The 52583-nt window shown below is 34.1% G+C and overlaps 5 protein-coding genes across 9 annotated transcripts; 4 read left to right on the forward strand and 1 right to left on the reverse strand.

The window, feature by feature from the left end:
• Positions 1-1955: 1955 nt before the first annotated feature.
• LOC110995804 (major facilitator superfamily domain-containing protein 12) lies at positions 1956-9024 on the forward strand. The gene is made up of 10 exons (XM_022263144.2): positions 1956-2204; positions 3233-3399; positions 4167-4250; positions 4577-4799; positions 5944-6055; positions 6361-6557; positions 7205-7391; positions 7724-7835; positions 8568-8718; positions 8834-9024. Exons 1-10 carry the CDS (start codon positions 2125-2127, stop codon positions 8967-8969), a joined length of 1449 nt encoding a protein of 482 aa, XP_022118836.2. The 5' UTR covers positions 1956-2124; the 3' UTR covers positions 8970-9024.
• Positions 9025-9422: 398 nt separating this feature from the next.
• LOC110995805 (CD2 antigen cytoplasmic tail-binding protein 2 homolog) lies at positions 9423-11194 on the reverse strand. Its single transcript, XM_022263146.2, has 3 exons — positions 10882-11194; positions 10187-10499; positions 9423-9917 (listed from the first exon to the last, which is right to left on the reverse strand). The coding sequence occupies exons 1-3, from the start codon at positions 11059-11061 to the stop codon at positions 9430-9432; spliced, it is 981 nt and encodes a 326-aa protein (XP_022118838.1). The 5' UTR covers positions 11062-11194; the 3' UTR covers positions 9423-9429.
• A 2121-nt stretch (positions 11195-13315) lies between these two features.
• Positions 13316-24029, forward strand: LOC110995823 (chromodomain-helicase-DNA-binding protein 1). Of its 5 annotated transcripts, none has more exons than XM_022263174.2 (24): positions 13316-13730; positions 14694-14782; positions 14855-15211; positions 15521-15694; positions 15813-15997; positions 16124-16453; positions 16528-16778; positions 16869-16982; positions 17058-17222; positions 17292-17572; positions 17658-18015; positions 18102-18476; positions 18607-18858; positions 18931-19098; positions 19179-19293; positions 19932-20125; positions 20361-20532; positions 20728-20890; positions 20973-21333; positions 21480-21698; positions 21895-22200; positions 22277-22488; positions 22664-23047; positions 23137-24029. In XM_022263174.2, the coding sequence occupies exons 1-24, from the start codon at positions 13722-13724 to the stop codon at positions 23342-23344; spliced, it is 5442 nt and encodes a 1813-aa protein (XP_022118866.2). In that variant the 5' UTR covers positions 13316-13721; the 3' UTR covers positions 23345-24029. The 5 variants fall into 5 exon arrangements, with proteins under 5 accessions (XP_022118866.2, XP_022118867.2, XP_022118870.2 ...); XM_022263175.2 differs by having other exon boundaries at positions 23140-24029; XM_022263178.2 differs by having other exon boundaries at positions 22733-23047.
• Positions 24030-25125: 1096 nt separating this feature from the next.
• On the forward strand, positions 25126-33996 carry LOC110995837 (agrin). The gene is made up of 14 exons (XM_045628296.1): positions 25126-25314; positions 25386-25563; positions 25885-26121; positions 26299-26514; positions 27086-27298; positions 27386-27598; positions 28575-28675; positions 29261-29375; positions 29724-29963; positions 30465-30766; positions 31463-31604; positions 32036-32296; positions 32885-33031; positions 33399-33996. The coding sequence occupies exons 2-14, from the start codon at positions 25494-25496 to the stop codon at positions 33803-33805; spliced, it is 2664 nt and encodes an 887-aa protein (XP_045484252.1). The 5' UTR covers positions 25126-25314; positions 25386-25493; the 3' UTR covers positions 33806-33996.
• Positions 33997-48285: 14289 nt separating this feature from the next.
• On the forward strand, positions 48286-48804 carry LOC123689633. Its single transcript, XM_045630780.1, has one exon. The coding sequence runs from the start codon at positions 48286-48288 to the stop codon at positions 48802-48804; it is 519 nt and encodes a 172-aa protein (XP_045486736.1).
• Positions 48805-52583: the final 3779 nt, after the last annotated feature.

Genomic DNA, 52583 nt, shown 5'->3' on the forward strand with positions numbered 1-52583 from the left:
ACGTTTCTACCCACGTTACCCGCCTGACAATTCGTAACTAAATAACGAAATAATAACTACGCCATTGTGTCAAATAATATTTAACATGTGTAAAGTTTTCAGAACTTTACAAGTTGAAAAAACTTTACTTGACAGAAGTGAAGAATTATACAAGTTCGACGACAAAATGTGCAGATTTTAGAAATATGTAGTTATGAAATTTATAACACCTTATTAAAATCTAAACGTAATATGCTTTAAAAATATAGCCCAGCAAATAAAAACTGCGCAACTTGATAGGCCCTTTTTAAAACCTTAATAATAAAAATGTTCGAAACCAATTAAAAATTTTAATACATGACAGAGTTTTTGCAATATGACAAGTTTAACTGCACGCAAATTATTTGGTGCATTCGAATTTTGGTTCAAATAAACGCTTTTAAATATTCTGTCGGAGTCAGCTGAAAGATTAATTATAATAGCCATTACCGGTGCGATATTAATGAATTGTTAATTTAATTTGCGAGTGCCGCCAACCACGAATGTCTACGCAGGTTGCAGTCACCGGCTGGCTCATAAATTAGGGGTGCAGGGTGCAAAATCGGTGGCTAAATGCTAACATCACTCATGCTTTCAATTATTATGGTATCAAAAATAGCCGCACAGATTCCAGAGAGCATTATTCATAGTAGGTACATATTACATTGGTTGATGCAATTAACTACGTAGTGAAATGTGGAAGTGAGCTCGTATATATATCGGAACTAATAATAATGTACTTGCCATGTTTTTTTTAACAAATATATTTACTATAAATATTTTTAAATTACAGTCTTGTCCGAGAACATGTTAGAAAGCATCCTAGTTCAAATGCGTAAAGTAGTGTCATCTATAATGTAAAGAACGAACTATTACTAGAATCCCCCTGTGCTTTTGTTAATCGTAAGACTCATGTTTCTAAGTACCAGGTTCGTATATACGTACACAGATGTCGCTGATATTAATCATTAGGAAATTAATCAATTTATTAACCTTACAAGGTCGGCTTGACGAAGTATGTTAATCCTATTTAACCTAGTTTATGTGCTGACAAAATAGATTTTTTTCTGATCATAGACGACTGAGAGCAAATAGCACCGTTGAAATGTAAAAACCTTATGTTAAAATGAATTGAACCAGGTTTACGCATTCATGAAACTTCGGGTATAAAGAAACCCAATAAGTAAAGACGGAAGCCAATAATGATAAGTTTAATGACCTATATATCTTTATGATTCCAATTTTACCAATAAAACCTACAGCATATGGTGTGTAAAATTTTAATACAAATGTAACTTTGGTTACTAGTTTACCGTAACTCGTATTGACTTTTCTTACTATGTTTTATTATACGTTTTATATGTACATAGTAAAAGTATTGTTACACGATATTAGCATTTAGGTCAAAAACAATATTCTCGTAGGCATATTGTATCAAAGAACAGTTTTGCGGTTAGCAATGTCGTGACTAAATAAAAGGCCTATAGAAAGACATAATAACTATTATAATTGTACCTATCCTTGTATATTAATTTGTTTTTATTTGGGAAATGCCTTTTACTTGGTAGGATAACTGAAAATTCCTGGATAATAGATCGCCGTATAGTTAGTATGGATAAATATAAAATATAATGATTATATTTTGAAATAATTTGTAATAATTATCAGCAACCTTTACTGAATATTGTTTGTATATAACTACACATATATCTGATAGTCAAACCCGTTTTTTACTTTTTATTTAGAAATCAAAACAAAGTGGTCAATAAACAAAAAACGTATAAATATATTATACTTAGACAAATCTTAATTACTGTATTTATTCTACTTTAGGGGTAAGTCCTTATTTATCTATATTTCACAAGCCCTCGTTCGAGAATTGTAAGGCAATTCCATACTAAATTGTATCACATCGCATCGTTAGGTCCTATCAAACGTGAAACGAAGTCACAAAGTTGTAGGAATCCCTTCAAGATAGACGCGCCTATTTTTACGTAGAAATTTCGTGAAGAGGTTTTAGTTACCAATCAACACAATGAAAAATTAAATCTAATCTGTTAAGTTAAAGTGATGCTTAAGTGATAATCCAATAAATATATAGTTATAATGCCTATTAATTACGGAGCAACAGATGAAAATGATAATGGGGTTCACAATGCCAAAGAAATTACTGAAGAATATATAAGGTAATGTTAATGTATTCATTGTACATAGTACATAAGCAATTTTCAATTCAGCCAATTTGCGACACTCGACGGATAAATAGGGCACAAAACGAGATCGTATAGTTAAGATGCATTAACACATCCTTCATGTTCTGAAAATAGATTTTTTTATTCCCTGTACGAATAAGTAACTTGAATCATTTCCTTTATCCTGAGATAAAGACTTAGTTCAAGAATGTTAAGACGAACCTAAAAGAATGCTACCATTTAAAGAGTCTTTTTAGCTTCCGTATGGCTTATCATTTATTTTATTTGAACAGGTGTACACAATTGCTATGTAGACTTGTATATTTGAAATATATATTTTAGTAGCTTCATGACCACGTGACTTACATAAGTATAATTTTCTAAGAATTATTTTCATAATTATTTACAGTTGGACATCAAATATTTATCTATATAACAAAAACGAATTTTTGCCCGTTAGTCTCACTAAAACTCGAGACCGGCTGGAATGATTTGGCTAATTTTGGTCTTAAATTATATGTGGAAGTACCGAAATGGTTTAAAGAATGGAAAACATAAATGTCAAATAAAGAAAAATACGTAAAACAACAATTGAATCTATTCCTATTGTGTTCCTATGTCTTTTTAGAAATAAAGAAGGGTCACTTGGTCGTCATATATTTATAGGTGCCTTAAGTAATATGTATGACTCTAGTTTGACGTTGTCTCTGGTATGTTTAAAAAAAGTTGTATTACGTTTTCATACAAATAAATGTCGATAGGAGTTTTCGTTTATATAGTTTACAGACATGCGTGAAGCTCTATTTCAGGAAGTACTTTAATAGTTAGTACTAAGCACCCTACTGTACCTGACATTTAAGTAACCGTAGCTGCTATACAATATTTGAAAACTAGATAATATTGCGTTCTCTAAATTATTGTATTTATAAGGCGTTAATTACTTACGATTACCTGAAAAACGCAACGACTTCTAAAATTTATTATTACAATGGCATAGTCATATTAAATTGTGCTCATTTCAGTGTACCAATAAGGCGAAAATGGTGGGTTGTGAGTCAAAAATTTCTCTTTGGTTTGGGACATGTTTACAACGACCTCTGTGCTGCTATGTGGTTCTCCTACATGATGCTATTCTTGCAAGCGGTTATGGAAATGCAGGCTGTGTTTGCTGGAACCATGTTACTTTTAGGTTTGTTTTTTTTCTATTACAGGAGGCAAACCAGGAGATTTACCTGGTGTTAATTGATACCGTTGCCCATGCTCACTCGCACTGCCATAAATTAGCCTTTCTTCCAAATGAACGAAAAACTGAACGTCATTCAATGTCTGAACAACCAGTATTCTGACGCTAGCTGAGGCTTTAAGAAGCGTGTCATCGAGGAGAAGAGTAGGGACAAAGGGTGTTTTTTTTACCAGAAAACGCGCAAAATCTTGTGCCTTGCTGGGGTTAATTTGGACTAAATAGATTTTACAGTCCCAATCTACACGTAGCAGAGTTTTGACTTCAGATACAAGTTTGTTCCGGTACTCATGGACAATTGCACGTAAAATACCTTGCCCGGCCAGAGTTAAGAGTATCCCGAGTGCCGTCGTCCGCAAAACTATAAATTGATTATATATATACGTATTTATAAGATAAACTTTATTTTACAATATTAAGTTATCGCAGTCTCTACAAATAACGTATGTTCAAATGTTCAAAAGATTGTTAAAAGATTTCTCCCCTAATCATAAAAATAAAACAGACCGATTATGCATTATTTACTAAGTATAACACATTTTTGTCTCTTTCAAATGTTTGCTAAATGATGTAAGTATACAATTTTATGCCATACTATTGCGTCAGATGTTTTAAAGATATAGGTTTCTGCATCCATAATAGAAAAATGAATATTAAACTCATTTACGGTTTAGAATGGAACATAAGCCGGATTGTTGGATTTCTTATGTTTTCAGGTCAAGTTATAGATGCTCTAGCCACACCTGTTGTAGGGGTATTAGCTGACCAGTTTAATACGAAAAAGAGGTGGCATTTAATAGGTAAGCAGATTATTGTTAAAAAAAAATTAATGGAGGCTTATGTTTATTTTAATAATTATTGTTCTGTGATTTTTGCTATGCCTCGGGTATTATTTTAAATCAAACGAAGAGCCCCGGCACTAAAAGATGTTTTAACATTACCTCTACACTGACAACTATGACGATGTACATACATATACACAAAATAAATATAATTATATTTAAATGTGTTTACAATTTACATACATTACGATAATACGACACATTAAATACAAAGACGAAGGAACGACATTTTCGAATCCGATGTTATATAATATATTAATAAATATAATTGAAATGTCTTCCAGGGTCAGTGTTAGTCATATGTTCGTTTCCCTTATTATTTGTGCGGTGTTGGGGATGTTGGCCTGACGCAGAACTAAATTATGTATCAATATGGATGCCGGTGTATTATTCAGTTCTAATTACAATGTTTCAAATCGGTTGGGCTGTTGTCCAGATATCTCACCTAGCGATGATACCTGCTATATCTGACAGTTTACAAATACGGTCCGAGCTGACTTCTATACGGTATGTAGTTTTTTTACTCGACATTTATATAATATGTATATCATAATAATAACCTACAACCCATATAAATGACCTAGATTAGACATAAGTCACACATTCTTCAATGATCCTTTGGTAAGAAAATTGCCTACTGTCCTGAACATACGTCGTTGCTGTTTCAGACTAAGACAGACATAGACAATAGACATAGTGTAGTTTGTGAAAGGAGAATCCACATGTTCATCTTGCACAGCTAAGTTTCGAAAAAATTCATTTGGTCATAGCCAGTACAGAAATCAAAAATCGAAATTAAAGAATTAAACGAAAAAGAATTGGTACTCTCTTTTCTTGAAGGACCCTAACTCGAATTGAATTGTCGAATAGACGAAACCTATTTCGTATTAGTAATACAAACAGAGTATTGAAGAGTACTGGTGTCGTACATATGAGTATAACCTAATGGGATAGACACATGACACTGTTTCACTGGTCGCTTTTGGTATTAGGCATTTGATATGCCTATTATGATTAATGAACTACTAGGCCGCGGTAGTTTTAAGTCGCGTAACCCCTCAGGCCCTTCCCCGCAGAAAACCTTTAAAACAATAAAATTATAACCGATGCCGACAATTTTTGATTGGCCGGGTATCGAATGCATTACTTGTTAGGTCCGTTAAACTAATGATATTTAGCCCAAGATACAAGTTACGGTTCGAAAGATAAAATTTTATGTTAATTGATTAAGAATAAAATTTTAAATTTATATTTTGACTTTATAATTAACTTGCATTATATCTAAGTCATATTAATAATTTCTTAGTGTACCTATTGCGTGGGAAATTGAGACGATTGTCACTATCATTTAGATAATTCTTCCGTTTCCAGTAATGGTGGGATTTCAGAAATACAACTTAATACATCCTTTAATATTATCATATTAATTTATTTATATGAAATGTGGGAATTATTGAAATGAATTTATTTATTACCTTTAAAGAATTACTAAAATGCTTTCGAGAGAATAAAAAAAATGCAAGCAAACGCCTCTTAGTTAAGTGGCATTTATAAGTTACCAGTAATTATCTGACTGGTCAGATAAGGTAATATGAGTTCGGGACATCTAATATGCCATACATTTAACCAAATATTTTGTATTGGTTTCCAGTTATATGGCTTCTGTGATATCGAGTTTGACCGTGTATTTTATAACGTGGGTTGTTCTGAGATCCACGAAATACAGCACTTACATTGGTCCGACTGATGATTATAAATTCAGGGTAAATATTTATACTATAGTATATCGTATTTGTCAGAAATTCGAGAATTGACAAAGATTTATTGTGGTTAAGTAAAGACTAACGACTTTTAAAAGCCTATCTATAACACGCAATCTCATTAACCATAATACCTATTATATAAAACGTGTAAAATGTATTAAATTTAATATTCTAATAACTCATACTAACTGAATTCATTAATTTAAATTTTTCCATTTCTCACTTTTTCTCATAACTAATTATTTTTAAAATTCAAATAGCTAACTTATATTTGAAAGGGTAATGTTATATTTCATTTTTTTCAGAATGTATCATTAATTATTTCCGCAATTGGAATAATGTGTACTACCCTATTTCACATTTGTTTTAAACTTCGATGTAAAAATGAACGTAAGACTGTCAAAATGGACTCGGTTTCAGGAGAAGAAAACCTTTTAAAAAACACAAATTGGAAGTTTTGGTATTTTCTAAAAATGCCCCTGTTATATCAAACGAGTTTATTGTAAGTACTTATTTGTGTTAACTTTTAATCAGTATAGAAATAACAATATTAATTATATCTATTTACAAGTACAGTGAACGGAATCAAATGAAAGAGAAATTAAAATTGAATACTCCGTCGCCGGGTATATTAAGTTAGAGAGAAGATTTCTATGGAGTCAACTTTTTAAATATATTTTCTTGCCGTATATCATCGTGAAAAAATGGTGAAAAACTAAAGAATCGAGAACTAAATTACTCACTATTTATTACTAATCTGTCAAAGGAAATAATCCTTGACGTTTCTTCATATTTCATCTTTCAGCCACCATAATGTTAATTATTGATCGAAAAGTTAATCGACTAAATTAGACAATCTAATTTAAAAAATCTACTATATTACTACAATAGAAATTAAAATTTGGAAGAAACAAAGTATTTTCTATGTATACTTTACATACATATATATACACTGTACCGTAAAGGCGCTGCAGTCGCTTTGTATCTATTATGACTTAATTATGATATACATATATTTATATCTGCAGCGCCTTTACGGTTGTACCCTTTTATATTTGTGTGTTTAAATGAAAACGTTCATTTAAAAACATATTTAGAATTTTTCATTCTAGGTTAAACAATATTATTTTTATGTTAAATTTTTTTCAGATATGTTTTCTCACGTTTATATTGGGCGTTAAGTTTAGTCTATGTTCCCTTGTTCCTTGAGGAACGGTTATCTGTGAACCCTACTGAAGGTTCAGAACTTGTAGCCAGCGTACCTCTGGTGCTTTACATATCTTCGCTGTTTTTCTCATTTCTCTTAAAAAGCAACATTGAGAAAATTGGTAACCAGGTTGGTAGCTAGTATTATTTACTATTTGAACTGGACAGCAGAATAGTAGGTAGGTATTTCAAGAAATTATATTAGTTAAAGGTACATGTAAAATGTTAGTATTGTGAATTATGAAAAGAATGCCGACGAAACACTTATTTACACTCACTAGTAGTTAGTGGGTGACTGAACTGCAATACCTTTAGCAGAGCAATAATATTGTTTTATTAAGCGTTAAATCTCTCACATAATTATTTATCAAAACAGTCGAATAGCTAGTAGTAGTAATCTAAATAAGTGAAATATACAATCTTTCCCCTTGATTGTGTTTTATAAGTTACATTCGATTGCAGGTTGCTTATTTAATAGGAAGTTTCTTTAGTCTGATAAGTTGCATCTGGATAGCTGTTACCATTGATCCCGAGGCGAATGTTACCCAAATTTATTTGGTGGCAACACTGATTGGTAAGTTTTGAGCGAGATAATATTTAAAAAAAACGGAAGGTTATCACAACGATGTGAAATTTGATTTAACGCTTAAAACTATTTTGTTTTTTTTATCATGCCGACAATTCTTAAATAAACATTTTACACCAATGACAACTTAACTTTGTTGACGCAATAAAATATATTTTACCGTGGGAATCTATACTAATTATGAGGCTTACGAATTGATCAACTTAAATCGGTGAGATTAATTTATGTATATATGACGTAGTCTTTGTTGTAGTTGTAAGTACCAGTCGAATTAATGCAAGTTTAATTATTTAGTTTTTTGTTAATATCTACGTATCAAAATTTTTATATAAGTAGGTCACGAATATTTGCTTCAGTTTTAGACAGTGGAAAATAATAATAAAATTAAAAAATAATCTCCCTTAAAATATTTTATACAGCAAAATGAAATACCTACAATTATTCCAGACGGCACAAATGCAAATTTAAGTACAAACAATTACTAATTAAGCATAAGCTAGATGCTAAATTGTCGTAGAAGAATGATAGTGGAATATCGAAGGAAAAGCATTAAAATATTGCTTCACTGAAAGACCTAACACTTCAGGGGACTTAGAGAGCAAATTTTAATATATTTTATATAATAAGATTTTTTTTTATAATTAAGAAACAAATATTTCACATATTCAAAAATGTTCCGAAAATAATCATAATCAATTCTAATATTACTTCGTATTTCAGGCGCTGGTAGTGCAATTACTCTCGTGTCTAGTCTTTGTGTAACGGCTGATCTTATCGGCCCCCATTCCGACCAGGGCGCGTCTATTTATTCAATTGTCACATTTGCCGACAAACTGGTCACTGGAATTGCTGTGGTAGCTATTGAAAACTAGTAAGAAACCTATTATATATATATATATACAAATAGCAAAACCCATCTCAATTTAGTAGTCTGATTGTGAATCTTTATTTTAATAAACTAAGGTTTTCAATGAATTTTTTTTCAGCAAATGTGATGATGCATTGGACTGTCCTCAATACTACAGGGGAGTATTAACTTACGCCTGTGGTGGAAGTGCTGTTTTAGGAATATTATCCTTGGGTTTAACGGCTATAGGAAAAGACAAGAAGAATCAAACCTAAAAGTTATTTAACTTCATAACTGTTTTCCTTTTTAAAATAAAAATTAATTTATTCATATTTGATTCTGAATAACCATCAAGATGTGATATTGTGATAAAATAAGTTATATTTTTAACCCAAAATTTTCATATTTCAGATGAATTAATTTTTTTTGTTCCCATAGGATAGTGTAGTCTGTGGGCAGTGTAAAAAATATATGTTACAGGTATATCTTAAGTTTTGGATCAAGTTAAAGTAACCTATATATTATATAAGGAATAAACTTTTTTACAAAAAAACCAGTTGGAAATAAGTAAAATTAATTTGAAAGTAATGCCACTCAGTCATTAGCTAGTACCCTAAAGATATAGTTATGAAACTAAAGTTAAGAATTATATTAAAATTCTAACATTTAAGATATATTTGATGTACTTTTACAAATATGTAACAGTAATTAAAATTTGTCCCCAAACAGATGTTTTTACATATATATTTCAAAATCAATTCTACTGGAACTATAGAATTGCGAGTCTTCTCCATGCTTCCTGACCCAAACACCTGATTTAAAATGACCCTCATTTGCCCATTTATTCATTTGACTTGTAGAATGAGGTCCAGATATTTCAGCATTATTGTTTTGGCTCCATTTAAATTCCCATTTTACCTCATTAGAATCTTCATTTTCACTTTCAGCTTTGGTGTCACTCTCTTGGCCCAAAGTTTTCTTTTCTTTCTGATCAAAGTCATCCGCATACATATCTAATTCTGCATCTTGGTTTTTCTTTTCAGATTTTGCAATAGTATTTGTAATTTTCTCATAAGTCTCCTGGTAAATATCCATATTACCAGTTTTAGTGAGAATTTGATTTGCCAACTCAGTTACTCTTGTAACAATTTTACTGCCTTCATCAACTATACCTTGCTTTTTTCTTTTCCATCGGTCTGCACTAGAAATTTTTGAAGCAGCACCTTAAAACAAAATATTTTTATATAAATACAAAAATCAATGGATAATAAGTTATAGTAATTATTAATTATGAGAATTTAAATTGTATAACTTATAATATATTTTTTGACAGAGCAACTCAACTAACAGCACCAAATCAACCAATATAATATAAGAGATATAAAAATTCAGAAAAAAATAATGAATTAATCTTAGCGAAATCTGTAAATTGAAGCTTACATAAAACTCAAAATATGTGCACTAAAAACGAACAATAATAATGTACACTAACCTAACCGCTGTAAACTTTTTGCTATGGTCTCTTTAGGCTTCATATGTTGTAATATTTCTTTATAATTAGATATAAGATCAAATTTCTCTTCTGGTTCTTCATCTTCACTATCACTGTCATCAAGGATACCTTTCATTTCATCATCCTTATGTACTTTATACTTATCTTCAGGCCGACCCTTTACTTTGACCCAATCTATATTATCTAGCCAACCATCCCGAATCTCCTTTTCCTTTTTCCAATGGTAGTGGCCTTGTGTATCAAAATGTCCTTCTTCCAACTCTTCTTTCATATTAAATGGTGTAATTGTAATCTGTAATTATTAGAAATGAAACCAATTACAGGTCTAAAATAGACTAAATAGAATAAATTTAAGATTCAGCAGAGTAGTAGGAGATGATGATATCCATAATTTTTTCCCTATGCCAATAGAAAAATCTCATTCATAAACTGAGGACACTACTGGCTTGCAACAGAATTATGCATCAAATACTTTATTGAATGTTTTATGGCAACCTAGGCTTTATATGTCATATTATGAGGAGGAGGAATGAGGAGCACACGTATTCTTTCTGAGAAGAAAATTTCAACATGAAAGTTATCATTTAATACATAAACAATCAAGCACAGCTTGTATTTTATCTAACCGCTCAAAATTTTTACAGGTATATAAATTTGTTTGTCTTTTGACTTACTTCACCTTCCATTCCAGCAATACCTTCTTCTTCACCTTCAATGTCGTCGGCATTTAGAACATTTTGTTTCTCTTCTTCAGCGGCACTATCCTCTTCGTCAGAATCAAGAGAATGCTTTTTTCCATCGATTACCTTCGTTTTAGGTTCATCGAAAGCAACCGTAGCTGTTCTCTTAGCCATGTTTGTTAATTTTTTGAGGACGTCAATTTACAAATAAGCTAGAGCAAGAACAAAGAAGTAAATAGTAAATACTGAAACAAATTAAAAAATCCTTAATCCACTAGAATGACGTTTAAGTATTTTGTGAAATGACAAATGAAATAGAGGGTACAGACCACTCACCACAGATATATATTTAATACTCTGTAACTATAATGCCTAGTCCACACCGGCTCGTCAAACCTTGACATGCCTTCACAAATTCAAACGTGTGGATGGGGCGTTTGGCTTCTTGTTGCCGATCCGATCGAGTGTCGGTTTTTTGGGCACAAATCAAAGGAAGTTTGCGGCATGTCCATCCACATGTTTGTGCCTTATTAGTATCGCTTGCGCGCTGGTGGCGATAAAATATGAGAAAATATCTACCTAGTGCGGTTTCTATAAATTTTTATCATCCACCATCTTCTTTGTTGAACTTTTCGCTTTCTTTTCATCTTTACACTTTGCTTTTTTTTTATAATAAAAATAAGTGAAGCTAAACGTTATGGCAGATAATACCTCGACGTCCATCATGCTTGTGTCACCTGAACACACTGACAAACTTGCAAACGTGTGGATAACGACGTTTGTCTTACCAAACTTTGCCAAGCGTTTGTAGAGATTTGAAGTTTGCGGCGAACGCCAAGCGTGAGGACGAGGCATAACAGTTAAACTTAAATAAGAATTTTAAAATAAGAATAAAGACTGTGAACATTATACTAGGAAATAGAATTCGCGAAGACATTTACGATTATAATATCAACATACACGTAAAAGCGTTTAAAAGATAATGTTTAAAGAACTTTATTTCTCATTACAAAAACAGAAATATTTTATTTACATGAGAAACTTAATATTAATATGTATATATTATATACGAGCGAGATACACGTTGGCGACGTAGCCGTAACAATTTTAGTCAGCTATGTTCATTCTAACATGCATCTTTAATACCTTTTTGAATTTGTCAAACACTCCAATATTGCGAATTTGAGATTTCGTTTCGATTTCGTTGTTTATCTAATAACCTAATAGAAAAAACATATTTTAAGGAATTTTAATTTGATTAGGTTTTTACTATATAAAATAAACTTACAAAAAGCTTAATTCTAATTTAACAACGTAATTTATGTTTTTTTGGTATCCATATACGTTTACGTTTTACAGTGGATATTCACAATAAGTTTTAATATATAATAATGCCTCTGTGACTTGAAGCGGTGTGTTTTTGAATGTTCACCCAAAGAAAAATCAGATCATATTATGCAAAATGAATCTTAACAGGGTTATTACGATTTATGTGGTTTTTCACAAGAGTGACAGATGACAGTAATCAGACATCGAATGTGAGTGTTCTCAAACTGAATAGATGCGGCATTTCATCCTTACTTAAAAACCTCGTTGCTTTTGTTTTAATTTATTGAATAATTTTTAGATGCACATATACAACAACAATAGTTTATTATAAACTCCAAAACAGCGTAGGTTTTGTTAAAATAAGTTTAAATTAGATATACAATTTATAAATATATCGAAAACATACCTATTTATTACTCTAGGCACGTAAGTCTAGCGCTGGCCGATACGTGGAGGGAATTGTTGCGCATGTGTACTGTGGTGCGGGGGCCGGAATACGACTGGAGAGCCAATCGACGGCCGACGCTCTTCATTCCTCTAGCCCCCCTCAGGTACCTTATTTTTTACTTCTGTGCAACAACGGTCAGCGCTAGAGTTTCGTGCCGCTACTAATTACATTAAATTTAATTGAGTAATTAAGACTATGTGTCTAAAGTAGTCATAATCCTTATTTAGGAACCACATAAAGGCAATAGTTACATCTTTCTTATGCAACCGCAAGACAATATCTTTAATTAAATGAATAATATAATTGGATTTAAAATCATTAAGCGTAGCATGCCTAAGACTCTTTACAAGACTTTAAGAGTCTGTCAAAATTAGAAAATATTTACAATTGTTTATGTATGTTGTATGCCTCTGCTGTAAATATGGAGCACTTTTGATTAAGAACAAAGCTTTGACCAACATTTTTTTTGAGAATCATAAAACGCTCTTCTCACATAAATGACAAGAGTCAAAGAGTAGAGACATACGAATTATTTAATATTACTTGTAACCAAAGACAATACAAATGCTTGTACTTAGAACGGAAATTACGTAATAACGTTTTTATAGATGGCAATTTTTTTTACATTCCAGCAGCGTTGCATTGCGAACAAATGTGAAATGGCAATATGGCTGTAGCTTTCGAGTGTCGGTGGTAGTGCGCGGTATTGAGTCTAATTTTATAGAGAACAGTGTAATTCTGACGACTTGTACAGTTTCATTTTTGAATTTTTCACGATAACTATCATTATTTACTTTTGTTTTACCAATTTTTCAAGGCAAATTTACTGAATTTTCACTTCCGTCGTCACCATTATTCGAGCCACGACAAAATGGCGTCGCTTGACAAGTTTTTCACGAAATATTTAATTTTCAAATTTCTTAATTATGAGTAAAATTATATAAAACAAAATAATTTTTCTTGTTTATTATGGTTTCAATTAATTGATTAAAGTATTTTACTTGATTTTACCTCACGCATATATATGTTACGACGTATTCCTTGAAATTTCTGCAAAATGCTCTTGGTAAGTGTTTTTAAGCATTATTTGTTATTGTTGTGGTGATTTTTTCGTTAATATTATTGTTTTTGAGGTTTTAATTATTAAGGAATGTTCTGGAAGCTATGGGTGTGGCACTAAAATTAAATAAGTTTTTGAGACGTAGAAGCAAAAATATCGTTTTCTACGGTTGTTTACATTACATATTTAAGTTTTTATGTATTAAAAAGTAATTGTTCCACGCTAGGAATACTTTCCTTAAATACTTTGTTACGTAATCTTTCATAGGAGATCAATTAAATTTGATTTCTTGATGGACCCATTTTAGCAATTTCACTTTGAAATTTAGTCTTGATTTGAAGTGTTAAGGTACACAGGCAAGCCTTACATTATAGGGCATGTATGTAATAAATATTTTTTGAATTAGGCTTCTTTGTATGAAAAATATTTAATATTTATATCTGGATATTTGTTAAGGGGACATTTAAAGTATTTATTCATATTTTTTGTTTATTTTGTGTTTGATGTTCGAAATTGAGGTTTGGTTCAGTTGACTATTTAATATACTGTGTTTTATTTCATATATAATGGCAATAAATGTATTGTGAAATTGTGTGACAAAGTGAAGTAATTATTACCAGTTTTTTAATAAATTTACAGTTTTTTTTTGTATATTTTGAGAGCACCACAGTTTACTATTATTTATATTTATATTAGAATGACTCAAACATGTATATTAGAAATAGCAATCATTTAAATTTTCAGTTTTATTACATTGTTGAAATGTATGTTAACAATGAAGTTAAAGTTTTTCTATAAATCTTTGAATTTTGGCACTAAAAATTATTATTTTTTGAATAACTAAATGTTATGGTACCATTAAAACAATTGTTTAGTAGCAAGTATCAAGTGTAATGTTAAATAATTGATAAATATTTAGCTATAAATGCATATAATATGCTAAAATTTAACAAAGTATATTTCTTTTAGAAGGGTTTTATGAATGAATCTGAGAGTGAGTCTACAAGTGAAAAGGGTGAGAAGACCGACTCCAGTGGATCTGGATCCGGAAGCGAAAGGTATTTTTATGTCATTGTTATTAAAATTGTTTGATTGTTAAAGAATTATCCTTTTCTAATAATTTTTGTTAGTGACAGTGGCTCCAGTTCATCTGGTTCAGCTTCGGGAGCTAACTCTGGATCAGAAAAATCATCAAATGCAGGACAATCACACTTCAGTGAGGATGGAAAATCATCAGTAAAGGATAGTAATGCCAATTCATCTAAATCTGATCACCACACTGATAAGGATTCATCTGATGATAGCATTAGACATAGATCACGAAATAGTCATGATAAAATAAAATCAGATCTTTGGGAAGATAACCCTGACATTTATGGTGTGAGAAGATCTGCAAGGTCTCGTAAAGAACCAGATAGGTTAAAATTGGCAGACAGTGATTCTAGTGACAAAGGAAGAAGTAATGGTAGAAGAAGTAGAAAGAAGAGGTAAATCTTTTTTGATCAATGTTTTACATACATGTATGTATACATTTTCTCAAATACTAATAATATAAGACACTGGGTAAGACGTAATGAAGGTCTGGTAAAGAAGATTTTGTTTCTACATAGAATTTAAATTATTAGATTTATAGTTTTAAGAGTCAACATTTCAAGCTCGATATAGTGGATGATTAGGGTCTCAGATAGTATTAAAACCCCATTGCCTTTTTCAATTTGTTTTCTCAACTAGATATATAAGGATAGTGGGTTTTCTTACCTATCCAAGTTAAATATAGTCAGATTGTTTAATTTTAGTGATTCCTGGAATTCTGATTCGTCAGATAGTGATAGTGATATAAAAGGGTCACCACCCCCACCTTCCAAAAGACCGGGCCAAAGAGGAGTACCATTAAGAAAAAAGAAACCAACAAGAAGAAGATTTACTAGTGATGAAGATGAAAGTAGTGAACTTTCCGATGATGCAAAGAGGTAGACTAAATAGTCATTTTATTGGTCATAATACACACATGAAATCTATTTTAAATTTTATTTAATTTTTTATATCTACTATATAAGTATATATATAAACTTAAGATTATTTGTCTAGTCGAACTGCCACACGTCGCACGGGAGCTGCTGTTAGTTATAAAGAAGCCAGCGATGAACAAACTGATTCCTCAGATTTGCTTGAAGTGGATAATGTTGAGGGCGAGATGGAAGTTGAGGCTGAACCTGAAGAACACAGTGAAACAATAGAAAAAATACTTGGTATTCGACGCGGCAAAATAGGAGGTATGTAATTTACTACGGACGTAAATTTTAAAATATTGTTCTGGATAAAACTAAGTTGCCTACTATGGTAAAATATTTGCAGTCAAGTATAAAAATTTTAGCTAATTGCTTCTTATCATTGTGCAGTCACGGGAAATGTGACTACAGTTTACTATATAGAAGAAAATGGTGATCCAAATAAGGGTTGCAATCCAGACGATGAAGAGACTACAGAACCACAGTACCTCATTAAGTGGAAGGGATGGTCCCATATACATAATACTTGGGAATCTGAGAAGTCGATTATGGAACAAAAGGTTAAAGGGTTAAAAAAATTGGAAAACTATAAGAAAAAGGAATCAGAGTTAGCATGGTGGAGGAAACAAGCTGGGCCAGAAGATATTGATTATTTTGAATGTCAATCAGAACTGCAACAAGAATTAGTAAAGTCTTATAATTTTGTGGAGAGGATATTTGGTAAGTGTACTAAACAAAGTATTTCAATTTAGATCTTTATAAAACTTAGCATTTCTCTATTATTATTATTTTAGCTGAACAGACTAGGGAGCTTGAGGGAGGTGGTACAGCACATGAATATTTTTGTAAATGGGAATCACTTCCATATGCTGATGCAACATGGGAAGATTCTGCACTTATAGAAAAGAAATGGCCTGAAAAAGTTCAGCATTTTAAGGCTAGGGAAGCAGCAACAACAACCCCATCTAGACATTGCCCTGTTTTGAGACGAAGGCCAAAATTCCATCAAGTTAAAGAACAGCCAGAATACATGGGTAAAGACCAGGTACTAATCATATTAATTAAGTGATTAATAAATTTAATCAATAAAAGTAATTACAAAATAGTATTCTAACTTTATACATTTTGTTTTTAGACATATATATTAAGAGATTATCAAATGGATGGGTTAAACTGGTTAATACATTCCTGGTGTAAAGACAATTCTGTTATTCTTGCCGACGAAATGGGTTTAGGTAAAACTATTCAGGTAAATTGATTTAACATTTATTTCTCTTGTTCTGATTTTATTGTACTGAATAATAAGTGTTCTTACTATTTTTAGACAATATGTTTTCTGTATTACTTGTTCAAAACACAACAATTATATGGACCATTCCTTTGTGTAGTACCATTAAGTACAATGACTGCGTGGCAAAGAGAGTTTACGCAGTGGGCGCCTGATGTGAATGTTGTTACCTATATTGGAGATGTTTCTAGTAGGGATATTGTAAGTAAATTTTTGTAAATGTCATATTTCCCATAAAAAGCAGAATTTGTAAATATTTGTGTTTTTCAGATCAGACAATTTGAATGGAGTTTTGCTAGTTCAAAGAGGCTAAAATTCAATGCAATTTTGACAACATATGAAATTTTACTAAAAGATAGACAATTTTTAAAAACTTTCAGCTGGGCTTGCCTGCTTGTAGATGAAGCTCATAGGTTAAAAAATGATGATTCACTTTTGTATAAGGCACTTAAAGAATTTGACACAAATCAAAGGTTACTAGTCACAGGAACACCTTTACAAAATTCACTTAAGGAATTGTGGGCTCTATTGCATTTTATTATGCCTTACAAGTAAGATATACTTTTTTACAAACACTATCTCTTAAAAGTTTTATCATAATCAGTGTTATAATTTATCATAACATATTTATTACAGATTTGAATCTTGGGAGGAATTTGAAAAAGACCATGAAGATGCAGCAACAAAAGGCTATGAGAAACTCCACAAACAACTAGAGCCATTTATATTAAGAAGACAAAAGAAAGACGTCGAAAAGTCCCTCCCCGCTAAAGTAGAACAAATATTAAGGGTAGAAATGACGTCAATACAAAAACAATATTACAAGTGGATTCTTACAAAAAACTACAGTGAATTAAGGAAAGGTGTAAAAGGTTCAACAAATACATTTATCAATATTGTAATAGAGCTGAAAAAGTGTTGTAATCATGCTCTTTTGACGAAACCGGAAGATTTTGAATCACGGGCTTCACTTGCAACCACAGATGCAGTCGAGGTATGATTTAAAACAAATATGATAAAGCATGAATAACATGACAAAAAAACAAACATCTATATTCTTTTTATCTTTTATATTTGCAGAAACTATTGAGAGGATCTGGGAAATTATTATTGCTAGATAAATTGCTATGTAGACTGAAAGAAACGGGTCATAGGGTATTAATTTTTTCACAAATGGTTAGAATGTTGGATATACTAGCGGAATATTTGCAAAGGAGACATTTTCCTTTTCAAAGACTGGATGGCAGTATAAAAGGGGAGCTAAGAAAGCAAGCCCTTGACCATTTTAATGCTGAAGGATCTCAGGACTTTTGTTTTTTACTTTCGACTCGAGCAGGGGGCTTGGGAATTAATTTGGCAACAGCTGATACTGTGATAATATTTGATTCAGACTGGAATCCTCAGAATGACTTACAAGCTCAAGCAAGAGCTCATCGAATAGGTCAAAAAAATCAGGTAATAAATTTACTTGTATGTATATTAAATAGCGAAAAAAATTTTTTTCATTGTTTAATTAATTTTAAGCTATGTTAATAAAATACCAATACTAATTAATTTTAATTTACTTTCTTCACAATATTTGTAGGTAAACATTTATAGGTTAGTAACTGCCAGGTCCGTAGAAGAAGATATTGTAGAGAGGGCTAAACGAAAAATGGTACTAGATCATTTGGTGATCCAGCGAATGGACACTACTGGTAGAACGGTCCTTAATAAACGCGATGCGTCCGGTACAAGTGCTAATAATCCGTTCAATAAGGAAGACCTTAATGCTATATTGAAGTTTGGAGCCGAAGAACTCTTCAAAGATGACGATGAAAATGATGAAGATCCAGTCGTGTGTATATTTTTGATGAAAGTTTTTTTTTAGTATCAAGTGCCCCAATTTATATTGTTGGTATGATTACAGTGTGATATTGATGAAATCTTACAACGAGCTGAAACACGAGATGAAGGGCCTGCTATGGCGGGAGATGAATTGCTTTCTGCCTTTAAAGTCGCTAGTTTTGCGTTTGATGAAGAAAAGGCTGTCATGGGCGTGAAAAAGGAAGGAGGAGATGAAGAAGGCAAAGATTGGGTATGCCACGCTGTTTAAGTTAACGTTATAATGTCATGGATTGTGTTTACAATTTTGTCTATAATCTTATTTTACTTTAGGATGATATCATACCAGAAAATGTCCGGAAGACGCTAGCGGAGCAGGCGAAAACCAAAAAAATGGAAGATCTATATCTACCGCCTCGTAGAAAAACGCAACAAAACAATTTGAACAGTAAGTTATTTAATCTTAATTAGTTTCGAGATTTTTCTTGAACCAAATAACTATCCGTAAACTTTTAGCAGTTTCGTCTTATTTTCTTCAATATTTTAGAATCTACCTGCATTTAGTACAACTATAATTTTTAATTTCATTTATATGTACCTACCTATGTGACTTTAGATTACATTGTATACAAAAATGTATTTGTGTTCTTTATTACAAGGTCATGTACATATTTTGATGCAAACATATCCGCCATTTTGTTAATCGCGGAGAATCAAAATGGCGAACATCCATTTTGTTAGGGCCGTTTTCAATGGATTCAACATGGCGGACTATTTAACGTTTGTTTTCCTTTTGTATTATGTTCTTCATGTACTATATTATCTTAATTTGGAAAATTTCCGAAATGTTTGAAATTTTGCTTTTCCACACATTTAATGAAAAACACTTTAACGGTTTGAAGTTATGTATTATTGTATTGAAACTTATAATTATTTAAAAATAATTTTAAATTTTACCGACGTTTCCATACTTCTTAAACTTAAGAGATTCTCCTGTTAGTTCTTATTTTAAACTTATTATTTGTGCAATTTTTTTAACGGGAGATATTCATACTTTTAAAATTATTTACCTTAGTTATATTTCTGGCTCAGAAGGTGATCGCAAGAGGCGTGGCCGGGGTGGGGAAGGTGACGGTGCCGATGGGGCAGACGGAGATGCTGACGCCGATGATACTGATGTTTCTGACGCTGATGTCAGCGCTGATGATGACCGTCCTAGGAAACGAGGTCGGCCACCGGCCAGCCACAGAGAGAAGATCAAGGGCTTTACGGATCAAGAGGTGAGTTCATCAATGTTTAGATTAATAATGATTGCTATGTCTTAGCCGACTCAGATCTACTAGGCGCTGTGTTACAAAAGATACGATCAGTATGTGGCATATTTAGGGTACTTTGGGTACCTTCGTCTCACGGCTGCTTTTCTCGGGGACTTGAGCATCTCTAAGCTCTACGTGTGTAAGAAAAGCTTGGTATCCAAAGAAGTCACATTAAATAATTATAATATTTTCCTTACAGATAAGACGATTTGTGAAGAGTTATAAGAAGTTCTCGGCGCCATTAAAACATTTAGATAGCATAGCTTGCGATGCAGAATTACAGGAAAAACCTTTCGCGGAATTAAAGAAGTTAGGAGAAATTCTTCAAGAGAGGTGTAGATCGGTTCTCAATGACACAGCTGATACTTCAAGTAAGTTTTTAAGTTTAAAAAAATTAAAAAAAAAAACTTCAGTTCATAAACGACACCTTAGATACTACTTACTGATTTTGGTTTTTGGCTTTCATTTTTTTAAAATTATAGTATTTAAAATCTTGAATTATATATACTAAATAATAGGTTTTGTTGTATTAAACTAACCTTCATCTTGACATTGGTTCATTTTAGATGATCATAGCGATGGCCGGAAAAATGCAAGAAAATCGTTTAAATTGGGCGGCGTGTCTGTAAACGCCAAGACGATGGCAGCGTGCCAAAATGAACTCGCGCCATTAGATGAATTTCTTCCCGAAACTAAAGAGGAAAGACTTAAGTGGCATTTAGATTTTAAGTAAGTTGCACAAGATATTCAAATAAAAATCCATTCTTTGTGACAATTGAATTAAAAAATGTAATAAAATGTTTTTATTCAGAACGCGACCGGCTAATTTTGATGTCGCCTGGGGCGTAGAGGATGACTCTAAACTGCTTGCAGGCATTTACCAATATGGTATGGGATCCTGGGAGGCTATAAAAATGGATTCATCCTTTGGTATTGGGGATAAAATATTAACAAACGAGGATAAGAAGCCGCAAGCAAAGCATTTACAATCGAGAGCCGATTATTTACTTAAGCTAATCAAAAAGTTGCTTGACCAAAAGAATGGTAAACAGAAGCAAAGAAAGCCGCGTATGAAGCGGGGCACTAAAGAGCCAGTCACCAAAGACATTGTTGAAGAAGATGTCAGTTCTGGTGATGATCATAAAAAGAATAACAGGGCTGCAAAGGAAAAGGTAAAATAATTAAATATTAAAATTAAGTATTTCATATTTATATTTTTTTATAAAATGATTTATATAAAACAAGTTAGCATTTCCATCTTTTTTATAAAAATAGTTAAAAAATCATACAATTACATTTTAATGTTTTTTGTTTTTAGGGTAAACTCAAAATGGAAGAAGTATTAACACATGATGAAACCTCGTGTGAAAGAAAGGAGAAAGATAGGAAAAGGTCAAAGAAAGAGGGTAAAGACAGGACAAAAAACGACAAGGTTAAAAAGAATAAAAAACCAGCCGGACCTATGCATTTTACTGCAAATAATGAACCGCGGGCTTTAGAAGTATTAGGGGATTTAGATCCATCAGTTTTTGAAGAGGTAAGTTTATATTGCTTCATTTTCTTTCCTTTGTGAGTCTGTTAGCCAAAACAAATATGTAGTTGGAACACAGGGACAAGTCATATAAAATATAAATTGGTCCTATAAATAGTTTCGTTATATAAATTATTATTTACTAGATAATTAATTATTCTATGACATATTATACCTATATAATTCATATTTCACATTTTAGTGTAAAGAAAAAATGAGGCCTGTGAAGAAAGCCTTAAGAGCTCTTGACAATCCAGATCAAACTTTATCGGAAACAGAACAAGTATCGAGAACAAGAGCATGTCTCTCGCAAATTGGAAGTCAAATAGATATTTGTTTAGACGCTTATCCAGACCCTGAGAAGAAGGTTGAGTGGAGAAGTAATCTCTGGTACTTTGTATCCAAGTTTACAAACTTTGATGCAAAGCAATTGTTTAGGTTATATAAATATGGTCTCAAAAAAAGTGATACAAAGCATAAGGATGGAAAACACAAGGAAAATGTTAAGGTATATATGCACTTTAAGCTTACACTCAATAAAATATTTTTTCAATCGGGTGTATTTAATTATTATTAATTTTCAGGGAAATGCCAGAATCAATATTAATTCTAACAATCACATTAAATCAAAAAAAGATGGCAGAAACGACGAAAATTCCGAGCGAAAGGAGAAACGACAGCGGCTTGAGAAATCGGATAAAAATAATGATAAAGTTGCACATGCTTCGGGTGTTAAAAGAAAATTGGAAGAGGGTGAATGTGATCCTGATCCAAATGATAGTAAAAGACATGAAAGGTAAAGTTAAACAAATCATTTTCCACAACTCCAGATATATACATAACAATATATTTTTTCATACACTCCGTATGCTTAATTAGACAGCTTTATTTCATCTATGTAACATGCATGATTCTACCATCCTACCTCGGCATCACTAACACTTCCTGCTCATCATCTCGCTTCGACACAGACATAAGCACAAGCATAAGGATCGCAAGTGTAGGGATGGAAGCCTGAAGCGAGATGATTTGTCCCATAGGGAGCGGAGTCGGAGCGAGCGGGAACGGGAGCGGGAGAGGGATCGAGACCGGGACCGGGAGCGGGATCGTGATCGAGAGAGGGACCGGGACCGAGAACGAGATCGGGAACGATCAAGAACGAGGCGAGACAGCGGAGGTGGTGGTCCCCGAGTGCGACAGCCGTATGCGCATCCGCATTCGGATCATACCACACACGGTCATCCGCCCCACTCCACTTCCACTCACCCAGCACACCCTGGCTGGACGCCTCCAGCCTATCCGGGCCCGAGACAGTACCGGAGCGATCGGAATCCGAGAACACACGATAAGAGAAGGTATAACTGATTTTGTAACTTATTTACTATTATTATTATTCTCACATGTATTTTTTAAAGAAATTTGTCATTTTAATTGTATTTGATAGCAGGTTTGGGGGTTATCCTCCCATGGGCGGCCCCTACAGCGGGTACTACGACGGGGCGACGATGCCGGGCAGCATGGGATTCCCGCCCGTGAGGCCATATCCCGAAGACTGGCGGGGATACGCCCAGCCGGAGTACCCCTACGAAGACCGGGAATATGAACGGGAGGTCTACCGACGGGACTACGATAGACGCGCCCCACCGACATAGCTCACGAGTTAGCGATCTTGGACGCTTTGTAAATACGTTCCTGTAAATAAAATAGCTGTTAGAGATTTCTTTCCACGGACACTGGTTTAACCGTAAAGTGTAAGTGACATAAGTGCTGTGTTTTTATCTAAGTGATAACTAAGCAAGGAATTGGACCTAACCCAAGGATAATGATAATGATGACTTTGTAAGTAAGACTGTATAGTAAATTTATTTATTACCAAGTCTGTCGATTACGTGTACAGATTTAGATGTAGATGGATACCATTAATTTTATATTGTTTCAATTGTGTTGCCAATCTATCAAAATAATATTTTTTTATCTGGTGTATTTATTTGATTTTTCTGTTTAATAGATTCTTGACAAGTGATATAAATAGTTCAGAGTCGAGTGTATAATATGATAGCTTGTTTCCAAATATAATAAAATCATGTGCAACTCTGAAATATGTATAATTGTAACGCAGACGAGAATCACAAAATTTTGTCATTGCATTTGCATAGTGCACTGCAGAGAGTTATTTCATTTCTCATATACATATGCATTTCCGAGTCCAATAGGGCTCGTATGGTCCTATTTTTATACAAATATGTAAAGTCTTTCTGTTACATAAAATTGAATGTAATAAGTGAAAACGTCTTAATGTGGTGTAAACCATGATAATAAACTTATTAAAATTGTTAATGTGATTTATTTACTTTCCTTTTGCTTCATGGTCACTCAATATGTTCACGCCGTGGATTTACGTAATATGTACCATGTAGAATCCACTGCAATGTCTGTGGTTATATTTATGTATAAGCGAATATCTTATAAATATATTAGAACTAAATTTTACACCATTTTTACAAAAATACTCTTATTTAAAAAAATAGGTATGTAGATATTTGAATTATCGCGATAGCCACAATAATTCAATATTGAACTTATGATGATTAAAAAGTCGGCTATCTACACATAATTTCAATTAATAAACTAACTAACACATCACAATGTACCTAAGCTTATATATTACTATAGTTCTGTGCATCTGACCATTGTTCAAAGTTCCATTAACAGTTGTAGTTATAAAGTGTGATTCATTTTTATTCTTTCCTTAAGCCAACAATAAAATTAGACAATGGTGGATTGAATAATCTTAATATATATATTTCTTGAGTGCGTGTGTATGTGACTGAACTCCTAAACGACTGGACCGATTTAGACGAAATTTTTTGTGTGTGTTCAAGGGGATCTGGGAATGGTTTAGATTCAATACAATACAATACAATTTTGTCCGCTGGACAATGTTTTTTTAATTAATTTTCAATTTATTAGTTGATGTTGATTTTGGAATGTTTTACATTGGATCCGACAGACGGCGCTACCATCGCAGTGTCAAATTTTAAATAATATTCGAATTTTAATTTTAGTCTGTCCCGAAATTTAAAAAAAGTTTTGTTATCATTGTGTTATATCGTGTGTGACCATGTGCTGGATCGTTAGATATTGTCATAACATTTGAATAATAATTTTCATCAAAATGGCTTATTAAAAATTGAAATTTTGAAATTAAAGACGTGTAGACAGGACAACGCCTGTCGGATCCGCTAGTAATATTGTATATTCGCGTTTTCAAGCAGGTACACTTTTTAACTGCCTAATTTTTTTCTCTTGAAATAAGATACTCCATATAATTTCACTATGCCCCCAATGATCAGTATTTATCAATGATTTTCGCGCATGCCTCGTAGTGCTTTCAGCGCCAAAGCTGCAGACCAGTGTCTGTCTACTTGTAATAAAAGAGGCACGCGTTTCTAATTTTCTGATTTGATTCCTGACAATAATAGCCTAGCAATGTGTAAAAAATTGTGTAAAGAGACATCTGCGATTAATTAGATTAGAACTCTTGAGTAATGGCCGAGTATTATTTTATCGATTCAAGTTTTTTCTGTTTGTAGAGTCTTAATGACATCAAATTTTATTAATGGTACTTAAGAGTAAAATATAAATTATATTAATGTACATTTTTTAAGTCACCTTTCATATCGGATATTTTAGGTATATTTCTCTATCTAACGTGTAACAACAAAGAAGTTGTTTAATACTGTATATCTTACAAAGACGAACCCTAAAGAAGAAGTACGCAAACGTAAATTCAACTAAACAATGTGGGGGAAGCAGTTTCTTTTAACAATATTCATATCAACAACATTTGGATGCTATTTATTTCCTAGCGGTAAGTCTATTGTATATAATAATAATATAATAATATATATATAATATATTTATTATTATATTACACCGATTCTATATAATAATATATAGTACTATAATAATATATAATAATATAATAGTAATATATTATATATCTTATAGATGCATTCATCGGTTTAAAAGAATTGTAGCAGGAGTTAAATTTCTATTCTGACTCACTAAACATAAACAGTACAGTAATACTAGAGTAAACATTTCTTATCGGAAATTATACCGTCAGAAAGCTGTTACAATGTTTCGTAGATAATAATATTTGTTACAGTTTATTGATGTGTTGTGGCAGACGTGCCGGATCCGTGCCGCGGCGTGACTTGCGGCCCTGGAGAGTTGTGCAGACCGACATCCGATGGACGAAGTTACATTTGCGAGTGTCCACCTTCCTGTCCTAGCTATGGGGACCACGATGGAGCCCAACCACTTTGCGGCAGTGATGCTAGGGATTACAACGGTGAATGCGAGATGCGACGAGCTGCTTGCGAAGCAAACACTAACATAACTTTTAAATATTACGGAAAGTGTGGTGAGTTCTTTCTTAGTTTATTAGCTAGTTGGGTACCTCTTCCGTTAGTAAGACCACCTAACTGTTAACATTGCTGTCCTAAGGTTGACTAATGATCGGAAATTGAGCTGTAGGGGATTAGCCACGTATAAGCTACTAATTACTTATACTAAATTTTATATTGATATATCTTTTTAGATCCTTGTGCAGGAGTTACGTGTCCAGATCCAGAAGTTTGTCAGTTAGACGAAAAGAGATCTCCTTCCTGTCGATGTGCAGAGTCCTGTTCTTTAGAATTTTCTCCCGTTTGTGCATCTGACGGCAAGACGTATTCTAACGAGTGCCAGATGCATAGAGAGTCCTGTCGCGCCAGAAAACAGTTGAAGATTATTTTCAAAGGGCAATGCAGTACAGGTAACATTTTTAACATATTATGAACATTCCTTATAATAAACTGTTTCCATATCCATTCATTACAAGTACATCTAATTAAAACTAGATTAGAGAAGCATTATCTATCTCTAATCATTACAATCACAGACGCGAATATTAGATTAAACAAATTATATTAAAACTAGATATTTTTACTTAGTTATTAGTTTATAATTCCTGGATTAGAATCTCAGTAAAGTCTAATTTACATAGCACAAAATATGAAATAGTAGCTGAAATATATTATTAAACTCTACGAGCTAGTCAAAGTATTAAACGCTTAGTTTCAGAGTATAATAAATTATGAAAAAAATATTTGCTTTGCGCGCAACCAATAGGTGTTTTTTTTAAACAAACATTCATGCAGATATTAACGTTTAATGATATATGAAACTCTACACTACACTAATGTGGTTTCTGCACCCAATTTGAAAAGATTTGCATGGTGAGGAAAGGTTTTACGCATATACTTACAGTAGGAGAAAAACAAAACACATCTAAGCTCTCATGCATTCTTTTTGCCTGACACTACTATATAAGTCTATCTTGGTAGGTGTGAACCCATGTGCAGAGGTGGAATGTCGTCACGGCGCGGAATGTCGAGTTGAAGGTAGCGGCGCTGTGTGCGCGTGTCCTACACCCTGTGAACCCGTATTGCGGCCTGTGTGTGGTTCGGACGCACGCACACACGATAGCGAGTGCGAATTGCGACGTACTGCATGTCTTCTTGGTAGGGAGCTGAAGGTGCTCCATGCCGGAGCCTGTGGTTTGTATTCGTTTTTTCTATTGCTATTTTCTATAATTGTGGATGCTTGTGCTAATTACTATTACCAATGGATTTTTTTTCTATTAGGTTCAAACGGCGTTTGCGCAGATCGTAACTGCCCTCACGGCGGTGAATGTGTGTCTTCTGGTGGTCGCGGTGTTTGTAGATGCCCTCGCTGCTCCAATGAATTCGCCCCTGTTTGTGGATCAGACGGAATTTCCTATGGGAACAGATGCAAATTGCAATTGGAAGCTTGTAGACATCGACGAGACGTTCAAGTGCTTTATGACGGGCCATGCAGTATGTATAGATTTATTATTATGTAATATAAGAGCAACCCGTGCGTCTTTCTTATTACCTTTGTTTAGGCATTTTTTTATTTTGTTGCTGCAGTAATATCAAGGGGGAAATTGTTATGCTGTATACAGATCAGTTACAAAGTGACCTCATCTGTATTTCGACACGTTTTTTTTATATACAGTGTAAAGTCTATATAAAGACATTGAAGCGATTGTGCATATTTGGACGTTACAAAGAGTTGTCTTTAAATGGACAGAAGAAAAACCTGTATTAGAAAAAGAAAAAAAATATTTTAGACTACTTTAAGTAATTGCATTTAATGCAATTACTAAATATACAATTCTTATTTGAACGCTATTGCATATAGTCTGTTATTTTGGTAATATTTTGCTGCTCCAGAAATTATGTTGTATTTTTTTTACTTATCTTATTTTGTGATATTGAGGATTCGACATATAAAGCATTCTCAAGTAATCCGAATTTGTAAACAAAAGGATTTCTTAGAAAGTTTGGTAGATATGATGCCAATAGTTGAGTTTGTAATGGGCTTGGACAATAAAATGAACACAGCTCCGCAGTTTTACCTAATTTAAAAATTGCTTTATATTATTTTATTGTCGTTATTGAGGGTGGGTATAATGGTATGTAGAGTGTATCATTGTATGATAAACAAGCTACGCTAACCAAAGCCGAGTAATTTCGTCCCTTTAGGGGTTTTCTCGTTAAATCGAGGGACGTTACAGGATTTACACTGTATAAGTGCAAGGAGGCCAATCAGCAAGCACTTTAGAGTAGATCAGATTTGAATGCTAAATTACATGCCCTTTCTATGGTATGGTGACAGTAATATTTTATTAACTTAAGCCTGGAAGAAAGGAAAGCTCTCATCAGTTTTTATTAGAATGTTTATTAGATAAACAAAGTTCAACTTTCACAAAACTGACGATACGAAGAGCATATGAATTGTTTATTCCAGATGGTTGCGAGAATAAGAAGTGTGATTTTTACGCTGTATGTGAGAGCGATGGGGTCTCGGAAGCCAGTTGCGTGTGTCCCAAGCACTGTGAAGAAGGGACTGTAAGTATTTCTTTAAAACCACATTTACTTAACATAAAACGACCCATAGCTTTTTTGACATAAACGTAACCATCGAAGTAAAATAGTTAGACCCGTGCATACAAAGTACACATGTCAGAAGTGAAACTTCTTTGTAAATTAATTATTTCTAAGGTAAAAGTCCCAAAAGATGATCATGTGCCAGTATATGATCACTCCATGTATTTGTATATCTATATTCATACTGTATACGTGCTAATGATAATATAAATAAATACAAGATCCGCGTTAACTGCACAAAACGTTATGCGACAGAATTTACATTTCAGTTCTAATATGTAAATACCTAACCTCAACCTAATACATCAACCAATATCGTGTATTTTGTCTCAATCTCCCTTTCTCACTCTCTCTCTCAATCGCTCTCTCCCTTTTCTGCTACAAAAACGATGTCATGTGCCTAAAGAAGCTTCACTTCAAAAAAGAGATTCTTATATGAAAGTTTAATTCGTTTAAAATTCTCACCATCCAGGACGGTAAAACTGTGTAATTTAGTTTTTATATATATTTTTGTTGTAACTATGTTGCCACCTTTTAATTTTAAAGGAAACTGAGGAAGTATGTGGAAACGATAATCAAACATACAGCAGCGTGTGTTCTCTCCGTAACAAAGCTTGCCGTGAAAAGAAACGAATTTTTGTAAAGCATATGGGTTCTTGTGGTAAGTAAGAAATTTTCAGTTATCACATTTTGTTTTTAGGATCTACAATTTATTTTAAAGGTATTTAATTTAAGTGCTTGACCACTTTTCTCATTACAATTTAAACCATTACACACAAATTTAGGAAATCCTAGTTTAATCGTGATCGTTAGTCATCAGTAGTATGTTAAAACTAGAATTTGAAATTTTACCTACAAACAGGAATTACGGAATGCATCTGGATAATTTATTTTTAATTTATAAATCCACACGGTATTTTATTTACTTCAAGATCAGTAAAATTATCTCTTCGTATGACATACTTATTCTATATTTAATTGTCTAAAATAATTAACTCTTTCCCAACAGAATCCTGCCAGAAAGTACAATGCCCCAACGGTATGTGGTGTTCCCGAGGGAAATGTGCGTGTTCGGGTCACTGCGAAAGTGGGGCTCATGAGCCAGTCTGCTCTGATACAAAAAAGACATTTCCTAACGAATGTTTCCTACTACAAGCCGCTTGCGAAGCCAAAATGAGGGGAGAATCGGCTATACGGGTTGCATATTATGGAGAGTGCTCGGAAGCATTGGATGATAATGGCAACTCTGGTATGTGGATTGTGTGACCATATTAACATAACTGCTTTAAGATATGCCAGTATAAAATGTTCCAGTATTGGGCTCATTTTGTTTTTGCTAAATAATATGTATTTATGAAAACACTCCTGGACTAACAGCCGACCCTAAATTGACAAGAGTGCACAATAAGTGAATAAAAATTTACAGACAAAAAAAAAGATATTAATTAGAAAAAACTAAATTACTTACAAAAAAATACAAGAAATTAAACTACTATAGGCACTAACAAATAATATAGCCAATAGATAATAAAAAATATGAGACCAACTGCCGAATACAGTTTCTATTGAATGAATGTTCTGGTCTTACTTCTGTTAGTATCCCTGTACTTGCTGATACAGTGAAAGACAACATCACAAGACTGGTTCTATCCACCTAAATCCAAATAAGTTTACTATGTTAGGTTAATGAACCTATCTGCTTAAAATTACTAATAAAACAGATTGTTAAAATGATAAACTATATTTGCAGGCAACAAAACAAAACTAAGGGACAGCAATGATATAGTTCACGGAACGGACACAACGAAAGTGGCTAATGGGGCAGTGTGTGCAAGAGTGCAATGCGCATATGAAGCTACATGCGCAGTAGACGGAAATGGGCAACCGCGTTGTGCATGCCTGTTTGATTGCGCAGCCGCAAGCGCAATATCCGCTCCGGTTTGCGCATCCGATTTGCGACTGTATCCCAACTTGTGTCATATGAAGCTTGAAGCATGTCGTCGACAGGAGGATTTACGATTAAGACCCTTAGCGCTTTGTCGAGGATTAGAGGTGTGTATCTGTTTTAGCGCCATTCTGAATAGCATTCTTGGGTATAGTAAATCAAGTAACCTCATTATCTTTATATATAAAATTCTCGTGTCATGTTAGTTCCCATTCTCCTCCGAAACGGCTTGACCGATTCTTATGAAATTTATTCTACATATTCAGTAGGCCTGAGAAGCGGCTACTATCTATCTTTCCAACTGCTTTGCGATAAGGGGTGTCCGGCCCAAAATGTATTTTTATTAAAAGCTTATGATGAATGACATGAACTCTGAGGTTCATATAGAGAACAACCGAACAACCTAAAATGTTTTCATTCTGGAAAACCGAACTATCTCTGGGGTAGCAAAAAGTTCCGTGTTGGAATGTACTAAAAAGGTAGGTTATTAACAAAACACAAATTAAGGTACAAAAATTTCGTTAGCATCTGATAGTATTCCAGCTCCAAATTATTTTTACATTGATAAAGCATTAAGTCTTTAACAAGCAAGGTAAACATATGTCATGTCTGCATATTGAAACAAAAAATCTTAAAGTTTCCAAAATAAAACCATTATCACTGTCGCGATATTTACATAATGACGAAGGTATCCAAGGATCGTACTTGCCTTTCGAAATAGTTCAAAATTCCTTCTATTGTAAGGAATGTGGTTCGTCTCCATCTTGATGTTTCATAATGAGGTCATAAAATTATTTGAATAGTTTCGACCTTGCGGTGATGACGAGCCACTGACTGATGCGGAAGGTCGAATAATGGACTGTGGGGGTGGACCACATCGTAAAGATTGTCCTGCGGGCAGTTACTGCCATCACACGACAAAAGCGGCTAGGTGTTGTAAAAAAGGTACATATAATATGATATCTTGCAAAATCTTTTTCCATCATCTTTTATAAGTAACGTTATTGAATATAGTATGTATTAAACAAAAAAAATCTATATTTTAGAAAGGTTGTTTTGTTTTATTTACATTTTATAATTATTTAGGTGGGTAGTATAAAAGATATAAAGCCATTTTTAGGTAAATTATTAAAGTATTGTGAGTATCTGCTGTTTACAATCGACGTAACCTTCTTGCCCACCGCTTGTGTGCGTGTATCAAAAACTTTTGCCACACCAGCATGCCGTGGACCCAAAAATCTACGGCATCTGTCAGTCACAGATGGTTGATCACTACTGCTAAGGAAAAAACTTATCATGAAACTGATACTCGATATCGACTCACAAAATGTGAGACCTAATCCTATTTGGCTGTAACGGTTTTTTTACCTTCATAGACAAAGGTGTAATAGAGAAGAAAGACTGTCAAGAATCATGGTATGGATGCTGTTCAGACGGTATCACACCAGCGAAGGGTCCAAGTGGAATAGGATGTCCATCTCAATGTGGATGTCATCGCCTTGGTTCAGAGAACGAGCAATGTGATGGTGAGGGCCAGTGTGTTTGTCGACCTGGCGTTGGAGGGCAGAAATGTGATAGATGCGAGCCAGGCTATTGGGGCCTGCCTCGTATTGGGACTGGCCATACTGGCTGTATACGTGAGTATTTAATTTTATAAATTTTCCTTGTATCTATAAGAATATGTACTTAAACAGCAGTAAATGTTTGTGTGAATTAACTATAAACATCCATAGGGGGCGCTAAACACAACAGCTTAATTGCTCCAAATGTTTTTGTTTAATATAAAAACTAAATATACATGGTAAAAATATCATATAAAGGTGAAACGAGTACGGGGGAAGCTATTAATGCATTAAATTTTGTAGAATGAATTTAGAATAACGCGTAAGAATTAAATTGAAAAATCATTTATTCATTTAGGTAACACAACGTACACTTATGAACATCAATAAAGAAATACATATTAAATCCTCCTAATTTTAAGGCTAAAGTTCATTACCAGGTAATCACCTTACATAAACTGCCAATTCTCAAATCAAGGGCGTGAAACCGCCAATTAACACTCCGGCACTCTGTTTAATAGCCAAGTTTTTTTGTTTTTGCAAAAAGTAAAACAAAACAAAAGTTTTAGCTCGTCTAATCGCCTGTTACAATCACTCCATAATATTATTTTTTTAAACTCGAACCGTAAATCTTAACTGATATTAGATACTGTTGTATATTAGCTTGCGGATGTTCAGCATTTGGGTCGGTGAGAGAAGATTGCGAGCAAATGACAGGGCGATGCGTGTGTAAGCCTGGGATTCAAGGACAAAAATGCACAGTTTGTTCTAACCACGAACATACTCTTGGACCAAGGGGATGCTTTGATCGTAAGTATTGTTCGTAACGTCGATGCTAAAAAAATTCTTATTAAAAAAACCTATACCTTGAGACAATATTCTTTATTCTTACTACAATCAATCCCTTTAATTGAATATTTAACACTAGAATATTCTAATTTAGGCTTTCGTATTTTCAAAGCTCAAATATAAATCGTGTCCTATTTAATGATAGATAAATACGATATGCATTTTAAATTATCACTTGCTTATATACGTAATATATTTTTTACTGTAATTAATCAAAAATATTGTAAACTATTATTTGAAATGGTGTTTATGCTATAAACAAAATACAATATGCTGATAATTATTTTAAAAACGATATAAAAAACAATTCTTAATATTTGTTTAACAGCGGAATCAACTCAGCTGCCTGCTACTAGCTGCGAGCACATGACCTGCTATTTCGGTGCTTATTGCGTAGTCCGGAGCGGCCTGGCCACTTGCGAATGTCCAAGCATAGAGTGTAAAAAAGACCAGCCTGCTGTTTGTGGAAGCGACGGACGCACTTACCTCTCGACTTGTCATTTAAGGGCCCACGCTTGCAGAACCCAGGCAGATACAGTGGTCCAAGCATTCGGTCCTTGTGCAGATACACCAAGCGTACGGCGAGGTAGTCGTTCCTTAGTTAACAGTAGCCGCTCGAGTCCCGTTCAGAAGAAATTCGCAGATGCTTCAGTAGATACCAGCGATAGCGGCAAACCCGACAGTCCAGAACCCCAAACCTGCGTCGATCTGCTCCCACCACTCGAGTATCGCTAGAATTTGTGGCTAATTGTAGAATTTTTGACATAATAGAAATATGTTTTTTTTTTTTATTATATTCACAGAAAATTTACGCACAATACACACTGTGCAGATAAAAAATGATATAACCAGCACTTGTACGAAAAAGTCTAAGAATTATTTCGAATACGAGGACGAGCAATTTGGTGCGAACGATGTGGAGGACGTGTACCCTGTAATATATGACGAGTATTTCTACGAACACGAAAACAGTTTGTATTCGGCCCCATTGTTCGATGGGCGTGCTGGAATGACAGCAGCGATGTTATTACCGGCTAAACGATTCGATATATGGGCTGAAGTGTCTGCCGTCTGCAGCAAAGGCACGTTAATGAGTGCCTCAGGCGTGAGGGATTATTTATGGCTGGGTATTATAGATGGCAAGGTTGAAATGCGTTTTGATGCCGGTAGCGGGCCTTTGGAATTGCGTTCGGGGAAAGTGAATATTGATAACAAGTCTAAATTATTGGCGCGGAGATACAAGAAAGATGCGATGTTGAATGTTGGGAGTATCACTGCGAGAGGAACTACTCAAGGAAGAATGAGCTCTCTCGATGTGGAACCTTACGTTCATATTGGGCTGCCGCCGATGAATGATACATTGTGAGTATGACGTAAATCTTATTATATAAAACTCCTCCGAAATGTCTTCACCGATTTTTGAGTGTATATTGGTTAGGTCTGCAAATCGGACAACATCTAGTTTATCCATTTCATAAATGTTAAGGGTGGAGTACACCCGTAGTTTTAATTTTTTAGACTTCATTAATTTTTCAACCCAATTTTTTGTTATACTGCATAGTTATTTTTATTTTACTAAAAAATAATGTTAAATAATAGGGCAAAACAACGTTGGCCGGCTCCAATAAAATTAACGCGATACTCACAGCAACTACTGGTTCGAGTTAAAAAAGTAATTTTGTGATGGGTAGTCTATTTATTACTTAAGTTTGATTTGAGTATCTGAGTTTAAAAAGTTGAAAAAAGAGGGAAAACATATTTTTCTTAAGAGTTTTCATTGTGTGTGTGTGTCTTTTTTTTTTTTTTTTTTTATTCAATACATGTGATAAAAAAATACATGAGGGTACATGCAAATAACCATGCGCTGAAACCAACAGATTTAAGTGCGGCATGGTGTGGTCGCTGCTACTCGACTGTTTGATTACATAATTAATTTAACACTTACATAGTATCTTCTTTTATAGCATAAAGTACAGTCATACGCCAACATTTATAGATACAAACAAAGTGCCGGAAATATGTCTATACAACTTTAATGATAATATTATTACGTTCATTTTGTTACACAATATCAATTCAGTCTTAATGAATTTTAATGGATCCTTGCAATGATATAGCTTGTACAACAGAATAACACTTAGGCTACAATTTTTTATCGAGTTTTTACCCAGTTATGATCTATTCTTATCTGTATATTTTTTAAGCATAACGGGACAAATAGTGGGCTTTGAGTATAAATTTACTTTTGTTTATATTATTTAGTACACTATTCAAGGTTTGGTTCGGTATATTATTTAAGATGCTAGGAAGCATGTACTCCCAGGTCCGTTGACCGTATGAATTTTTAAAGTTGGGTATTATGTAGTTAGGTGAGTAGGGCAAAACACGTAGATTGTTATGTCTTTCTTTTTTTACTAACGAATCTATATGACCGTGAGCCTCACACACAATAGATAATTCAATTTTATCATATAGTAAGAAATTAACAAATAAAATGACTAAACATAACCAAATTAAATTACACAACGAATAACCACAAATTCAACAACAATAGTAACGTCCTACATCTAATGCGAGCGTCGAAGAAGTGCGCCCGACCATACAGCGCGCCGTGCTTATATAGCCTGAAAACCAGTTTAGTCCAGTATACCCCACTGCTACACGTCACTTGACTTTTTACAGCTTATTCGGCCTCTCCTGACGACGGTGCGTCCTCGCCCGTGTGATGATAGGCAGGTTGGCATGTTGAAACTTGACCTGCTGATGACTCTTGTATCACGTGCGGTGGTTGTGGTGAAGGACTATCGTCATCATCAGCGCCACCTAAAAATTACATCATTTTTGTTATTATAACGTTAAATTAACATAACTTCATCGAAAGTAAGAGCGCATCCATTACTTTCGACACAACATTAGTTCATTTTTTTTTTACATAGCAAGAGCGTCTCCATTGCTATCAACAGTAAGAGCGACTCCATTACTGTACATCACACTAAGCAAGAGCGACTCCATTGCTTTAACAGTAAGAGCGACTCCATTACTGTACATCACACTAAGCAAGAGCGACTCCATTGCTTTAACAGTAAGAGCGACTCCATTACTGTACATCACACTAAGCAAGAGCGACTCCATTGCTTTAACAGTAAGAGCGACTCCATTACTATCACACAAGACTCCCGCAGGTCTTTACCAAAATAGTTACTACCTATATGATAAGCAGTTCTAATAAAATGACAGTTTTCACAAACATTTATCAACATACATAAGTTTTGAAAAGGCAAGTAAAAATTACTTACTCTCAAAGAATGCGGCACACACATCAGGGGTCCATTCCCCGCGCCAGGGCAACATGTATTCCGCGGCAGCTTTACCATAAGAACCAGCGACTAATTTTAGTTCATATCTGTCCTGCGACAACGTCGCTAAAACCACATATGGTCCGCGCATACAGGAGTCTAGCTTACCAACAGCTTGGCACAAATGCAAAATCGCCGCCATTGAAATGCACACCCTTGCGAGTCAACCTCGCAATGCACGATGTCTTCATATCTTGACCATTGCTAATGACTCGGCATAGATACTCGATCTCCGTAGTCTGAAAGTTACATTTTTTTTTTTTAATTAATGGAAAAGCCTGCCTGGGTCCCTTACCCTTACCCCCATCTCTGACACATCATGTAATGTACCTAAACCCTCTTCTATTGTTTTACTAGGTAATAATACGTCATATACACAATTACAACACACAAGGGCTCTGCCTAATCTATGTAAAATCGTAACGTATTTGATATAATTGGTTGATATACAACCTGTGCATTACCTAATTCTTATGGCATCTTTATGTACTCATAATGACCCTCAGGTGTTACGAATCTCGGGAGTGGTGTCGATTTTTTTATTTAATTTTATCTGGTGAAAGCCAGTAGCCATATCAAGGCAAATATAATAGGTAGCTTTATCTAGCCAATCAATATGGTCCTCAATTAACGGAAGCGGGTATTCCAACTGTCTTTGAGTTTTAAGTTTACAGTCGACACAAAGCATTGATTATGAAATTGATTCAACACATCTTTTATGATATCTCTAACGCGTAATTTTTCATCATACGACATTTCATAAGGGCGGTAAACTATAACTAATTTAGCCTACCGCTCGACTCGGAACGCTGTCGAACAAAACAGTCCTCCGTTTTATGTCCTACCTTATTACAAAATGTGCAAATAATTTTGATGTTATAAAACTGCCTTTTATCTAAACTTGAATTGTTTGTAGATGACTGAATTGATGTAGAGACCCACTCTAGTGCGGTTTCATTCTTAGTTTGACACAAAATTTGTATATGACCAATTTCCCCACATGAAAAACATTTAATATTAGACTGAAAATTATATCGTTTTCGGGAATTATCTCACAAATTTGGCCTTTTAACATGATTTTGTATTATAGAGCGCGGTTCTAGGGGCTGGGTATATAATGAGAGGAATTTAACTAAGCCTTCCGATGATAAATTAGCACAAGTCGCGGCGGCGCAAACTTGTGGGTCCTTAATACCCCGAATAACTACTGCGACAATTAACTTTTCACTCATTCCTCGTACAACACGCAATACATGAGATAACTATCAGAGTCTGTTGTCTCAACTATGATCATTACTAAGCCACTCATTTAGCCACACTTTAGCATCCCCTTTCAAACAATATCCAATCAGAGATAAGCACTCACGGTCATCCCAATAATTAGACAACCGCGCAGAGTCTTCCTCCTCACACCATATATCGAAATATTTGAAAGACGGATAAAAATTAGAAATATAAATGGAGTTAGATCTTACCAGAATTGTGCTCAACGCACTTACTAGTTTGTCGGTCACCTGATTAAGTACCAGATCAGTGCTTGACTCGCATGCGCTGCTTGAACTTGGCACCGGAGCGTTCTCAGTACCATTGTGCGAACCGTCAGTACCAGGTGGTAACGAGTGTCACTTAAGGAAGAAAGCAGCAAATCCGATGGTGTTGCGCATGTCGGTGCAAAGGGCCGATCCCCTCGCGGTGGTGTTGCTGAGCACTGTTGTGGTGACACCACTGGTGGACATAGCTCAGTCGCTTGCGTCGGTTGACGGTTAATATCGACTGTAACGTTTCTTCAAGCCCAGAGACGGGCACACCGTCTTTTTTTACGTGTTCACCGCCTACCCTCCATTATTTTTATTAAACGTATAACACTCGCGTTTCAAACTGACTAAAATAAAACCACGTGGGCGTTAATTTAAACTAATCAGAAATGAGAACGAATCCCACTACTGAAGTAAGAAATTAACAAATAAAATGACTAAACATAACCAAATTAAATTACACAACGAATAACCACAAATTCAACAACAATAGTAACGTCCTACATCTAATGCGAGCGTCGAAGAAGTGCGCCCGACCATACAGCGCGCCGTGCTTATATAGCCTGAAAACCAGTTTAGTCCAGTATACCCCACTGCTACACGTCACTTGACTTTTTACAGCTTATTATATATGTTGAGTATCTTACAATAATGAAACAAGGCTTTTCCCTTCAGATTCAATTTCTGTTTTACCTTTGGTGGTACAATTGTCTTTAAAAGTCTATATTGTAAATTAAAAATTTTATTTATGCTTGTTTTGTGTGTGCGGCCGTAACTACTCAGACAATAGTTTATAATGGAGTCTGCTAGTGAGAGGTACAACATCCTTAATGTATTGTATGGTAATTTATATTTAATGATATGCAAACGGGACATTATTGCTCTAAGTTTGTTACAAATATGTTCGATGTGAGGTTTCCAATTGAAGTTATTGTCTATAATCAAACCTAAATAGGTATGTTGTTTAACTAGTTCTAGTTTAATGCAATTACAATTTGTATAGTTCGATGAATGAAAGCATTGGTGTGAGTGAGCTGTGATGGATGGCCTTAATCCCGTGCGCAAGTATGGTGAGTGGATGTGTAGTAATTTCGTTTTTTGTGCGTTAATGATGAGGCCTGAATCGTGTGCCCATTTGCATAGTTGGTTGAAGTTGTGCTGGAGTTGTTTTTGAGCTACGGAGATGTCTTTGTGTGCAGTAAGTAGACAAGTATCGTCTGCAAATTGATAGACACTCGCTTCGGTAAATATGTTAGGCATGTCGTTTACATATAAGAGGTATTCAGTCGGCCCGGTTATTGACCCCTGGGCGACGCCCTCTTCGGTACGGATCAGCTGGCTGAAGGCCCCGCCTATGTTAACCGCAGTAAATCTGTTCATGTGATAGTTTTTTAAAAGTTCTAGGAATGGTCCCTGTATGCCATTTTGGCGTAGTTTTAAAAATAGGGTTGTATGATTTAGTGTTTCAAAGGCTTTGCTAAAGTCAACGAAGACAGCGAGCACATGACGACGATCATTCATGTGCTTGTTGATCTCGTTGGTAAATTGAAACAAAAGTTGAGAAGTGTTCTTTTGTTTTTGGAAGCCAAATTGTTTATCGTTTATAATCTTATTTTCTTTGATAAATTTATTTAATTCGTTACCAAGGTACCTCTCTATTATTTTATCTATGCAGGGTAATATTGTTATTGGTCTATAATTGTTTATTTCGTTTTTCGACCCTTTTTTGTATACAGGTCGTACACAGCCGACTTTTAGTTTGTCTGGAAATAGAGAATATGCAATACAGGAGTTTATTAAATGAGTTATTAAGGGTGTTATTTGTCCGTTTATGAACTTTAAATCTTTCATTCTGATTCCGTCGATTCCAGGACTTTTTTTTTCATTCATGTGCTTTATTATGGAGTAAATAATGTGATTGCTTGCTTTTTTCAATCTTATTGTTATATTTGGTTGCGTTGCGTAGGAATTGACGTCTAATAATGGTTTATCACAGTATGTACAGATTTTTTTAACATTATTTTGAAATTCTGTAGCAAAGTTGTTTACCAGACTTGTTAAGTTTATGTTATCAAATGAATTCATTATTATTTCATCGATTGATTTAGTTATTTTGCCGCATATTGCATTTATAATTTCCCACTGTTTTTTGGGGTTTTTAAAATTTTCTGTTATTTCTTTCTTATAGTAATGGTTTTTAACGTTGTTAATATATTTATTAGTTTTATTTCTGTAAATATTATATAATAGTCTATTTTTTAAGTTACTTTCATCCCCTTTCCAAATTAGAAATAGTTTACGTCTTTCAGCGCACATACAATTTATTTTGTTTGTCATCCATACACATTGATGTCTTTTTCCTACTTTAAATTTAACTACTTTTTTGCAATTATTGTATACGTTTGTAAATTTCTTTATAATGAAGTTTAGAATATCAACTGGGTTTGTGTGGGCTAAGCCTGCGGTCCAGTCTATGTTATATAGTTCGTGTTGTATTTTTTTATTGTCTTGTTGAGTTATTAATTTATAAGTGTTTTGTGGTTGTGTGCGGTGGTTGTTATTCACAATAGATAAACCGGTAATGTAATGATCAGCCAGTGCATTTTGGATAACGGATGTTTTTGTGTTACTACTATTTACATTACGTAAGAAGATATGATCTATACACGACCTTGTAATTATGTTACATTTGGTTTCTACCCGAGTGTACTGACTAATGCCGCACTCTAAGCCTGATTCATACATCAGGTTTAAATATTGTTGTACGTGTGGGTTTGACATCTTGATATCTATGTTAATGTCGCCTAATATTACAAAGTTATATTTTTCAGGATATTTTGATATCATTCTTTTAATTTCCTTAATAAAAATGTTTTTGTTCCTGTCTGGAGGTCTATAAATAGCACACAAACCAATCTTATAATTATAACACGTCTTAATTTCACCAAAAATACACTCGTAGCTGAGGTTGCTTATTTTGAATCTTGTAAATGACACGCTTTTATGCACATACACTAGGATGCCGCCTCCCTTTTTGGCGTGGCGCAGTTCGGAGTACATTTCATAGTCTTGAAGTTGAAATAATGTTTTGGATGTATCAGTGATATTCGCCTCTGTGATCACGACGACGTGTACGGTGCTGCTACTGCTCGTCACTATTAATTCTAGTTGCGCGAAGTTTTTGATTAGGGATCTGATGTTTACACTTAATGCAATTAATTGTTCTTTGTCTCGAGTTAATTTTATATCTTGAATAAACTCATTCCATGACGTGTTATTTAATTCATGAATAGATTTGATGATATATTCAGCCATTTTTAGTACATAAATCAATGCATGTTATTGATACGGCAGTTGTAGAATTGTACTCTTACTTACTTTACCGATTTCTCTTTTAACCTTTCAATGTCGTTGAGCGATCGAATTACATTAGTTTTTTCCTTTTCTTCCTTTTTTGCTAATATTTGGCCATTTTTAAACCAGATAAATCTATACATATTAGTCTCCTTTAGCTCTTTTTTAGCTTTCCATAATAGAAATGCTGAGTTGGGAGTTAGGGCTTCCCGTATGAAGATCTTGGATGTATCCTCTCTTCTTAGGTCTGTACAGTTGAGCTGGATTGTCCGTGCAGCCTCCAGCCACTTATCTCGGCTTCCATCTTGCATGACATCCACTATCGGGGGGGAGGGTTCTTTGTCGGTGGTAGCGGCCCGGTTTTTTCTTCCCGCCTTCCTATAAGCTTTAATTATTACTTTAGGATTTTGTTGCAGCTTGGAGCAGATTTTACTGGATATGTCCACGGGATCCTCGTCTGCCGCTTCTTTGATTCCGCATATTTCAATTTGGTTTGACATTTGTAATTGCTCCATAGTATTGATTCTTTGTTCCAAGGTCTCATGTTTGAGCATTGAATTTTTTAAACAATTTTTCAGGTCTTGGCATTGGTTTTCAACAATTTTGATGCTGGATTCGTACAATGCAATTTTTTCCTCATACTCGTCAATTTTATCCGAGTAGAATTGTAGGGTAGATTGCAGCTCCGACGTAATTATTTCTCTGACCTCTCGCCGTATATCGTGAAGAATCTGTTGTGTAACTTTGTTTTGCGCCAAATTAGATACGGATTCGTTATCCGTAATATCCTCTTCATCGGCATCAGGTAGGATGCAGGATAGACGTTTAGGTTTGACACCACCCGCACAATTGCGACATTTCCAGTCTACTGAGTCAGTAGCCACGAGCGCGCTTAGTTGTTCCGTAGTTATGGATGCACAAGCGCCATGTATCCATTTACTACACTTTCCACACTGCACTCCTGGGCTTTTTTTGGTAACTGTCTTCGCGCACTTAAAACATTTAACCATGATGATGAATAATGTGCGCGCGCGCAATGCCGTTAGGTGCGTTCCGGTTCGCGTCGAGCGAGTGACTGTGCAGTTTACTTAAAAATCATGTCTTGTAAAGTTGACTAACTATAACTATTTTTATCGTATACATTACTGCGTAATACATTGTTTTAAAATAATAATTTTTGGCGCTTTTTTCTATAGATATATTTATCGTTATCTAAATTACTACGCTATTTCAAATCCACAAAATAATAATGTGCAATGAAAAATGAAAATAAGCAATGAGCAGTAAATGATGTGAGCGTTATATCTTATAAATTGGATTTCATTTCATGTCTTTTTTGAAATTTGGTTCAGATGTGAGGTCCACGTCAGTTCTAACATCCCGTAGTGAAGCGACGAATGAAAAACAACTTACTAAAACTTGACTTATCAAATCAGGTTATCCAACATCGGATTCCCTGGGTTCGTGGGATGCGTACATCGGCTAAGAGTGAATGGCCGTGACGTCATTCCGCCTTCCCGGGGAATGTCTATCACTTCACACGGCCTACGTGCGTGCACACCGCAGAATCTAGCTGAGTTAGTATGCCCCTGATACTTCCCTAGATGATGTTATTAACTTTGTCGAAGAACTTAAAAATCTAATATTACTGTTTATCGGAAAAAAAAATATTCGACTTAAAATTTTTATCATCCTTGTTTTGTTTTCAGACTTTGACAGTGTCATATTGTTTTTTGTGTAAACTAGGTTTCATTTGTGCAAAATTGGCTTGCTAACATTTTTATGGTTAACTTTCTTCTTCAGATTTAAGTCTAACTCTTTTTTTCATTGACAACCCTAAATGCATTGTATGGTTGTCGCTATAAAGTAACTGTTTAAAATAACATTTAAAATATATTATGAATTATATACGTAAAATTCAATCCGTATTAAATGAATCTAAGAGTATAAATGATCCATTTTATTTTTTTAACTATTATAATAACTACAAATTTCGTGTGATAAATAAGACATTGTTTTGTCAAATCTTTTTAAATAAATGTAGTTATTTTAAATTAATCATAGCATTCGTCAATATTGTGATAATTATAGGTGTTTAGTGATTATCATAAAATTTAACATATCTACAAAAGTCTTCAGAAAAAAATCTTTACTTAAAACTATTTTCAAAATATGTATTACCATGCATGGTTTTGTAATAAGATTTGGAACTATTAAAGTTTATAATTACTTGTTTCTTTTATTTCTATTGTACTGAACAACTAAATCCTTTTTCCTTATTTCGACGCTAGCCCATTACTTTCTTATCGGAATTTCTCCTTATTCCCTTTATAAACCCTCTTATCGCTATCTCCTTCATAAAAGCCGGGCCTTCAAAATTTAAATCTATTTTATTGTCCAGCGGACAACGTGAAGCAAATCGTAAAAACTGTAATTTACAAAAAATTCTATTGTCCATACTTAAATTACGTTCATCGTAAAATATTGAACAAACAGATAAAAATGTTCTCTCAATAAATTAAAGGCGTATCTATCTAGACAGTACCTATTGTGTATATTTTTGAGTTTATAGTAAATGTGTGTTATATTTTTAAGTATATAATACATAGAACTGAGAGTTATTAACATTATTATCAAAAATATTTTTCCGATTACAAATTCTACATAATAGGTATCAAGTTTCAAATGCATTTCGACTGGGTTCACTGTGCCTCTTAAATAAAACGTCATCTTATTGCTACCATCAATTTTTACGATCAATATGAATATTTTACGACTAGTGAAAGTTCTCATATTTGGTGAGCTCAAGTGCCACTTAACATTACCGGCAGGTACCAAATGTACACCACTCAAGCGGGAAGCATTAATTTTGTCATAACAATCGCTCTACTCGCTCGCTCTTCCAAGGTTTAATACAGCTAAAAGCCCCATTCATATCTTTACCCTACCACTTTTTTAATGTGTCATCTTGATGTATTTTATCAGAGCGTAATTTTATCACGACATTACTCTCTGCTTTTGAAACTTTCAATATCTGTCTTGTACGGGCTTATTTTACATATAGGCTCTTGCGAAGTTGGTACTGAATATTCCACGCGCTATTACGGAGTAGTTTGGTTCGATTCTTGCGTAAGTAAATTCATTTTCACTCAGTATGTGTGCTCCTGGAAGTAAGTATATCTTAATATATATATATTTCTTGTGTGCGTGTGTATGTGACTGAACTCCTCCTAAACGACTGGACCGATTTAGACGAAATTTTTTGTGTGTGTTCAAGGGGATCTGGGAATGGTTTAGATTCACAATTTTGTCCGCTGGACAATGTTTTTTTAATTAATTTTCAATTTATTAGTTGTTGTTGATTTTGGAATGTTTTACATTGGATCCGACAGACGGCGCTACCATCGCAGTGTCAAATTTTAAATAATATTCGAATTTTAATTTTAGTCTGTCCCGAAATTTAAAAAAAGTTTTGTTATCATTGTGTTATATCGTGTGTGACCATGTGCTGGATCGTTAGATATTGTCATAACATTTGAATAATAATTTTCATAAAAATGGCTTATTAAAAATTGAAATTTTGAAATTAAAGACGTGTAGACAGGACAACGTCTGTCGGATCCGCTAGTATATATATATATATACATATATATCCAGGAGCGCTGCAACCTCCGAACATATTAGTATAATATAACAGCGTTCGTTGAGATAAGTTAGCGTATATATAGCCTAATCTAAATATTGTACGTATCACAGTAAACTTGATTATATATTACCGTATGTCGGTATTCAGAGTTTGCTGGTCCTGAAAGCTTGAAATAACTAAGCGGAACATAATAAGTTGTTTAGTGCATTTTCAGAGGGCCTAATACGCGACATTGTTAGAATTTTCAAACGGGTTAATATCAAGAGAGGTTGTGGAATGTTTAATTACCGCAGTGACATACAGCGGGATGCTTGACGCCACCCAAACCGTTATTTATATTCATGCAAATGTCGCTCTTTGCGCGTAAGTTAGACATTGCTTTCTAAATTGTTTTATCCCTTTTTAAAAATGGAAATAAAAACTTGTTTTCAGTGTTAGTAACTAAGAATAATTCTGTGATGTACCGAAACAAACAATGTTACCTACGGCATACCAAGGCTTGTAAACAAAACAAACAAAAATATCTTTATACATATAGGTAGACAAGTACACTTATGAACGTAAAAAAAATTAAATTTATTGTGAAAATTCACAAGTACTTGTAAATACAAGTACTGCCAGTTCTGTGTATGTTAAAATGCTTGAGAAATAATCTTACTAACCTTTTTGGAGTTACCGGTAAATATCACATCGAAATAAATTATTAAATTGTACCACTAAACTAATTAATCTTCAAAATATTTCGTCGACAGTAAGCAAATTGCAAATGTAAGCTACTCAGGCACTACCATCTCATAGATTTCATTCTCGGCGGAGAGTTATCGCGAGAGCCTCGACAATTATTTACAGCGCACCAAGCCGAAATTACAACACGCTGTTCTGTGGGCTTTTATGTTTATTCACAGGTTATTATTCCGTAGCGGATTATTTGAAAATGCTCACCCGTATATCACCCGCCGCGCTTTGGTGGCAGAATGTAAAAGTAATCGCGGCGAACATGTCGGAAATTATCCTGTTGTAGGCTTAGTGCGGTCATACGAGCTCGTTTGTAATGCTCACACAGAATGTATTATGGACTTTAGACTCTAACTCTCCGATATGTGTGACATACATGATGATTAATACTGCCACAGACTAGCCTATTTACTAATGTATCTGGTTTGATTATGTACCGCTGAAAACCAGTGATAAACATAATCTGCGCGTAGATTTGAGAGAAAAATTATATTGGGAATACAGTTCTAACATAACAAATTAAATCAATTTCTTGACTTTTCAGTATTTATCAAGTAATAAGATCCTCTAAAAATCTTGAACTATATTCTTTAAAACATTGTAAGGCCTGACATCTTAATATCTTTAATTATTTTGTCACTGGGATTTCACGCGCCACTCAAGGTAGAAGAAACAGCAGCGCTCCGATATAAACGTTTAGTTACATAAGTGTAATCGAGGAAATTCAGATAATGTGACAGTTGAACCCATAAATAACAAGCCATCAGGTAAGGCGTTATCGGGAGTAACAAACGGGGACTATTATAACCACTGTTATTACGTTCAAAATGACTCGCTTTAGGAAAATGTGGATAATAATGTAGCTGCGAGTTTGCAAATATGTTTTAAAAATTATCATAATAAATCAATTTGGTGTAATGAATTCCATTCTACTGTTCAATGGAAATATATAAATTATTGCAGGTGATTATAAAATTAGGTTGAAAATATTTGTTAAATACCGCTAACATAGTTAAATTAGAAGGATATTTTTGTATCTCGGTTCAAGAAATTACCTACTCTGTATTATGCAGTTGACCCATCGTAAAAACATCATAGCTTGTAAATTAAAAACAAAGCAAGGCAAGGATACAAAGTAATCAATTATTATTTATAGAATTCTTTGATATATGCTGAAAAATTGCATGAACTGAAATTTAAATTGCTGACGGTGTCATAAATATCCAGATTTTAATTGCAATTTACTAGAGAGCCTTTTGTAGGCATGAATTTTAATTCAATGACCCTTATGTGTTACGTGGTTGGGATAGATTGTGAATTATAATATATGTGAAATTATTTGACATAGATTATATATTATATATATTACCAGTAGGTACATTTTGATGTTTGAGGTAGATTCAAATAGCGTTGTGTAAACGAGTTTCCTCATCAGAGGACATTCTGATATACTACTTTCTTCTGCGCATTAGCCGAATACTATTGCTGTCGTCCGCCGCATGCCACCAGCGCAATCTTTTTCCGCCACAGCGTAGCGAACCTGTCCACGCGAGCGTAAGTGGGCGTTGTAATAGTAAGATATTTTTTAATGTAATTTAATAATATGCTAATGTTATAAATAAAAATAATATGATAATGTATATAATATTATTATTAAACGTTATAACTATATAAATAACAAAAACTTACAGAAAATTGTTGAATCGTTTGTTTCCTTCTTCAAGAGTTCTGACAAGTATAATCGACGAGTTAGGATATTAAAAAAAATTAATAATATGGAAATAATTCATAATTTTGATTACCAGTTATTTACATAACGTGTATAAGCACCTTAAGCCAGAGGCAAATTGATTTTTGATGTCGCCTCTTACGTCGCGATAATTTTCTTCGGCAGTCTGCCGCCTCATTTACTTACAAAAACTTATTTTGTCGGTAAACATTAATAACGCTATGTAAAAGGAGCCTACTGAAGTCATTATCTCGTTATAAATTAAATTATTAATTTCACCTTCGACTTTATTTCGTTAATTATGCTGTCCGATTTCTGAAAAAAATATTTAGAAGTTGCACATTCACCTTGATTAATCTTCAAAATTTAATGAATTATACCAAGTATCCTATGCCGATTATACATTTATAGGTTTATTTTCCTACGTATTCATTAATCACCTTCACAGGAATTCCATACGTGGTTGTATAACAGACAAGGAACCCTTACTTAACAGATTCTGATATATTTGGTATATTAAATAAACACAAACATGTATCAGTAACACGCCTCAGAACGATTGCATTTTTGTTGGCTGGAAAACATTAGGCGTATATAGGTATATTGATTGATATTATCCCATTACCAGGTGTCTTATATCATGTTATTATAATATTGCTATCGCTGTAGAACAGCACCAATCAGTATGTAAATATGTGGGGTAAGTGAACGATCTGGAGTGAGTGGGTGCGCCAGCCTCCGGCGTGTTCTGCGCCCGTGCGCACGCTCCCATCGCTTCGATACCAGTTCTAGTACACTATTTATCTTGTCTACAATAGACATGTAGCTTTGTATTGTGAAATGTTTTCCCTAAACACAAAATGCGGTTCGCGGTGAAGTTTGTGCTGGTGACATTTGCGATCAGCGCTGTCAACGGGACGCAATTTTCGGTATCCTCCACCCCCGACAGACACCATCGCCACACATCTCCATGCCTCGCAAATATCACCCACGATAGGGTGTTATTAAAGCGTGTTAGTGTGATATCGAAATATATATTTACGGGAAAGGTGCACGGCGTGAATACAGAAAATACCACGAGGGTTTATAAAGTTAATATACGACGTGTTTTAAAAGGCGATCTGAATGACATTGGCATTACGGTTGGGTACGGGAAAGCGGCGTCGCTACTATTCAGCGATGCTACAATTTTAGTGCAAAGTTCGATAGACTGGAAATGTCGACCTTTACGAGTGCGGACGTACGCTATATTTTTAACAGAAAAGAATCGCGGCAGTGTTGGAAATCCCGTACGACTGAAGTTAGTTGTGGAACCCGTATTGCTGACGCTTCGCAACATAGAGATTATAGAAGCTGCTATCAAAGGTGAGGATTTGTAGCTATGATGCTAGTATAAAACAAAACACACTTGTGACCGTAAACTAGAGATGTTTTTGTCTTTTGGTCTATTTTATAAAATATATTATATTTAAAGCTTGGTATTCATGACTGTGTGATTCTGAAATATTCTTTATATATGTAGCGAAACTCTGGATTACATAAAAATTCTAAGTACATCCAATTAATCACTACTGACGAAAACGAAACTCAAACTCAAAATATCTATATTCATATAGGTAAACAAGTATACGTATGAACGTTAAAAAAAATTAAAATAATTGTAAACTTACATTTACTACCAGTTCGCAAGAAAAGGGCGGAGAGCGGGCAAGAAACGAACTATAATACCGACGAAATTAATATTGTTTCGCCAGAATCAAACTGTTGTATGTACAACAGATGTTCTGGGTTTAAATTTTAAATACATATTTATATCTACCATGTTAACTGAATATCTAAGTCAGGAAGGTATACCTCGTAACAAACGAAATCGCAGCCATCAGTGTCAGTACGCAGGATAAGAAATTGATTAGAATAATTATAAAAGCTACTATATCAAGCCATTTAAGTAAGAGTTAATGGAAACGCTGGCGGTTTAACGGTAGTAGGTGCGTTGTAAGCAAACAAGTAGGCGGCAATTAGTTGCAGGGCGGGGCAAGCGTCAATGTCGTTTGCGATGACGGAAAACTTATTGCGGTTATAATATGGGAAAATTTAATTACTGTTTTCATTATCTTATAACGATGTATCTCATACAATTCAATTTTTCATTAAAAAAACTGACAGCTGTGCTCAGAGTCTTTCATTAAAAAATAACCGTTACTTAAAGCTTTTATTAAATAAGTTTACCATATATAAATCTAAAAAGTGTTTTCGTAACCACTCATTTTAAAACTACTTTAACTGTGATAAATTTAAAGTTTTTTTATAACACCCCGCAAACCATGATCACTCACATTGCCAGAAGAAGAGTTCGATTTATCAGCAGGCTGAGTAGGCTGGAGCCTAGAGCGGTTGGGGTGGCAATTTTTTTGCTACCTCCTTGAAATAAAAAAGATTTCTGTATAACGGGTTTCTTATGCTTTGCAGATGCAACAAATTTTGCCGTTTCGGTACTTTCCCTTCTTACTTGCACATTTGGTCTAGCGAACTGTCACATTCTAGATTAAACAGCTAGTTTACAGCCCACCAACCAGTAATAGAACTCTACACCTCCACCTCACACTATGAGTGAAAAGAGCTAAATTTCGGAAATTTTTCCCTCTATTTTCTGTCCTACGGTCGGTTTTAGGCTGCCAAGGGGATGGTTTGTTTGAATCTTGTGATGAAGAAATCAAACCCAATAGCATAGTTTTACGTCCAATTTTAACGAAATTGTTGCATTGTAATTGATAATTGTAGAGGCAAGGGGGAAGGCAAAAATTTAACAGCGTTATAGCCTATACATTGATAATTGGTAAAACAACAAAGCGTGTTGCCTCTTAAAAACTAGTACCCTCGTTTTTAGAGCAACACCAAGCCGAATTGGTTCGGAAATACTTCAGTGGGCAGCTGGTTGCACATAGTATTGGTGCCCGGCAAAAACTGCATTAAAACGCTCAGTTGTGAAATGACGGACACATTCTGTCTGGACGTCCGATTATAAAAATTAGTTATAAGCTTATTTTCGTTAACAGATTTTATACAGGTCAACTTAAGATATATTGTGAAAAGATAATCGATAACATTGTACATTTGTTAAATATAATAAACTAATAAAATACTGAATGAATACTACTAAATTGGTGATAACACTTAGGTTTATTTTGTAGGCGGTAAATATATTGCATCCATTGTTAGCAAATCTAATGCAGGTTGTTAAATTATCAACCCGCTTCAGAAAATTACCTTACCCATGGGCGGATCGTAAATTTGTTGGGCTCAGGGCTATTACGGGGAAGTCCCCTGTAATAGACGCAGACGCGAAAAATACACCGACCGGAAATAAGCGATGGGGAATTTCCCGTTCCGTTCGATAGTCGCACATTGCACATAACTTGATTGATCTCAGTGATTATGATATTTTTTTTTAATTTGAGATATTTTTATTAAATTAAAAATGTCGCTAATTGTTTTCAGTGGGGACCGGGGGCCCTTTGCATCCACGGGGCCCTGGGCTGCAGCCCAAAAAGTCCTTAAGTATCCGCCCCTGCACTTACCTCACCTTGGGTGTAGTGGTTGAGGCCGATGAAATTTATCCATGTCTTTTTGATTTCAATTGAAAGAATCACTGTTTAGTGTTATACATACACCTAGAGACATATTTCAAATCGTGGAAATGACATGGAGATTTTTTTTTACATGATTTCATTGATTTAAATCTAAACTTTATTTAATTATATAAATATACAATTACAAACTAAAAATATATCTAATAACTAGCCTTAAAATTAAATTATTAAAAAATATTATTAAAAGGAGTCCCTTTAGGCAAGGTTCCGAAGATACTAGCAGCGTTCCCCCTTTGAATTGCTAGACTAATTCTTTGTGCGAGGTAGCTGCCAGCTCTTCGTTCTCCTGTGATGTCGACTAATCTTTTTGATAATTCTCTAAACAATTATATAACATGCAAAACCTCAAATCTAATAATCTATCTCAAAGTTCCTAGATTACTAGGTTCTAGTTATTGCATTATATACCAGTACACGTGGGTAGTAAAATTCTTACCCCATTGTGAGGCAAGCTATAATTCACTATAAGCAAATTGTGATATATAAAATCAAGTTGATAATAAACATGTAGGCACAATAAAACATTCCTGAGAAGGTTACATACAGGTCCGTTTACGACAGAACATCATCCAGCATAAACTGGAGATCTGACAATGACTTATTTGCAGAGTTATAAAAACGCCCTCAAAACATTTTTATGTTTATTTCGCTCTTATATTTCACACGTCGTCTTTGCTAAGATTAAAAGAAAACATAACGTATGACGGCTTTTAATGTTCAAAGTTGATCCTGACTTTAGTCACTTCTATGAAGCCGCGCATTCTAAGAAATAATCATAAATTAAGTAGCTATTAAATTAAGCCTTTTTATTTTAGAGTGCATAACAAATAATTATTTTGAAATATAGTTTGGCATTGCTTATGAATTCGTCTTTATAGCATACATAATAAAGATTTTTAATAAACAAACCACTAATTATTCGCTATGTATTTAATTAGTCCTATGACTGTTCTAACAAGGGAAATTTCCTTTTTAACAAAACTATGTAATAAGTATAAAGAAAATAGTTAGAACTTGCCGCGTAGCGAAGTGAGCATTATCATATTCATGAGCAACTAAAAGATAATCAAAATATTAGTAAAAGTAGAGAGCTTAATGTCTAAACTTCGCAGGTCATTAAAGTTGATGATGGAGTTCGTTTCAACTTGGCTTGGCAACTTCAGATCCTTTGGGAAAGCAACACCTCCCAGACTCACCCGAATAGTTTTTGTTATGAAAGTTTTTCAATTTGCTTAAATTGATCGTTTTTATCAGACAGATTCAATCAACTCGAGGTTATTTTAAATCGAATCGTAAAACAACACTTTATTGAGTGGTAATAATTGACTTGTCTCCATTTTAAATGGTCGAAAAACTTGACGAGCCGAGCGCTGGATTCAATGAATTTATCGCATATAAATCGGTCTTCCATAATTGTTTATGTGGGATTAATCGTTCGTTTTGGATCGATCGCCGCCGGCGCGCCCCTCTCTCGTATATATCACTAGCTTGACGTGCGATTCAATTAA

The sequence above is a fragment of the Pieris rapae genome, chromosome 1 (genome assembly GCF_905147795.1).
Source record: "Pieris rapae chromosome 1, ilPieRapa1.1, whole genome shotgun sequence".
NCBI classification, from domain to species: domain Eukaryota; kingdom Metazoa; phylum Arthropoda; class Insecta; order Lepidoptera; family Pieridae; genus Pieris; species Pieris rapae.

What these genes read in the sequence shown, in the direction of transcription:
- LOC110995823 (XM_022263174.2), top strand. An exon ending in ATGTTTCTAGTAGGGATATT is followed by an intron (nt 17,223 to 17,291) that starts GTAAGTAAATTT and finishes TGTGTTTTTCAG; the next exon opens with ATCAGACAATTTGAATGGAG. An exon ending in AACACAAGGAAAATGTTAAG is followed by an intron (nt 22,201 to 22,276) that starts GTATATATGCAC and finishes ATTAATTTTCAG; the next exon opens with GGAAATGCCAGAATCAATAT.
- LOC110995805 (XM_022263146.2), bottom strand. Translation starts at nt 11,061, where the DNA reads ATGGCTAAGAGAACAGCTACGGTTGCTTTCGATGAACCTAAAACGAAG. An exon ending in TTGCTGGAATGGAAGGTGAA is followed by an intron (nt 10,500 to 10,881) that starts GTAAGTCAAAAG and finishes TAATAATTACAG; the next exon opens with ATTACAATTACACCATTTAA. An exon ending in AAAAAGTTTACAGCGGTTAG is followed by an intron (nt 9,918 to 10,186) that starts GTTAGTGTACAT and finishes TTTTGTTTTAAG; the next exon opens with GTGCTGCTTCAAAAATTTCT.
- LOC110995837 (XM_045628296.1), top strand. Translation starts at nt 25,494, where the DNA reads ATGTGGGGGAAGCAGTTTCTTTTAACAATATTCATATCAACAACATTT. An exon ending in TAAATATTACGGAAAGTGTG is followed by an intron (nt 26,122 to 26,298) that starts GTGAGTTCTTTC and finishes ATATCTTTTTAG; the next exon opens with ATCCTTGTGCAGGAGTTACG. An exon ending in GGCTAGGTGTTGTAAAAAAG is followed by an intron (nt 31,605 to 32,035) that starts GTACATATAATA and finishes TTACCTTCATAG; the next exon opens with ACAAAGGTGTAATAGAGAAG.
- LOC110995804 (XM_022263144.2), top strand. Translation starts at nt 2,125, where the DNA reads ATGCCTATTAATTACGGAGCAACAGATGAAAATGATAATGGGGTTCAC. An exon ending in TCCGAGCTGACTTCTATACG is followed by an intron (nt 4,800 to 5,943) that starts GTATGTAGTTTT and finishes ATTGGTTTCCAG; the next exon opens with TTATATGGCTTCTGTGATAT. An exon ending in GTGGTAGCTATTGAAAACTA is followed by an intron (nt 8,719 to 8,833) that starts GTAAGAAACCTA and finishes ATTTTTTTTCAG; the next exon opens with CAAATGTGATGATGCATTGG.
- LOC123689633 (XM_045630780.1), top strand. Translation starts at nt 48,286, where the DNA reads ATGCGGTTCGCGGTGAAGTTTGTGCTGGTGACATTTGCGATCAGCGCT.